Source organism: Cyanistes caeruleus, chromosome Z (genome assembly GCF_971803275.1).
Source record: "Cyanistes caeruleus chromosome Z, bCyaCae1.hap1.1, whole genome shotgun sequence".
In the NCBI taxonomy this organism is placed as follows: Eukaryota; Metazoa; Chordata; class Aves; order Passeriformes; family Paridae; genus Cyanistes; species Cyanistes caeruleus.
The window spans coordinates 71,211,060-71,282,815 of NC_141732.1; the positions used below are offsets into that span (position 1 = coordinate 71,211,060).

General features: G+C 39.6%; 2 protein-coding genes across 5 annotated transcripts in view; both read left to right on the forward strand.

The window, feature by feature from the left end:
* The first annotated feature begins 2,768 nt into the window (after nt 1-2,768).
* On the forward strand, nt 2,769-36,506 carry MTMR12 (myotubularin related protein 12). Of its 4 annotated transcripts, XM_086867715.1 has the most exons (17): nt 8,415-8,567; nt 8,921-9,058; nt 11,284-11,338; nt 12,518-12,657; nt 14,396-14,468; nt 15,647-15,777; nt 16,403-16,496; nt 18,928-19,051; nt 20,217-20,292; nt 23,180-23,286; nt 25,374-25,498; nt 28,058-28,136; nt 29,736-29,806; nt 30,796-30,968; nt 31,663-31,830; nt 32,628-32,789; nt 33,787-36,506. In XM_086867715.1, exons 2-17 carry the CDS (start codon nt 9,056-9,058, stop codon nt 34,360-34,362), a joined length of 2,157 nt encoding a protein of 718 aa, XP_086723841.1. In that variant the 5' UTR covers nt 8,415-8,567; nt 8,921-9,055; the 3' UTR covers nt 34,363-36,506. The 4 variants fall into 4 exon arrangements, with proteins under 4 accessions (XP_086723842.1, XP_086723840.1, XP_023799860.2 ...); XM_086867716.1 differs by lacking the exons at nt 8,415-8,567; nt 8,921-9,058 and adding an exon at nt 2,769-3,043; XM_086867714.1 differs by lacking the exons at nt 8,415-8,567; nt 8,921-9,058 and adding an exon at nt 3,191-3,464.
* A 15,497-nt stretch (nt 36,507-52,003) lies between these two features.
* GOLPH3 (golgi phosphoprotein 3) overlaps nt 52,004-71,756 on the forward strand; it is a 31,746-nt gene continuing 11,993 nt past the window's right edge. Inside the window, exon 1 of the mRNA XM_023943947.2 lies at nt 52,004-53,163. Within this exon, the coding sequence (XP_023799715.2) occupies nt 52,948-53,163 (216 nt within the window). The 5' untranslated portion in view covers nt 52,004-52,947. The remainder of the gene's footprint in view (nt 53,164-71,756) is intronic.

A 71,756-nucleotide genomic window follows, 5' to 3' on the forward strand; every position in this document is an offset into this window, starting at 1 on the left:
CTCTGAGTTACACACGAGCACCTGCAATACTCTGTGAAATGTCAGAGTAACTGAATGGATACAACAGAAATACCCAGGTTTGCACACCTAAGTGCAGTTCTGGTAAGGCCCAGACAATGTGAAAATAAGAAAAATCAAACTGTACACCCAGGTAGATTTTCTGAATAGAAAGATCATGGAACCTTGACAAATGGTAATTGTTTGAAATCCTCTTTTGAGCTGCTACTTCAAATTCTTTTCCTGTGTCACCACTGGAGTTGCATGTACTAAAAGTAGTGTCCAGACCTGGATCCAGCCATGATGAATGTTCAAAGGGGAGCACAGCTGCAGATTCCTGCCTCTGATTTACTACTCTGGGAGTCATGCACACCTGTGACTTTGCATACACACCTGTGACATGTCTGCAGCATGGCAAAGACACCCCTATTTTCTTCAGAAGGAGGAAATGGGAAGTAAAAAATAGATATAGTAATGTTAGTTAGTTTGCTCAACACTCATGGATGGCTTTAAGAACTCATTACATCTGTCCAACCCATACCAAAGCACCCACAACACAGTGGCCTGCACCCACTGAGTATCCAAGCACCCTTTGCACTCCCCAAGGCATTGAGATTTACAAAGGCCCAGGCTCGGAAAAGCTGAAATGTGATACAAAGAGCTGTGTTCACTGATCTTCACCAACTGTGCTCCAGATACTGCCTAGGATAATCCCTTATCCAGGATACTTTCTTCCCATAGCCAAGGAAATGCTGACAAGGAGGACTGCTACAAAGGAAAATATGAGATACAAGTTGCAGTTAAGAGGATCATTGAAAGAAAACTGATAGAGAAGCTGCAAACAGTCCCTTTGTGTCTCCCTTCCATCAGCTGTTGTGCCACCAAGCCTGGGCACAGCTGAGAATTCAGCCCAAAGAACTGTTCAAATTAATAGCATGTGAATTTTTAAACAAAGTAATCTTTGTTTCTAGGAAGAGCAGAACTGCTCTTTGAGTTTCCCTCCTGCAGACAGGAATCTACAGGGATGAGGTGGCAATGCTGAAGTTGACTTTTGCGAGTACTCCCCACAGAGAGCTCCAGATTTTAGAAGAGAAAGTGAGAATACATCGTTCTTCCTGGGGAAAGGGAAGAACATGGCACTTGGTAATCTGTTGGGCACAGAGTCAGGATTGCAGCTGGCCCTTTCAGATGGTAATATTCTTCTGTGGAGTAAGTTAACTTGCTTGTGATAGCATTATTTCTTCCATTCCAAAAAAGATGAACACACTGACTAAGGGGGAATACAAATCCAGCCCTCAAATTCTAGCAAAAAAGCTCCAAATCTCTTCTGCAATGGGTTCAGTTCCACACATTTTGCATCCTGGAGAGTGAACCCCAGGATGAAGTACTCCCTGTTCATCACCATGTGGGTATTTTGCTGATAGAGAATAGCAGTTGCATTCAGATTATTTTTATGTAGCGCTTTGTTGGATGACAAGATGAAAAATGAATTCCCATGTGCTGTGTGAGAATTAAGGCTGCTTTAGCACTTCCCATCAGAGTTAAGACTCTGGCCTGATGTCAAAACATCCCTTCCTCTTTGAAAAATGCTATGTCAGTAAGTAGCTGATTTTTTGCCTAATTGTGTGCTGTAAACCTCATGGCGTGCTGAGGTATTCACGTTACTCCCATTCTAAATCCAGGTACTTTGAAAGTTGTTTTTTTTTTAATATGTTGTTCTCTTTCTTAAAGTACTTTAATACTCTAGGGAGCACAGAGATGGTGTCCCACATTTCCCCTGACCCTGGATTTGCACCAGTTTAATCCCATGGGGTGTACTTTTGACCTATGCAGCTGAGGTCAGATGCGATGTAAGGAATGATGTGGAAGCAGCTGTGGAGTGAAACATGAGAGCTCTTCAGCTTGGGTTCCCACACCAGAATAGCCTTTGTTATGAAACTACTAAGGAAAGCTAATCTCTGAGTTGTTTTGGGTTTTTTTTCCCAGAGAGAAGGTGATTAAATCCAAAAGACTTCTGTTCTGGGGTGACTTCTCATTCCTTGACTCTGAAAACAGGGAAATTGCTTTATTTCTGAATTGAAGCAGTCACTCCATTTAACTGTTATAAATGCTGTCTTATAACTCCATGTAACCCTTTTTCTTCCTTCTGTAGTTTTCCTAGGTCTGGTTTTGGAACAAGGTAAATAAAGAGAAGTATTAAAATAATAACAGGGGGAAATTATATGAAAAGTGCATATCACTAATATTTGAATGAGCTGTTGATATTCATGTCCTATGGTCTACTGAAGTTTGTAAAGTATGTTTTATTTTTGTAAAAATATTTCCATAAAGTCTACTTTGTGCACAAATTGTCACCTGGGTTACCATTTGCCATTTGAATTGCTGGGTAGTCTTGCTGCGTTGCCACAGGCCGTTAACAATATTTGCATTGTTCTGTGTTCATATAAAAATGAGGCTTTTAAAAGTAACCTACATACCGGTTAAACCTGGTCTATATTTACAGCTGTGATTATACAGTGTCCAAAGATGACATTCCAGGGAGGCTGTGGCTGTAACACATTAAGCAGGCATTAGGCAGAGGACTTCTCAGGGTGTATCAGCAGTCACATTTTAGAGGGTTTAGAGGATTATTTAATGGAAAGCACATTTTATGTCATTTTTCTTGCACTAGATTTTCCTGAGTTGCCTTCTAAGTGTGCACAGATACACAGGGTTTGGCAGTCGAGTAAGAAACAATGCAATAGATGAGTTAAACGAAGTTTAGATGCGATATTAGGAAGAAAGTCTTTACTGTGAGGAGGTGAGGCAGTGGCACAGGCTGCCCGGAGCAGCTGTGGATGCCGCATCCCTGGCAGTGCACAAGGCCAGGCTGGGTGGGGTCTGAGCCACCTGGAAGGTGTCCGTGCCCACGGCAGGGGGTTGGCTCCGGACGAGCTTTAAGGTCCTTTACAGCCCAAACCACTCTGCGATTTTAAGACTCTGTGGAAGCGGCGGCTGGATCAAGGAACAGGCCAGGAGCGGGAGGTGCCTGCGGCCACACACAAAGGTACGCGGTCACCCCGAAATTACAGGAGCCGGCGGGAGATCGCTGTCGGTTCCAGCTGCAGGCCGAGGGCAGGGCGGGCACTCCCCGGGCACACACCGGGGAGCCGAGGCACCCCCCGCGCTGAGGGCCGCGGGCCGCGCCCCGTGAGGGCGGGCGCGGCGGGAGGCGGTGCCGCAGAAATGGCCGGCGCCGAGCGGGGCCGGGCTCGGGGCTGTGGCCGGGGGCGGGCATGGGCGGTGCCGGCTCCGTGATGCGGCTCGGCGTCGCCGCGCTGCCGCGGGATCGCTCCTTCCGCTGCCTCCCCGCTCGGGACGAGCGCTGGGAAGCGCCGCCGCCGCCGCCGCCGCCGCGGGCCGGGGCCATGTTGGGCGGCGGGGCCAGGGCGGCCAAGCCGTCCTTCGTGTCCTACATCAGCCCGGAGGTGCGGGGCCGGGCGGGCCGGGCGGGGCAGCCCCGGGCACCCTGGCCGGGGGCTCGGGGCGCGGGGAGCGCTGTGCGGGGCTGGGGGGAGTGGGGCCGGGACTAGGGCTGCCGCCGGGCACTGCGGGGCTCAGCCTGCCTGGGCTGCCCCGAGGGTGAGCGGCGTGGAAAAGAGCTGAAAAAACAGAGCTGTCTGGTCAGCAGAGTTACATTCTGTAAGCCGCGGCCAGATGTCGGGCTGCGGTTGCTCGGCCCATAAGGTGGGACTTTCCGAACCTGTTGTTCGTATTGTCCCCGAGCAGCATCACTTCACGTTGTGCTCGGTGAGCTCCTTGCTATCAGTTCCGCCGCTGGAAAGCCCTGAATATCCTTCCTTAACAGCTCGATGTTGAATTCTTGGCAGTGTGTCTATTTCTCTGTGTGTCTTTGGTATTGTTCTGCCTGTTTTCCTTTTTTATCGAAACTTATGTTGGCGGGTTGATCAAAGTGACCTTAGGCTCAGTTTACTGAGGTCATTTTGTTAACACACGGTATTAGGTCAGTATTGTTGTTCTGCATTTCATCATTTTTATTCCTGGTAAACAGCTGTTTTCTAGGGAAAAAAAATGATGAATATGGGCCGTAAGTGCTGGAGTTTTTCCCCCTCCTATTTCTTTGTAATCTGTGTCAAACTGATTCTTCTTAATCGTTAATTCTCTTGAGAGCTTCTTAAGGAAAAGATTTTTGTCAATCTTGTTAGTCAGTGCAGACTTTGTCACTGATAGGACCTTGGTGAATCTGCTGTTTTTGTCCTACACTAGATCTGAAAGAACAATCAGTTCTTATGGCCAAAATCAGCTGTGGTATTTAAAACTTATGTCCTTAGTTGGTGATAGCAAATCTGGTTTTATATGTTTTTCAGTCCTGGTTGGCTTGTGGTTTCATCAGTTTACTTTAAAAGTTTTATCTCTTTCTTGTATTTCCAAGTGAAATCAGATGTAAATGATAGGTACAAATACTTTTGAAGTCAGCAAATATACCCCTGTCTGAGGTCACTTTTTCTCCTTTGGAAAGTACCTTGTAAAAATATACAAGGAACTGGATTTTGTGGAAGAAACAACTTCACTTGTTGGACTTACTGGAAGACGTTTCACCGTTCAAATGAGTGTGGTGCATGACTAAAGCTTGCTAGAAAAAATAGCTAGTTGTAAAGAGCTCAAGTAAATATATACATATTGCAACAAGACACCAAATAATAAAGAGTACTTTAATTTGATATTAAGTGCAGTGATGTAATGCTTCAAATATGATCCTGATGGCTGCAGGAAGAATAACGTATTTAATACTGGAAGTTGAGGTTCTTTATGAAATATCCTGATTAAGTAGACAGTGCAGTCATTAACTCTTTACGTGCTCTTGCTGCTTTTAAGCCTTTCCATCTTTCACTTAAATTTAAGAATTTCATGCATTCTTGCAGAAGGAACTCGGTATTATAGATGTGACTTCTGCCACAGAGTGGCACCTTTCACACCTTCAAAGACTCAGTGAAACTGAGATCTGATGTGATTAGCAAGTGAAGCAAGCTTGACTGCTGTTGACAGCCTATGTCTGCCTTAATGGTTACACAGGAAATAGAACACTTTAGTGGCTTGTACGAGGATTAAAAACAAAATTTTAGATACCTGATGAAACCTCTGAGGCCATTTTGGTGTCTAGAACAAGCATGTTGTTTAAATATCCTAAAGTAAGCAGAAGTGAGCATCTCTCACAGAGCTGTGTGCACCCAAGAAAAACAACTTCCTGAACACAGGTTTCCTGTATAAGTTAACTTTCATCTAGTTGAGTTTTAAAAGGAATTAGACTGATAAAACAGTGGAAATTCTAATTCCTCTTATGTGAAGCAAAGTTTGGTCATCTGGGAGCTTACATCAGGCATTTTAACTTATAGGTGCTCGAGGAAGAAGTACTGGCAACAGGTGGGATGCTTCCTCAGGCAGGCCATGTCAGAAGGTGGGAAAGAGCAGTCCAGGGATTTCTCGAGCTTGAGATTTCAGCTGTGTAGGATTGGAGTTAATGGTGGACTTCTCCTTGAATTTGCAGAGCCTTGCCTTGAATGGCTTTATACTTGAGCCTGAGGCAAGATTTCCAATCATCCACTATGTCATACAGAGCAATAGAGTTCACTGTTGCCTTCCCTTGCTTGCAGCCTCCAGCTTCTGTGGTCTTGTCCTGGTTTGCTTGGGAAGCTCTTTTTAAAGCAGGAAACAGGCCTTAAACTGCTGCTTCCAGGTTAGGGGAGCCCTGCAGTAGGGAACTTAACAGGCAGAGCTGAGTTTTGATTTGGCCCCACCTTGTTTAGTCCGTCTAGAGATACCTGCGGGACACAGTAGGCAATATTCTGACAAATAAAATCAAGTCAGCTTTAAGTTGCTGTGTGTGCTAATTTGAACATGAAAAGAAACAGGAACCCTATTCCTGTTATTAAATGACCAGATGGAAGCAAGGAGTGAAAAGAAAATGCTGTTTATTAAAGGAACAGAACTAATTTCTGCTGTGAAACCCCAGAATGTCTGGAAAACCAGCGTTTTTAACATCTGACTAAATATAACCTAGTTAGGCTCTGCTGTATGGAACTGCAAATCAATCAGTGGTCTGTTGAGAGTGAGACCGTAGGATGTTGATGTTAATGACACACTTCCCCTCAGGACAGACTTGGCTACCCTGCAGGAAGTGGGGTGAATACTAGGGTATAAAGTCAATGTTTTGACATTTCAGATCACAGAATACGTGTCTGTGGAGACAGTGAAACAAGAACCAGAGAACTACTTCTTGATTTCTAACTATTTCAAACTTTGAAAACTGAAGTTATTTACAGGTCAAACAAGCTAGATCGTATTTTCCTAAAAATCTTAATTTGCACAAAAAATTAAATTGCAAATTCGATTTCAAGCTTGAAGTTGGTATTTTTCCATGCATTCTTTAAAGCTAAATCCTTCCAACATCCCTCATTATTAAGGGATGTTTTTTCCTGTGTTAACCTTTAAACTATGGAAGAGGTTGTTCTGCTTCATGCTGCTTGCCTCTGGAATCTGGGATACACCACAAACTGCTGAGGGTAACTTTCATACCTTGTGTGCTTTGTCTCTCAAATCCTGCTCTGTTGTTAGCTCATAACCACTGTGAATACTTCTTGCTTGTAAATCTTGGTACGATATTGTGTGTTCTGTGGCAATCAGTCTTTAAAAAGTATGTTCCTCCTTCAAAATTGGAGTGGTGGAGTTGAAGGGTGGAATAAGGAATAGGAGTTGGTGAAGTGGACAGCTGGGCTGACATGGACAAAACCAGACATTGATGTCAGAGGAGATGGACAGGACAATGTAAGGAAAGAGGAAGGGATAAGAGATGAAACGGATAGGGAAAGCACATGCTATGATCTAATAGACTCTTCTGGATAATGGAGCTGTGAAAGGAAGGAAAACAAACAGTAGGAGATTATTCTCAGCAATGTTATTAAAGCGTAGTAAGTATGTACTCTGGGTTGTATGGCATACAATGTGGGATTAGGCTTTTTGTTTGACCAGAAAGGAGTCCTTCAGAAAGTAGCAGGTATGTAGTGTGGTTTGTTTTCTGATGCAAAGTAGATACTCAGCATTTGTGCGGGTGTTTCCTCTTTAGCATGTAATTTCAGTGGAACTGTTCCACAAAAGTGTATTTTACTCAGGAGCACTCTATTAACTTGTTGGAGCACCACAACTAATTTGCAAGTATTTCAGTACACAGTTCGACTTTCACAGCTGGTAACTTTCTTAAGTATACACTTACCTTTATCTCACCCCTCTTTTAGTGAAGTAAATATGAAAAAAACAGATGCTCATAGCAAATTTCAGCAAGATGTTGAACTTCTCTGCACAGAATTTACTTGTGGAAAACTATATAAAAACATCAAGGTGTTCAGTGTTCTTGCAGCACTGTTTGCTCTCAGCTTTGAAAGCTGTCAGCTGTTTCAGCCAGTAGCCTTGATACCTTGGAAGTGATAACTTGTTCCTTCTTTATTTGAATCTTTCAAACGTTTTCTCAGCATGTTTAATAAAAGTCTTATTTTTCATTGTTGGAATTACATATTGCACAAATGTTCAGCTGTGGATCAGTGGAAGCATTACTGTGGGATAAGCTAGGTTTAGAGTTTACAGATTGCAGCAGCAGACTATGCATGGTGTCTCTGCTGGGGGAGATGAGCAGTATCAGCAGGCACATATATGTATCTGTATGTCAATTATGACAGATTCTCTATCAAGAGCTGCGTTCTGGCATGAAGGGAATGTTTTTCTCTTGTTACATGTTTCCAGTACAGTTGTTTACCCTCCTGTGGATTGAGAGGAATTGCTCTCAAGTTGTGGTGACGCTGCAGGACGAAAAGCAGAAGTCATTTGGAATTCCTTTCCTGCTCCAACCTTAAGACCTTGTTAATATAACATAGCTCCTACTTGACCTTGTTGCCCTAAACTTTGTTGTCTCACTCATGGCCTTCAGCGACTGGGGAAGACTTGTCTCCCTAGACAGACTTGACGAAAATATTTTAATCCCTTTAAATACATTTTTTTGGAGGAGAGCTGACTGTAGTCCCTGGATATTGCAAACTGTGCAGTTGTTCCTTGTATTTCGGTAAAAAACAGGAAGAGAACTTTCCTTAGGGAAGACAGTTTTTAGTTTTCTATTAGCAAGAAGGAGGATGTACTATGAATTAATTTGGTGTGACATGTTAGCTTGAAGTTTTGGCATAATTTGGTACTCTCTGTTAAAACTGATAATTAAAGACCGTTGCTTTATTTCTTACCACGGTTTGAGAACCTGGAAGAAGGAATGTAGCACAAGGTAATTGCACAGGTGAGAATCATCACTTAGAAAGAAGTTTCTAAAACCTTCAGCTGAGTTGAAATCCTTGCCTCAGAAATTACAGAAACAAAGTTAATTTTCCTCATTTGCGCGGTGTCCTATGGGTGACTGCTTTTAACACCTGGCTGGTAGTAGGGCTTCCCAAGTTTTATCTTAAATAAGAAGTGACAAAATGCTGCTTGGGGCATTCAGAAGAGGGGAGAGATACCGATGAAAAACTGTCTGTCTAGAGGTTTGCATAGCTTTCAATGGTCACAGGTGGAAAGTACTTGCATGCTTAGCTTCAAAATGGTCAGAGGGTGAAGATTTCTGAGGTCCAAATGTATTCAGTAGCTCGCAGAAGGGGGCAGACTTACTTCTTCCCTTTCTTTTGTTTCTGTGCTCATCTGACCTGTTGATGAGCCACTTCTGCTAACAATAGGCACTAACAATAAAACCAAATGTAGGACAAGTACATACTTCCTAGCTGATTTTACAAACCAAATTACCTCACCGTGTTGTCAGACAAACCCAGGGATAAAGTAGTGGGTGAGTGACTGTCAACTTGTGACTGATTAAAGGGGCATTGAGCAGTATGAATTGTAGTGTCAGCAGGCTCTTCAGTTCGTGGTAAGATCTGTGTTGTCCCAAAACTTATATTCATTATAAAAACGAAGTTGAAACAGAGTGGAGATGGCAGCTGAATTCACATGTGAGTTCCTACACAACTTGAACTAATTCATGGTGAGTTAATTTTTCTTTGCAGACCTTTACCTTCTCACTGAAAAGAGTACATACAAAATGTATGTAAAATCTAATGTTTTTTAATACCCACCCTAGGAAAATAAGTGCAGTCATGGATTCTTCAGCGGCACTCATGGCTTGAGGTCTAGCTATCTCTAGCAAATATGTATCAAAACCACCTTTAATATGTTTATTAATTTATTGTGGGAATGTAAATGTTGAATTTCACATAGAACTCTTCTGGAGGCTTAACTCTTGGGATCTGTTGAATGTTATAGGAATTCTACCTATCATAAGCTCTTACAGTGCCTACACTATACTACACTGCAGTGGCTGTAGGCTTTTTCCAACAAAGTGAAACTGGATTTTACAAGGTAATCTCGGTCTTTTTGGTCTCTAATTTGCTGTGATGCAATTTGATTAAACTTCTAACTCCATTCAGAAGATAACCAATTTTAACTTGTAACCAAAACCCTAACTACTTGTTCAAGATTATTTGCTGTCGAAACCCATTATAAAAGCTTCATTGCATTTTAACAGATGTGTGTGAGCTCAAAGAACTTCTTTGGGGTCGATTTTTTTTTTTCTTCAATTCAGTTCTGCCAACACCAGCATAAACTGGTACTCATGGCAGTAAGTACGAACAGTGTGTGTGCAGAGGCAGTATATTTTTTATGGCATCTCCCAAAGTCAGAGGTGCTGGGAAAGCACCTGGCTGGTATAACTGCTTTACTGTTCTGTGGAAATGATTGTTGGCATGTAGTTTTCTGAGAAGTATTGTATGTAGTTGTACACAAAGAGTGATTGTATAAGGCAGAGCTGTTAAAGACACTTGTAAACCCAAACATTAGTTTAAAGCTGCCACTGGTGAGGAGACAACACTGGGGGAAGAAAAGGTGTATATATATCTCCTCTGAATGCAGGAGTATTCAGCTTAAGTCATAGTAACATTTTAGCTAACTTTTTAGCTGACAAGCCTGAACTTTGATTAAGTATTACTTCTACAGCACCCACACATAGAAGACAAAGGCAGCAAACTGGGATTTGTTTTCTCTCTTAGTTGTCAGCTGTAGTTATGCATTTCTTTCTTCACACAGCTACCACTTTAATTTTATAACCTTTTTCTCTTTTTGTCCTATCTTGAACATCTCTGCTGTTCTCATGACATGGTTTCCTGCTGGTTTTAGCCTTGCTGTGCAACCTTCAAACTAAGTTCTAGGTCTTCCGGGTGTGGAGGGCAAGTGTTTATATGAATGGCAGAGGCTGTTTATTTTTGTATTCTCAGGGGCTTTTGTTTCTCTGTATTTAATCCTGCAAAATTATTATTGCTTGTATCTTCTTTTGATTGCTTGCCTTGAATTGCAGTAGCTGACTCTGGATGCTGGTGATGAACTAAAATTAGCTTGCTTACTGCTGTGCACTCGGGGGGGTTTCCAGTTATCTAATGGCTTTCCAGAAAGACTCCAATGCATGCAAAGTGATTTGGACTTGGAGGAGGAAGTTCTGAACAGGCTGAGCAGGAAGGGTGTAGCATCTCCTCTAGTTTAACAGTATTTTGGCTGGAGATTTTAGGCCAACTGTCAGTGGCTAAAGGCTAGAATAAGTGACACAGCATTTGATATGTTTGTTTTGTGCAATTTGGGTCAAAACTGTAGGATATCCTGTCACCAGGTTTTACCTCTTAGCTTCAAGGTCCTGAAATACATTTCCATATAGTCATGTTAGTGCTGTTTATGAAACTTTTCTACTTTGGTTGTAATAATACATGTAAAAAATCAGAAACAGTCATGGATGAAAGTTGAAAAACTGGAGGATACATTAGACATGTATCAAGTCATTCATGGAAAAGTTTATGAACAAGCTGGGAGATGGTGCTGTAGTACTAAGTTTATGCTTAAGTTTATCCATTTAAGTGTGCTGAGAGAACTTAGAAAATATTGGTAGTGTTTTATTTCTGTCACACAAATGTGTGACAGAAATTTTTTTTGTGTGTTCACAAATGCATGTAACTGACACTGGATGTCAAAACAATTACTTGGCAAATAGACTTCTGACATTAAGTCAAAAGATCAAATTGCAGATGTATACTCCTTTCATTTAGGAGGCTTTTCTCTTTAATTTTAACTTGCCAGAATGTGAGGAATTGGAGTTGGGAGGGTGTAGTTCTTTACAGCATGTGTTGAATTATTACTTTGCAAAGTAATAATTACACTTTCTCTCTTTAGGAAATACATATAAAGGAACCCATAGAAAAGGAAGTAAATCCTCGCTTATTACCAGGTAACTGTTGTATATTACTAGACTTAAGTAATAAAAATCAGTGATTAATGAACAATACTTAAATATTTCCATGTCTGCAGCAAACACTCATGTGACATCAGTGTGACAAGTAGTAAAATGCATGGTTTGGTTTAAAAACCCATGCAGGTTACAATGTTTTTAGAATCTCATCTGCATGGGATATTAAAAATTCTATAAAAACAAATTTTTTACAGAGTATAGTGTCCTCAGGTAAGCTGCATGTGGAGAACTGTCAATACTTGAGTTTGCCCTGTTTCTTAGAAGTTAAAGTTGGGTGGGTTTTGTTTGTTTGGAAGTGAGGATAAGAACTAGAAGACATTTACCTTCTGGTGTCTTTTGCTTCTGCTGTGAGTTACTTGGGCCTTCCAATGTTTCATTTACTGTTTAAGTTTTCTTTTGTAACATACAAAAAAAAATTAAAAAAACTTAAAAAAAAAATTTTTTTTTTTTTACAAGTATTTTCCAAGATAAGGCAAGACAAAATACATGTAAAAATTTACTATAAACTTGTATTCTTCTGCTTGGTTTGCTACACTTTTAGGAAGGACCAAGATGTCTGATCACATCTGTTAAAACTTTTCTTTCTTAAATTTGAAGTTCAGTTCCTGTGGGTTCTAACACAAGAACTTAATTGACTATTATTTATGCAAACTTGTGTTTGAGACTTCCAAAATAGCTTTGGGACCTGTAAAACAGCCAAAGCTATGAAAAAATAACTGTGTTGAACCTGAAATACCTAATTCAATGTTTCAGCATTCTTAAAGTTTAACAGTAAGGAAGGTTAGAATATTTTTCAACTTGTTTACTGACTACATAAATGGCTCTTGCTGGATTTTGTATTTTTTCCAAGTACATGCTCAAATGATTGCTCTTCTCCTGGCATTTGGAGTAGTCCATGCCACACGTACCTCTGGTTAACAGAACTCCCCAACATCTGCAGTTCAGGCCTTCTGGAATAATGTTAGTAACCTGGAAGGCTCTCAGTGTGCTGATTCCAGGAGCTTCCTTGTGGTGGCTTTGTGTAACTGTGATGAACTATCTTTAGGCATATGGTTCTGAGAAACTGTCAGGAAGTTATTGCTGTGTTTGAGATAACAATTGAAATTATTCAATTGTAAATGTCAGTTAATGTTGCAAGTCTGTGTTTCTTCTCTACAGGTGAACTTCTGCTTTGTGAAGCCAGCACAGTGTACAAGTACATGCAAGAAGATGGGTCGAATCGTGGCACTTACGGGAAACTCGTGTGCACAAACTTTAAGATTTCTTTCCTTGATGATGATTCTGCTTCAGATGATAATGTAAGAAAACAAGTCTTCTAATTATGATTAAACAGGCTCTGTATAAATAATCATGGCTTTCCCCTATGTAAAGATGCAGAATGAACATAAATGTATAAAATTTCTGAATGAGTGCAGAATAACTTGAATCAGTCTGCATCTGCTTGATCCTTCCTGAAGCTCTAATGACTATTTTAAGCAAAGGCAATGCAAGCATTTATGTGGACACTTAGATTAGACATAGTTTATAAATCTTTTTATATTTTGTAAGTTGGTGAAGCTTAAGTTAAAAGAACCCATTGTTTTGAAAACTAATCAACAGTTTGTTTAAAGCAGATTTCTGGCTCTTTGTCTTTGTAGCATTTGTGGAAGTGTGAATGTCTCTGATGATGGATAACATCTGCCTGATTTGACTTTGAGCTACATCTGCAGAATCATTTCAGGCTGTACAAGACTGAGTAAGCTAATACTCAGCGGAAATGCTCTGAAAAATTATGTGGCTCAGTAAAGCTGTGAATTATTTCATTCAAAGTCCAGTGTTTACTGAAAAGATTTTAAAACCTAGTGCTGTTGAGCTTGCAAACAATGAAAAAGCTAAAAACTCCCCAAATCTTAAAAATTATTTTAATCTTTTTCCTTTTGGTTTAGGTGCTCAAATTGAGCTGTCAGAGGAGAATGGTACTGCCACAGTGCTTTTGATAAGCATAAGTATTAAAATAGTTTATTTAGGTGTTAGAAGTGAAAAGAGAGTTTAATGCCTTCCAAGTTCAAGGTGATCTTGACAATGAGAATAATATCATTTGACAAATGTTGATTGTAGTCAGAAGTTTCTTGGGGTAAAATTTCACAAAGTTTAACATTAAACTAAGGCTTTTGTAGTCAAGTAAAGATTATTGGACCTTCTGGAACTGATGAAGACAAAACTGCAGAATCTCTTGATGTAAATCTCAGGTGATCTGTGGAAAGTTGGTAATGACCATGCTAATTTCTGTTCCCTGCTGGCTTTGTACCTTGGGTTTGTAACATGCCAAGTCAACTATACTTCTTTTAAAAAAAGTTCAGTATTAGCTACCTGCTTCAGAGTACTGCAGACCTGGAAGTAAGTTGAATAAGGCTAACTCTGTTCACAGTAGAATATAGTTTGCTAATGTAGTATACATCCACTGTTTGGTAATAGTATTGAAAATAAGTGTTTCATTGTGGTATCACTAAAATGCCATTTTTAACTGAACTCATGTAATGGTAGAAGTGAAGGGAACTCCAAATCACTTCAAGTTTATCTGCACAATAGATAAAGTAATTGGGTAATGTGTGTGTCTTCACTTTACCCGGTGATAAATCTGGCTTTAATGTTGGAATGGTCTTGAGATACTTGTTGGCTTTTTATTTCCTGCCAGGTTCCCATAGCAAGGAAACTTGTCATAAAAGGGCTTGGATTACATGAAGTTACTGTATTTCCTGTTTACTGCAGTGACTCTAGTTTGAAAAATGACTCTCAGTAGAAATGTATGCTTTGAAGGTATTTGAAAAGTAAAAACTGTATCTACATTTCAAGCATGGCTGAGATTTAAATAAAGCTGTACTCTGTGTGTAACTTCCATCTGTCTGTATTTTAATAACTGTTCTTCTGTGTCCTGCCTTACACAGTTTATAAGAATAAGAAGTAATGCTGATATGAAAAGAATGTATGGAAAGCCTTTACTTGGCAAAAGGTGGTACTGTAATGTGACATCTCTACAATTTTTTTTAATGTTCCTAGGAGCCACAATTTAAGAATAAGATTGTAGGAGAAAATGACATAACTCTGCAATGCGTAGATCAAATATATGGAGGTAAGTCAGCTTTCTACCCCTTGGGGTCTCAGAATGCTGGTGCTCCTTGTACATGTACATCTTTATTTCGAAAAACATTAGATTTTAAAAAAGCAGCTGCAGTTATATTTAATGATGAAATGACAGATAAGATATTTATCAGAACTCAGTCTTACCCCTCAAGCTTGTTAAATTAATTTATTTGATTAATTTAATTTGATTAATTGTCTGCTGGAACAGACAAAATGATTCTTCAGAATGCAGTGGTTCAAAGCAGAGAGCGTACTGTGAAAAGTCCCTAAATTAAAAAGACAAGGATCTTCCAGTGTATCAACTATTTCTATAAATATGGATGTATTCACTTCATTTGAGCAATAGCAGTATAGGTACTAAATTCTCAAACAATTCTTTTTGTTTGTCTAAGGGAACTTTGTTTTATGAGATTCATGATGTCTTCAGCTTATTAAAGGAGATAGAAAAGGAGGTTTTAATTGCCAACTAAATCTCAAGTGCTTTGCATCAGGGCTTAGAGATGTGCCAGTATTGCTAAAAAAGATAAATTAGAATGGGGCTGATGATTTTAAGTAGGGGAAGGCTTTATTGAGAATCCTGTTCTTGGACTAGTTATGGGTATTCAGAGTATTTATATGTGGTGATGTGGATTTGTGAAGTTGTAAACTGGGACAGACCAGTGCAGATGATTATGAGACACTTTAGTTTTATGTACAGTGGCCCAGCTGGCAGCACTTGAAATTGTGAAATGGTACATCCTCAAAGAGAAATGAGCAGAGGTTTGCCTTGGAGACTTCATGGTGATTAAAAAAAAATATTTTTAAGGAACTTAGAATGATCTCAGATGTTTGGGGACTTCCCTTTGGGTAAAACTACTAAATTGTTCTTTATGTATCTTGAAACTTTAAACTTAGTGTGCAGTCAGAATGTGAACAGATATAACCACTGAGCAGCTGGTTTGCTGCAAATTTGCCTTTTACCTTGTATGAAGTAATTTGATGGGTTTTAAATGAAAAGGTTGAGTATCAGCACAAGAGCTTGCTAGCCTGTGTTGTAGGATGCTTGTTTTGTCTTGAGAAAACTTGGGCTTGAATTAGTTTCTTGAGGATTCTGGAAAGTCAGCCAGGGACAACTTTATCAACATACAAGTACCTTTTTGATATTTACTTTGCTTTTTAATTTTGCAGTTTATGATGAGAAAAAGAAACTTCTAACAGGGCAGCTTAAAAAATATCCAGAGAAGTTAATTATCTACTGTAAAGACCTTAGAGTATTTAACTTCTGCCTGAGATACACAAAAGAAGAGGAAGTGAAAAGAGTATGTATAGTAACTTGATTTGCTTTTCTATTTTTAACCTATTTGGGTGTTGGGTGTTGTGAGGATGAGAGAAGGATGAAATTCACTCTGAGATATCCCTGAAACTTGGAAGTGTTTCCTGATCATTTCCAGCTAAGACACAAAGTAAAAGACTGTTTTCATTAAATATTTAATTCTGCATAGCAGTTAAAAGATAGTAGTGTCTTTTTAAAGAAAACTGGAATTTGTCGGTGTTATAGGAAATTAGCTCCAGCTCAGGCAAGCTGTAAAGCTGTCCTATTTGTGACATGTAATTCATTATATTTTAGACTTCAATATAGTGTTACTTTGGCAAGTTAGTCTGAACTCCAAACTAAGAGTCAACTAACTTTATTTAAATAAGAGTAATTCTGGAGGTTGAACATATACAATACTACTTGGTAGTATTATATATAATACTACTACAAAGTAGGTACAGTGTCTTGCAGACAATAGAGAAACCTTTCTAGAAGTCAGGTTTCAGCTGTTGGAGATAGAATTTATTAGTTTTGTTTAAAACCTGAATGGAGGGGTTGGTAAAAAAAAAAAAAGGCATTTTTTTCACTGTCATTCTTGTTGTATGTGTTAATTTTTGGTCCTTTTTTAGATCGTCAGTGGTATAGTTCATCATAGCCAGACTCCTAAGCTGCTTAAACGTTTGTTTCTGTTCTCTTATGCATCAGCTGCTCCAAACAACACAGGTAAATGTGGTTTTTTTTATCTGTTTGTCGCATAGTTAGTTCATTAAGCAGTCTGGGAGGTCCATAGTTGAGTTTGTGCTCAGCTTATGGCTCTGTCCTGCTGGCAGGTGGCCTCAAAGGAAAAATAATTCTTTTGTTGTAAATTGTTTGGCATGTTGCTAAAAACCTCTTAATTGTCTCCTGTTGGTTTTGGTGTCCTTCAGGAAGTTGCACAGAAATTTTCCAAGCAGGAGTAGCATCCCTGGATTGAAAATTTACTGTGACTAAAATGTGCAAATGCTTTTCATGTGGTTCATCTCAAAAATACTTTGCTTGTTTTAACAGTGTGGTTTTTCTGTATTACTGCTGTGAACCAGACTTCCTGCTCCTAATTCTGAAATTACTGCATTTGCAGTGGCATCCTATGAGAAAGTATTTCCCCTTTTGCTCTTATTTGCAAGCAATATGCTTCTTCCAGGCAATTGCAAAAAAAGCATAGGTTTGCAAGGCATATGACTTCCTCTTATATCTGACCTATTACATAATCTTGATCAAAATTGGCCAAATAACACATTAGGCTACAAAATTCAGGATAAAAAATCGTCAGTGCACTTTCTAGCATTCTATAATTCAGACCTTAGCTGAAATAATGGTGCTGTTTTGAATTAGGAACCTGATCCTTAGTGCACCAGAAACACCAATTCCTTTCACTGAGGGAGGTTTTGATGTGTGCAAGGTGTTAATCAAACACTTACCAAAATATGTCAAGGAATTTCAGGATTGCTGAGGTTAGAAGAGGCCTCTGGAAATCAGTCATGTTCTTGTCCATATGCCCCTCCCCAGGGTAGGGTTAACTGCATCAAGCTTAGTCATGTCCAGTTGGGTTTTGAATATCTTCAAGTATTGAGACTCCACAGCCTTTCTGGGCAGTCAGTTTCATTGTTTGACCTCCTCATAGTGAAAAATGTTACTGTTATGTAAAAGTGGGATTTGCTGTAGTTCAGCTTGTGCATAACTGCTTCTTCTCAAGTCACTGAGTCTGCATCCATCTTCTGTACTCCCCATCCCTGTTCCACCTCCAGTGTTTATCCACACAGGGAGATTGGCTCCTGCTGAGCCCTCTTTTCTGAATAATCCCAGCTCTGTCTCTCCTCATACCAGGTGCTTTGGGTCCTTTAATGGTCACAGAAGGCCTTCACTGGGCCAGGTCAGGAGCCTTCAGGGGGGAGCCGAGCACTGGGCACAGCCCTCCAGCTGAGAGCAGTGGTGGCTTCACTCAGCTGGTACACAGTGGCTTTGCTGAAGCAGCCCAGGAACACACTGTTTGCAAGGAAAGGCACGTTGCTGGCTCAGGTAGTTCCTGCAGGCCTCACCTGAAACTGGTGTTTTGTTTCAGCTCTAAACAATGGGAGGACTGCAAGCTTTTCCAGGCAGAGACTGAGCCTGAGAGAAGCTCACTCTTTAAAGCAGCGTTGTAATGCTGTCCCACAATTCCTTCCTGTTTTAATAGCTGTTTTCAGTATTAAGTGGCTAGATGTCTATTCTTCATAAAATTCTTAAAATTATTACAGGCTAAGCCATGTAGACTGTAGAAATTGTTTTTTAGGCCTCTCACAGTCTGATACCTCTAAAATCTTGTCTCCAAGAGCTCATCAATAATGTTCTGTTCCAAGCTGTAAATTTTTCATCTACCTTATCTTCTTACAGTGGAAAGTTTCAAATTGCCATTGTATCTTCCATGGAAATTATAGTGCTCTTAGCTAATTCAGTATTAGCAGAAGTTGTAGAATGTTGCTTAATTAGGATGTGTGCTTAAAACAATTGACATTACTCCATGAATTATATGGTTTTTATACAAGATTTGAGGCTAAATTAAGCTGCTGCCTTAACTGTTTCTGAGGTGGCTAAGTAGAATTACAGGGAAGACTCTCAGGTGAAAGTATTGAGACTGAATTGTTCTTACTGAGTGCCTGAAATGTTCTATTCAATGCAAAACTATTTAGGAGCTAAAAACAAACCTTAAATTAAATGCAATATCTGAAATTTTTGTAGAAGGGTTTTGGTATGATTGTTAATTCTGCATTTGAACTACAGGTTTGGATACCAGTCAGCTGCATTAGTATAAAACATTTGTTGCATAGTATCCTTCATTTTAGGCTGTATGTGAACACAGCCCCAACTGTATGGGAAGTCTATAACAACTAATTAGCTTCTGCAGGAGAAACTGTTCCTGGAGTTGTTAGTCACAGCAGTATTTGACAGAATATTGCCATTGTTAAAGATCAGACAGAAGCAGGTGGTGAACAAAGACATTTTGTCTTTGACTCAAGGCTTTCTCTACACAAGAGGTTCTGCTTGCTTGCCTTAATGGCAGCTAACAGGTTTACTTAGGATTTTTTTTGTGTTAGAGTCCCTGACAGTCTGGAAAGTTCATATTATTGATGTCTGACAGATGGGAGAAACCAAACTGTGATGTTTGAAACCCTCGAGGACTGGCGTGATGAGTTGGAGCGGACCAAAGGGAATGTGAAATACAAAGCAGTGACCACCAATGAAGGCTACAGAGTCTCTGAAAAGTAAGTTTGCCCTAGTTAATAATGAACTTTGGACTTGTGAAAATCGGTGTAACTTTGATGCTGGGAATGATATGGTTTTTTACAACATTTTTTAAGATTTGGTTTCCATTTTTATTTATGGAATAGTTTGATTTGTAATCTCAGGAGGTGATCCTGCACAGCCCCTAGTTCAAACAGGGTTAACTTCAACATTAGGTTCAAACTACTGAAGAGCTTGGTCTAATCAAGCTTCAAGTGTATCTAGGAGCAGAGAATAGAAAATATATATGGCTTCTATCATATTCATATTCTATCTATCATATTCATTAGGATGACACCTTCTCAGTCCTTTACTGTGGTAAAATTTCAAGTTATGTGCACTGGAAATTTTCCACTGTTTTAGTTGGGATGGGACTGGGTGGGGAAAAAGTAACCGGTGTAAAGTAATTTGAAAAATATTCTGGTGGAAGGTGTGTTGCCATTAGGGGAAGGTTCAGCTGAGCTTGGCCACCAGTTTAGCTGAGTAGCGTTTATTGGTGAGCCCTCAGGATGTATACAAGGCATTGTATACTTCTGCTGTTGTTTCATAGTCAAATCTTGAAAGATTTCACAGACCTTGGAAACTAGTATTTCAGTGTCTTAACTACTTATTCTAGAACTCTGTCTTGGGAGACCCAAACTGAGTTTAACTACTTAACTTCATTGCTTCTCTGGGTTTTAAACATAAATAGTATTGGTTGATGCTGGAAATCCTTGATATATTAAATGACATTCCTGAGTTTGGAGTGAACTGCTTAACAGGGATGGAAACAGAACTAGTCACTTAATACTTCAAGAGTATATTTTGAAACAAGAAAGCATGAGAGAACCAAGGTGGTCTTAGCCATCAGTCTTAGAGGTTACGCTTAACTGCACCTTTGCAAAGGCAGGGGAGTGTTGCAATGAAAATGTTTAAGACCTCAAGGTTGGGAGAAAAGCCTTATTCAGCTGAAAATAAAGGGACAGGTTTGAGGACAATGGAATTTTAGAATTATATAATTTAGAATAGAATTATCTAGTAGAGAAGATTATTGTAGCAAGGTGAATATATAATTAGAATTTGAGTTAGAAAACTCATCATCATTAAAAGGAGCTTGGAGATTGTTTTCAGTTTTTGAGACCAAGAAACTCTTCTTTGTTGTCTTAGGCTGCCTTTGTATTTTGTTGTTCCTATATGCATTTCTGAAGAGAGTATCTTGAAGTATGAAGGCCGAGGAATTCCTGTAAGTATGCATGGTTGAGAGTAAGACTCTTACTGAGGTGGCAGAATTTCAATTAACATTGCAAATGTTAGTGCATATTGTTCTCAAAACTTGTTCTTAACAGTTTACATGTATACCTGGTCACCTACAGAAGGGAAACAGATGTTGGAATGAGAAGTGCTTGAACAGTGTAACATGTAGCAAAACATATATATGACATATATACATAGCATAACAGCAAAATTTGTATTTACTCTTCACAGTTCCCATTTACTAATGTCTTACAGCCTACATATATTACTAGCCTGTGTGTCCATCAGCCTGTTTTTCATTAGAGTGTGCCTAGTGGCATCTGGCTGGGGCAAGATGTAGGCCTTGAAATGATATTATCCTCAATAATTCAAGGGTATTGAGGTGAGGATGGTGCATGTAAGGTGTAGCTGAACACCTCCTGTTACCTGGCTTGGGTTCTGGTAAGTGCTATGGCCGTGATAATGTAGCGTTTTTACAAAGTCAGGTAGCTCAACTGAAAAACTAGTTCTATCCAACCAACAGAAAATGAAGTTAAATATACTGGTTGCAGGCTATAGCAAGCTGGGTTTGGCTTCCTGCCTTGTAGTTCAAGAAACAGAGAAGATGGAAACAAAGGAGCAAGGTAATCCCACTTGTGAGGTCTTAACTTAGTTGCTGTGTGCCCGTTAAATTTGCCAAGGAAAACCATGTTCATTTTGTGCTCTTAAGTTATTAGTCCATGGAGGAGATTAGGCTGTACTGTCCTGCCTAAAGGTCAAAGCAGTTTGGCTCAGTTTTTCTCGAAGTCAGAGACCTATTATACTGGCTCTTACATAGAAACGGAAGCGTTTGGGATTTTTTATTCTGTGTTGTGTTTACAGAACTGTAGAATAGTTTCGGCGTTTAAACATCATCTGGTCTAATCTCTCTCTGGAACGAACCAAAGCATCTTCTCCTAGATCAGGTTGTGCAGAGCCCTGTCCAACCTGGCCTTGAATGTTTCTGGAGCATGTACCACCTTTGTGAGCATCCTGTTCCATCCAGGGTTCCATCACCCTTCTTGTAAAAACTTTTTTCCGTAGATGTTGTTCTCAATCTACCTTCTTTTAGTTTCAAACCACTGTCCCTTGTCCTATTAAAAAGTCTTTCCCCATTTTTCTTATAAGCCCCCTTTAAGTAATGAAATGGTACAGAAAGGTCTCCCCAAAGCTTTCTCCAGGCTGAGCAACCGCAACTCTTCAGTGTATCCTCACAGAAGAGGTGCTCCAGCTCTGTGGCCATCTTTGTATCCCTCCTCTGTGCTGGCTCCAGCAGGTCCCTGTCCCTCCTGTGCAGGGACCCCAGCTCTGGATGCTCCAGCTGGGTCTCAGCAGAGCAGAGCAGAGGGGCAGAATCCCCTCCCTCCCCTGCTGCCCACGGGGCTCTGGATGCAGCCCAGGACACGTTTGGCTCTCTGGGCTGTGAGTGCCATGGCCAGGGCATGTCCAGCCTCTCACCCACAGCACCCCCAGGTCCTTCTGGGCAGGGCTGCTCTGGGTCTGTTCATGCCCAGCCTGTGCTGGTACCGGGGGCTGCTCTCACCCAGGTGCAGCACCAGCACTTGGCCTTGTTCAACCTCATGATGTTCCCATGGGCTGCTCCTCAAGCTTAACCAGGTCCCTCTGGATGGTGTCCTGTCAAACCATCTCAGCTTGGTGTTGTCTTGAATTCTCTGAGGGTGCACTTGATCTCACTGACTGTGTCATTGTTGAAGGTATTTAATAGTCCTGGCCCTAGTGCAGACCCCTGAGGGACACCACTCATCACTAATCTCCATCTGGATGTTGGGACTTTCAGCACTACTCTCTGGATGTGACCATTCTACCAGTTCCTCATCCCTGAACAACATGCATCAAATCTATCTCCCCAGTTTTGAGGATGCTGTGGGTAACCATGTTAAAGGCCTTACAGATGTCCATATAGATGACAACATCTGTAGCTGTTCACTGTTCAGAGGCCTTGTAGAACTCTTGTAATTATTCACTGTCTGTGAAGTTAGTATCAAGATAGCTGGAACATATTAAATAGTTTTAAGAAGGCAATGGAAGAACAGTATAGTAATTTTTTCCACTCCTGATGATTGTGAGGTTTCTGTATTCTGAGGTGCACCTCTTGGTTATTGTAAATTGGTAGCAGAACTTCAGCTTCCTGATTTCATTTGTGTAATATGCCTGATGAATATGGTTCTTACTCCCTGTTTCAATGCAAGTTTACAGATCATCTTGAGAGCTTGAAGGAGTTTGAATGAGGAAATTATGTGTAAAGGGAAGTAAGAAGTTTTGAGGACTGATTTGCACAAGAAATACTGAGGTCATGCAATCTGATTCATCTGTGGAGTGTTTAATACTGTATTTCATATGCCTAGATTACTCTTTATGCATAGTTCAAATGGAAGAATATCAGTTCATGTGTTGTGAGTTATCTCAATGCTAAACTATTAGAAAAACCTACCATGGAGAAACTGATGGATTATATATATATAAATTACTTAAAAGTTCTATCTTTCTATGGCATATATTCCAACATAATTTGGCCACAGACTTTTTGATCAATGGGGTTTTTTTACCAGTGAGGGAAGCTGAGAAAGTAATGTTTTGGCATAATATGACATTTTATATTTCCCTGTGCCTGTATAAAGCCTAACTTAAAAACTTGGAAGTGATAGCGTACTCAGGCATGTAATTCTGATGCAGGTGTAGGAGTTTGCTTCTATTGATGGTGTAGTTAAGTACACTAAAAATTCAGTGAAGCAAAAGCACAGAGAAATTTTGAAATCACTCAATCACTTGAATATGTATTGTCACATCATATAGGGCAATTTTTTAATTTTTCTCACCTGGTAAATGTCTTTCTGCAGATTTGGTGTTGGTCTTGCCATAACGGTGCTGCTCTTCTCAAAATGTCTGCATTTCCCAAAGAACAGGATGACAGCACTTCACAAATGCAAAAAGCCTTCTTGGATGGGTCAGTAATAGCTATTCTGTCCACAACACTTTGCTTGGTATGGACCTTGCTTCTCTTTTTCCATATATGCCATATCTTTTAAGCTTTCACACATCAGGAAACAAGTTCTATATCTGAAAGTAGTTTGCTGTAGTGGAATGTGTTTGGGCCCTTGACCCAATGGCACTGGTCACTTGTGCAGGGTTGGAACTTCACTGAAGGCTTTTTCTGTGGAAATACATACAGATAGATTTCTGAGAAATCTGTACATACTGCAGTGTGTTATGTAGGTAAAGCAGCAGCAGAGCTTGTTGGGTTTAGTGGCTTAATTGTTTTGCAAATAAGAGAAATGAAAAAGAAACTCCATCTCTAAACTTGCATTCGCAACCTGAGTTTTTAAGACTCTGCTACCTTTTGAGAGCTAGGTTCATGTTCTTAAATAGCTTGAGATAAGGTGATCTAAAATGTCTGAGACAGCCTAGGCAATTCAGTACTGCAGCCTTCAGATGTGAAGGCAGACAGCACTTTTTCAGATGGGGTAGTGAGCTGAATTAGCTCAGCAGTTTGGAAAATAACAAGTTTAACTTAAGGGAAGGAGGACAGCTGTCTGACTGTTATGGCAATGACTTTTTGCCCTTCTGTTTTGGCTTTTTTTTTTTAACCTGTTGTTTGTCCTGGGCAGAACTTCTCTCTCAGAAGCCACGTGTTAGATCAGACTCATAAGTACAATCTGTACATAGAACATTGGCTCCTTGCTTCTCATAGATGGAGACCTGTTAATGACACAGAACTAACAGAAAACAACTTGATTTGGCTCTTAAAACTGCTTTTGTTTATAAAATTAATTATACTTGCCTAGGAGAGTTGTGGCCTTTCCTGCAGAGTCTTTAATATTTCTACCCTGAAATGGGAAAGATTGTATCACTTAGAACTGTCTTTAATGCTGTTTCATGATGTGAAAGTAAATAAAACTAGCAGTAAGCTGTAACAAGGTATTCTCTGGCCATTTGAACTTGGGGCAGTGCTGTGCAGTACTGGTGTTTAATCTCTGGAGTCTGAAGTATATCTACAAATTGGCCATCAGGGTGTGTTAAAGTGCCATTTTAGTAATAGTCTGAACTCAGGCACAGAGCAGATGTTTACAATTAGCAGCTTATCTTTTTAAAACATCTGTTCAAGCCTGATCTCCCAGTGTAACTTCTTTACTGCTTTGTGTGGAAGAAGTATTGTATTTGGCCAGCAATTGCTTTCCCTCACTGCTCTGATCTGATGCATCTTCCAGTAGGTCTGGTAACCCGTGTTTCTGATGTGGACTCCTGTAGTTCTCACCTAAAACAGGTTTCTGTGGTACAGCCTGCAGGAAGCAAAACACTCTATCCTGCCTGGAAAAGTTCCCACAAGGCCTCACTTCTGAAATATGAGCCAGAGCAACTTTTCCCAAGTCTTGATAATAAAGAGGCCTGTGTGACAGTGGACGTAGTTACTAAGCTGATGTTCATCTGAGCTCTGGAACCTGAATGAGAGGGAATGTTCTGGGTCCAAGCCAAAGCATCATCTGGCCTGGTATTTTTTCCTCTCCTTCAAGGGAAAAAACACAGTAGATACGTAGGGAAATGATACAAATGAAAAAGAAATTATACAAAGGCAAAAGATACATTGTCTTGTTTTAATCCAAATAGTTTACTTTAGTCGTGTGTTTCATTAGAAGACCTGGCAGCTAGGAGGTTTGGATGTTTCTATTCATCGTTTCTTTCAGGATACAGCTCTAGCAGCTTTCTAGTAAAGTGATTTTGGTGTTCCTAGTGAAAAAAATACTAAAGAAACAGTAGTAAAAATCGACTAGTGCTTGTAATATTCACAACTGCACAGATTGGCATGAGTATGAGTTTGTGTCATGTTAGAACCATCAAATCTTGTTATAAGCCCGAAGGCAAGCTTCCAGACAGTACCTAAAAATTTATGGAGGTCACTAGCTTTTGGGAGTCTGTCTTCTGGTATTACAACTCTTTGACAAATCATGCCTATTAACTTTGTCTTCAGTGTTAATAGTTGATGCATTATTTGACTTGTGAAGCAGAAGGCTTTAATTTCTTGATGGTTTGATTTAGAATCTATAAGACAATTAGCAAACCTCCCTATGAGCTCCTGAAGCTGGATGACTTGTCAAGCAGCCTTCCATCTCTGCAAGATATCCAGACAGCATACACGAGATTTAAACAGCTGTTTTTGATAGGTAAGTCAGACTTTAAAGTAAAGCATAACAATGATGTGCTGTGTCTCCTGAGTGCAGTAATTTTCTTGATTGGTGTCTTGATTTTGAGGGTGGTTAAAAACAGATTTAAAAATATATAACTGAAGACTGTGGTTATGTCTGGGATGTGAATGAAGGTTTGTAGTTCTTTGACTTAACTATCTCCTGCTAAGTTGTCACAGTACCTGAGAATTACTTTAGAAGGAGTGGAGTCTTGAGTGTTAGTTGGAATACACCAGCTGGAATGAAGTTTGTGGGGAAGATTTTTCAGTCTTCTGTGGCCAATCTTTTAGCCTTTGGGCTCTGTCAAGAGTAAAGACTAAATGCTAATTAATTTTTGCTCTAGGTTTTGTTACACACTAATCACATCTCAAAACACACAAAGCTGCTTAAATTCTCTCCTTTAGAAAGCAATAAAATAGGAGCCATGTGTAAATATGCTCCAGGCTTTCAGACTTCTTTCTCCTGAAACTTTCCAACTATTTTGCTGTCATGAAACACTTTGACCTCACCTCTTGAGATGAAAAGAGCTGCACTCCACTTTTGAGGTATTTGAGTTTCACACTGAGGATTTTGTCTAGAATACACTGTCAAATCCACAATGAATCTTAAGAGCTAAAAATTATTACCTTTTATGTGATTTCTGGTAACTCATGCTTTGTAGGAAAAAGGCCAAAGCTTGAATTTAAGTAATTTAATCTGTCTCAGGAAATACTGTATATTTTGATGATGTAATTGCATCGTCTTACATTCATGAAAAATGGAATGTGTTCAAACTGCAATCTTGTTTGTTCTTGCGGTTTTTTAAATAAGGTTTGTTACTAGACTGTACCTCACTGAGTATAGCACTATGCATTTTTCAGTCTGAGAAAAACATTCAGATAACCTTTTGCAGAAGTACTAACATCTTACACAAATTATTACCTTACCATAAACCTTTTTACCATCTTTTAAAATCTGAATGCATTAACCATTACTTCTGTCCCTTGTGTGTGTAGTTAATATGGTATCGACAACTTGTCCCGGCCATGGCACTCACAGCCCAGAGAGCCAAACGTGTCCTGGGCTGCATCCAGAGCCCTGTGGGCAGCAGGGGAGGGAGGGGATTCTGCCCCTCTGCTCTGCTCTGCTGAGACCCAGCTGGAGCATCCAGAGCTGGGGTCCCTGCACAGGAGGGACAGGGACCTGCTGGAGCCAGCACAGAGGAGGGACTGAAAATGATCAGAGGGATGGAGCAGCTCTCCTATGAAAGGAGAGAAAGAAAGGCTGAGAGAATTAGGATTGTTCAGCCTAGAGAAGAGAAGGTTCCAGGGAGACCTTATGGAACCCTTCAGTGCCTAAAGGGGCTACAAGAGAACTGGAGAGGAACTTTAGATGAAAGCATGAAATAATAGGACAAGGGAAAATGGGCATGTTTAGATCAGGTATTAGGAAAAAATTCTGTACAGTGAGGGTGGTGGGATTTGGTGAGAACTATGTGTAATGGAACAGAGCTTTTAAGATGTGTTCTAATACTTCTGTGGAGAGCTAGCTTCTGTGGCCAGGGTGAAAGATACTGGGAGAGAAGTTTAAATTGTATAATGAACAAGATGAGGTACAGAGGCAAGGAGGCAGCACAGCTACAGGAATAAAACATATATGCCTATGCATTTGGAGTGAAAGATGCAGCAGTCAGAAGTGTTTGTAAATGTGCTGGAATTGAACACTGGAAGTGTTTGGAGAGACTCTGGGAGGTGGATAATTACACAGAAACATGTGGAACTGAAGCTAATGTGGAAAGGGTAGGGGAGAGGAGGGAGTGTGTGTATCTGGTTTCTCACTAGTAGAACAATTATAGGTCTTGTGTTTCAAGGTTTCTCTCATGCAGGATATGTAATCTATTCTGGTCTTAATTGACTGTATCAGCTTGTGAAAGCTTTCCAATATTTGTTGGCTGGCTTTGATAGAAATAAAAGCAATGGGCACTTAGGTGGCATTTGAAAAACCTACAAAACTCCTAGTGAAATTCATAGGCATTTAATGACTTTGTGGTATTGAACTTTGCCTCGCTGTTTATGTATTCTAATGCCTTTTTTGAGTTGCATCAAAACTGTTCAAAATGTTTTACAGGTTGTCTTATACTCAATAATTTTTTATAATCTACCTCTAAAACCCATTGATGCTTCTGGCTCTGATGGTAATGATTTTCAAAATCCAGCCTCTTTAGGTTAAGCTTTATGTGGATCATCATCTGTGATTGAACTTTTTTATTCCTTTTCCATGTTGTCAACAGATTTATTTAACTGGTTTGATTGCCATGAACCTTCAATATACTTTTACTAAAGGGCTGTGGTGCCTATAAAACTCTGCTGGTATTTGTAGGACTACTTCACGTCCTTAGTTATAAGGTGTCAACTTTAATAGTGATTGAGATCTGCTGCCTCCTTAGTATTGGTTGTTTTGTGCCTGTTCATGACTGAAGGGTAATTCAATGGATGGCTGTTAATTACCTCTGTGCATGTGTGAGCAACCCAATTTTTTGTTTTCCTCTTCTTTTTGCAGATAACAGTACAGACTTCTGGGCAACTGATGTGAAATGGTTTTCATTACTGGAGAGCACAAACTGGCTAGAAATAATCAGGTTTGCTGTACCTTCAGCTTTCTATGTTTCAAATTGTTGGTAATGGCATTTGTAGTGTTTTTTCTAGCTGTTTTCTTGAAACTGAATTACGTTCTTTATTGCCAGTAGGGAAAAATACTAAGACAGGCTTATAGTCCCATTTATATATCTTATGTCTGCAAATTGAGACTGTTTTTAACAGTGCAGACTTGTATTAAGCCTTCCACTTTAAAGGATGTGAGAAGTAGCAGATCATTCCACTTACAACTCTTCCAGAGAGCCAGTTAAAAATACAGATCCAGTAATTTCCATCCTGTACTGCCACCTTCTTTCCAAACTCAAGAATCGTGTTTATTTCTTGTTTGAAGCTATTCTGTGTCTCTGACTGGCCTTGCCATTCTTCTCTGTACTCTACTTCTGTAATGTCCTTTGGGATGAGATAAAGTGCAGTGTTCAAGATGTTAGCCCACCAAAGACTTTATAAAAGGACTTTTCTTCTCAGTTTTGTCCCCTTGCTTTGCTAATTGTTCCTTAAGTTCTCTTTTCTTCTTTCAGCAGTCGACAGTGAGTAAGTGTTGGAATGGTGTTGGCTAACTTAAGGCTTGTTGTAGTGGAATGTTGAGGAGTTTTGTTTTCAGTGTTACTTTGTGCTAGCTCTTCTGTCTGTCAGTTTATTCTGTGACCAGCTAATTCACCATGGAGTGCCTCTGCAGTCTGCTCCAGTCCCTTCTGGTCTTAGTAACAATCAGTAGATACTGATAATTATTAACTCCTTTATCTAGAATTTCAATGTGTGTGTTTTTTGAAAGGTTCTAGTGAAGATGTTGAGAAATTCATTGACACAACCAAGATCATAAGTAGTTTAAAGTAAAAGCCAGGCCATGTTCCTATCCTTGGAGTGTCTTGAGACTGGTCATTTCCATACTTGGATCCAGCTGGTTCCTGGATCAGCCTGTTCTTGGCTCTTGCAATTAATACAAATGCCTTTTCACATGTTCTAGATGACAGAACAAAAAAGAAATCTGACAACACCACACTTAAGAAATAAACTGTCAGCTTCTATTAGTGACCTAAGATACTACAAGAATCCTAATTTGTGTGCAGGCTTTTGCTAGAAATAACTAACTTAGGAAGATTTAGATCTAGAAACCAACAGTGTTACATCTGTTTTTATGTGATGTGTAATTCCACTCAGTCTTCCTTGTGTAGTAATATTCTCTGTGTAACTTTTGTCTGATTGTTTACAAGACCTGATTGCTCACCCTTCCCTCTGCCTCTTAAAACCAAATTTTGGAAGAAATGTAGTATGTAGTGCATTAGAACATAAGTGTGATGATGTTGACACTCTCCAGGATAAAAATCTGGTTTTTAGCAATTGTAATCCTTCAGTGTGTGATGGCTGCTGTTGATCTAGAATAAAGTATTGTATCATACCAACTGCAAATGCATGGTTAATGGCCAAATAAAATGTTTTTGAAGCTAAGCAGTTCTTCATTTACACAAACTGAGCATGGGTTTTGTGTTTTAAAGAACTAGTCAAGTTTCAAGTATGGCATTCTAACCCTGTCTAGGGGAAACTAATATAAGAAACTTCACTCAACTTTTCCTGTACCAAAACAGGAAGGTCTTGAAGAAAGCAATAGAAGTTGCTGAGTGTCTGGAAATACAGCACACAAATGTTCTCCTCATAGGTAAGATTTTCATGAGATAGTCCTATTTTTTTATTTGTTTAAATGCATTTTGAAGTGGCTTAAGCTGTAAGTTTATAGTTATGGTAGAGAGTTGGTAAAATTCCTACAGCATTCAAATAAGACACCTAAATCTCTCACTGCCCTGGAAATGCTTCTTGTAGTTAAACAAAATATGGTAAGCACAGTTCCAGGATATGAATGAAAAAGCTGCTAATAAACTGGCAGGAGAATCTTGCATAAAGAAGAGGTAACATTCCTGCTTCCCAGTTTATTTTATTTGAAGTCTCCTAGACCCTTTGCTGTACTTTAAGGGGCAGGGGAACTATATCTACACAAAGGACCAGTAATATGAAAACTTTGCAAAATAACCTTTATATTTTCCAAATACATGCTGGGTATTCTGCAGGCTCTTTATTAAAAATACATGGAAGAATATGCTTACTGTAAACACGTTGAGCAGTTTATTTTCCTAGACTGAGTAACCACATAGAAAAACCTAAAGTTATCCATTGAAGGACTCCTGGATTGGTGATTTAGTTGGGTTTTTCCCACATATTGCCATTTGAGAAGCCTAGCACAGGAAAGAGGTATTTTCTCGAGTCACCTTTTGGGAAGGTGAAGAATGTATGTTGCATGAGGAGGCAGTTTCACACCTTGTGGAAAGAGGCATGGAAGATAGGAAGGGTAGGGACAAATAGCTGGGTTGAGGGGCAGTGTGTGCTTGTGGGAGACTGAAGGGCACAGGCAAGTTAGAATAGTGAGGGTTGGGGCTTACAGGTTTTATTGTCAAAGTGCTTCCCTAGGAGAAGTGTGTAAGTAAACCTTAAATTTGGAATCACGGATTAACTTCTCTCTGACTTGCAAAAATGTTTGTGCTGCTCTGATCCTGAAATATGATTTCATTTATGTGACCATGTCAGTGCTTTGCGTTCTTACACAAAGTTTGGAGAATGGCTCAGTAATGGAAGTGGTTTCTGTTTCCTTTGTAGAAGAGAGTGCTACTGATCTGTGCTGTGTAATCTCGAGTCTGGTTCAAGTAATGATGGATTCACACAGCAGAACAAAATCAGGGTTTCAGAGCCTTATTCAGAAGGAGTGGGTGATTGGAGGACATGGGTTTTTGGATCGCTGTAACCACTTACACAAAAGTGAGAAAGAGGAGGTAAGATTTAATTGCTTTCCTTGCTTACACGTTATAAGCTTACTCGGCATGAAGAGGGATTTATTTAGATGTTAGTCCAGAAGTTCCAGTTACTCTGAGGATCTTTTGCGTTTTGTTTTAGGGGTTGATGTTTGTACAGTGCCATTGTTTTTGCTGTTTAGGGCTCAGCAATGGCTTTATTATTAAGAGGAACAAATGTAAAATTTCCCAGTCTTGCAGTCTTTTGAAAGTCATGTATCTTGTGTCCTTGAAAACTGTGTTAAATGGTAGTAGCATCCATAGAAATAAGTTAATTTCTTATTCCCATCACATATGGAGATCAGCTTTATACTCTCTTGCTTTGGGACTAGATCAGATTGCTATTTGAATGGAAGTAATAGGTGTGAACTGACTCATTCTCATTAAGAATTGCAATGAACTAGTTTTGCTTTGCCACCTTTAAAAGGCTGCATAGTGGCAACTTCCAAATTCAGTGTAGAAAGTGCTCATCTCTTCTGTCAATACTTTACCAAGGGTAGCTCAGATAATACTACTTCAGATTTCAACCAAATATATGTGCAGCAGTTCTGTAGTTAATCAGGCTTCTTGCCTTAAGAATTATATTTGGAGACACTAAATACTGTAAAATAAATAGTTTGCATTGTGGAACAATTTTAACTTTCTTTGAAACTGATGAAATATTTTCTTTACTTAGGCTCCTGTTTTTCTGCTCCTGCTAAATTGTGTTTGGCAGCTCGTACAACAGTATCCTCCAGCATTTGAGTTCACAGAAACTTACTTAACTGTCTTGTCAGACAGCCTCTATGTGCCTATTTTTAGCACTTTCTTCTTCAACTCTCAACATCAAAGAGACACTAATAAGGTAAGGGTTTGGTATTTTGTGGATGCAGTGTATTGGAGAAACAAGGAACACTCAGAAAAAGCTAATTCCTGATGGCACCTTTTTTCTTACTTATTGAAATACCTTGAAGGGTGAATGCAATTTTGGCTGTAAGGAGTCAAGTTCAGGACTTAGGAGTTTATGATGACAGAAGGAGTATATTACCTACAATATGTAGCTGTAGTTTCATGTTTAATGCCCTTCAGTTAAACTGGAGCTCCTTAACCTACAAGGAATATCCAGCTGTCTGGCAGAATAAGTTATCTATGAGATTCCTGTATAGTATCTTCTGTTGTATTCCAAAATTAACATCTCCTGAATGTTGATTCATATGTGGTTCATGCTCTTCTCTAGCCTAAAAAGCTGGGAGTAATGGGAGTATCCTCTGCAAGGCTGCACAGAGACCAAAAGAAAAAGTGAAGATTACTATCTTTCATACAAATAAATTGTTGATCACAAAATCTAGACCAGTAGCACTGCATGACTGCAGTTACAACTTTTGGTGTTTGGAATTCTAATATGCCCTTTGTGTTTGAAGAATCCAAGTGTCTGTCTCTTTCCCAAGTCTCAAAAGTTTTGGGGTTTTTTTCTGAGAATATTTAATTTCATCTGTGAAAATGTAATTGCACTGGTTTTGTTCAGTTATTGAACACATGGAAAACACAAGTGTTGTTGCAACTCTGTGGCCTTTTTTCTGAAACGCCAGTTTCTTAACTTCACCTTGACTTGGTTAGAATTCCCTTCTAGCAGTATTAAATGTGACCTGTTTGTTTTGGCAGAGTGGGGAAAGCATCAAGACACAAAGTGGTCCTTTCAGATTCCTTACTGTGTGGGACTGGGCTGTGCAGTTTGACCCCAAGGCCCAGGCTTTTCTGAACAACCCTCTTTATGCAGAGAAACCAAAACCTGATAAAAGTCAACGGAAGACTGCACGGTTCAAAGTAAGATATGTGCTGCTAAATTTTTTTTTTAATTCTAGAAATATTTCGCACATCTCTTATTTCATATGTACTCACAGTGGAAGTATTGGTGCAGACTTTTTTTAATTGACAAAATACATGTATACCTCAAACCTGCCTGGATCTTAAGAACCCACTTTGCATCCACCTCAGTTGTAAATGACTCTTTTATAGTTCATAGCCATGAAGTTAGGGATTATTTTTCTTCATCCTTCTATGCAAGTCTGTTGATAAATCAATCATGAGATTCAATATTCAGGTCAGTTGCAATTACATGTTTGAAGGGAGTTCATTTAGTTGTTCCATGGAGTACCTGACTGAAACACATAGGTTTGTGATTGCCTCCCTAATTTTATCTGAGTGTATCTGGAGTGTGTGTGTTCACTTGGAGTGGGAGGGGGGCCAGCAAGAGCAAAAAAACTGTCTGGAGTATGGAGGATTATGGATGGACCATCTCATCACTGGCATGTAGCACAAACTCAGGGGAACATTTGTGGAGTAGCCTCTTTCAATTGCAATTAATTTTTTTAATTCTGTCCTGTATAAAGCGTTCTCATGTGAGACACTGCCAGTATGATCTACAGCATTTATCTGAGATGCAGTGAGGGACCACTGGATAAAAGCATAGAAATAAAGTGCTCTCTGATTTCTAACTCGCTTAAACTAAACATGGACATTTGCAATACTTGAATGTAAGCAAAGGGTTTGGCTTTTTCAAAGAAAATTGCTTTATTGGTGTTACTTTTGGTTAATGCAAGGAAGGAAGCTAGCAATATTCAGTATGCTCTGTGAAGTAGTTGATGTATTGAAAAATAATGATTTAACACAGATATACTGCCTTTTTATATAGTTCAAGTGACTATTGCTTGCATATAGGTTTCTGAATACAACTTCTTTTTCTTCCTCTTAAAGCTGCTTTCTGAAGTCTCATTCCATTAATATTCATCTGAGTATTTTCCTTTTTTTTTTAATCTTAAAGCATCAACGGCAACTTTCTTTGCCACTGACACCGGCAAAGCCTTCCACAAAGAGAGGATTTTTCAGGGAAGAAACAGATCATTTAATTAAAAACATTCTGGGTAAAAGAATTGGCAAGTTCATAAATTCTTCAGATGAGGCCCCTAACAGCTTAAGGGAGTTTTATGATAGCTGGCATAGCAAACCAGTCGACTACCACGGTCTTCTGTTGCCGCACATCGACGGTCCCGAGATCAAAGTCTGGGCACAGCGTTACCTACGATGGATTCCTGAGGCCCAGCTTCATGGTGGTGGAACAATAGCTACAGCTGCCAAGATTTTGGACTTGATGGAGGAAGTGCAAACCCTGCAGGTGAAAATGGATGAAGAACATAGTCAGGCTGTTTCTGGAGATGTACATTCTGTTCCCATGCTGAGAAATTCTGCCCGTTTGTCGTCCTTGTTTCCATTTGCTTTACTGCAGAGACAGTCTGTCAAACCAGCTTTACCCACCAGCACCTGGAAAGACTTGGAAGATGAAGATGACTTGGTCAAGAGGGATGATGAATTTGTTGATCTAAGTGAGGATATGTTATAACATGTATATAGATTACAGTATGGATTGTATGTGACTAAGCACTGAGTTTTAAATGTTGTGCTGTATCTTCATATAAGGAACTTGAGCATCTGCAACCTGTTTAATGGGTTTGTGGGGTTAAAAATCCTTGATTGGAAATAGCTACTTACTGTAATTAAATGAGCATGTTTTGAACTTCCGTTTCACTCTAACAATATTTATTGCAGAAATATATTTTTAGCATAGGTGTAATAAAAGTGGGAGTCTTGGCTGAAGTAACCATATGGCCATTGTTAAAAAAAAAAGAAAAACAGTGAAAGAATACTTTCTGCTGTAAAGGTGGAATGATAAATGCATATGGCAGCAATCATGTGATCTTAACATAACATCTTTCCCCTTATGCTAAGAGTACTGGGAGTAGAGTAATGTGATTTGCATTTTCCCCACACACATAAGCAGTGAAAGATGCAACTAACTGTGCACTCACAAATCAGCTTTTGACAGTTGGGGAATACACTCATGGTCACCAGGGGTTTTCCATCTGCTGTTGGATCAACAGAAGTCATGTGCTTGCCCCTTCCCCTTTGTCAGTGTTGGTCTGTGTGGTGTCAGTCACAGGTTGGCTGCTCTGAGCCTGTGCATACACGTAGCTCAAGGGTCAGCTGCAAGAGCTTAATAACACATTTCAAGTCTTAATATATGGCTGCTGTGCTATATGCCCTTGCTGCCTTGGAATATTAAGTTTGCTCTTAATTTTAAGGAATGAGATTTAAATTTGTCATGAGTATTTTTTCTCCTTTTAAGTAGAGTGAGACTCTCATTTTCCCCCATTGATGCCAGATGCCTTTAAGGCTTTCTGTAGCTTGCACTGAGACTCTCCACATAGCACAGAAGACTCTTTCCCTGTAGTCCTGCTGCAAAGCAGGATTTGCAGTCTGTTACCACTTGTCATGAGTTGGTGGTACAGTTTATGAATGTGGTGTTTATAGAACACTCGTGTTCTGTTGCTGGATGTTACAACAGTACCTCAGTGAAAAAAGCCATAAAGAAATGCCTGTTAACTTGGATCTACTGTGTGTATGTTTATACAAATTTTTACTGCAAATAATCATCCTTTGTAAAGCTGAATATTATTTGACTATCAGATCTGTTTTGAACCCTTAAAATCTGTAATACCCCCAGAACAGATTCAAGTCATAAAATCAGTTACACTGAGAGGTTATGCATTGAATATTTTATCTGTTCTCATAGCAATTTAGAAATCCATGCTGGAAAACTTAGCTGGTGGATAAACTGTTGCTTAAATTTGATCAGCTCGGTGAAACTGGGGATATTAAACTTTTGTTACTGACTTAATCACTTCATACTGAGTTGTATTAATGTATAGCAACAATTCATCAGCAGCCCTCTAAAAAGAAATTCTCATAACTGGGAAGGGGGAGAGCTTGATGCAGCTATGCCAAACTGAAGCTTCCCAGCTCTTTATTGCCTTAAAGTCTTAGTGCGAGGACAATACTTGAGTTTGTAGTGTTTTATTTAAAAATACACTAGTACTTATGCTTTCTTCTTTGATATGTATCTTTACAGCTAGCACTTGCTAGAATGGGCTGTACAGCACATTTTCTTCAGACTTAGTTGTAATTCATGTGACTCATGTATGCAATAATACTTTGCATGTTGAATGAGCAGTGAAGAAATACTTGTCACTCTAAGGTCATTTGGGTTCAAAGGTGGGTTTTTTTAAACACTGCCATTACAAAAAAGCTATTAAAATGATTTTTCTATACTTTTGATCAAACTGTTGTAATATTTCAGTCATGAAGATTACATATTTGTATTAAAGAACAGATGTTGGACATCTTATTTGTACATAAGTTATCAGAAATATATATAGAAGAGAGGCATATATCTGGAATTGAACATGGGAACACTTCTAATGTAGAGTAAATACCATTATTGCTGGTTTTCTGCACTGAAGGATTGGAAATAGACTTCATATTTTTACTCCAGGCTTCTGTTTATACCTCCAAGTTTTAACACTGAATGCAATCTAGCAGTTTTACAAGTTTTTATCTTTTTTTTTTTCCTTCTTTTTGTTAAATACTGTTACTTCTCTCTAATGGGCTGTTTGAAGAGTGTCAATAAAGTATACTTTGAACAATTCATCCTGAAATGAGAATGTATGTTTAAGGTCCACTTTGCAAGCAATGCACTAAATCACAGCAGATTTGACAATCTGTAGTGGCAAGGCTTTTCTGGTTATTTCCTGATTTTTACAGGATATGTTATGGGGAAGCTGTGCAGTTTTGATCTGGCTGTACTTCTGGAGAGATGCCACCAATGCAGGAGAGAGGACAGTTCAGTGCAGTGACGTAGGATGGCTGTGGGAAGTTGAAGGTGAGGTAGAAATTGTCTGCTGAGTGTCTGTATTGGGGAGGGGGTTATTAAACAGTGTTTGTTTCTGTTTTAGTAATATGCTTCCCCCATGTCCAGGGTGAAATTTGTTCTTGCATTGTTACACTAAGCAACTTCTTGAAATTGCCACAGGGGGGTGTTTCTCAAACCAGATGTGTGTTTGAGATGGACTAAGGTGGCCACAGTAAGCTGTGGAGTACAGATTTAAAAATTCACTTTTTTCAAGACACTACAAGTTGCTAGTCCCTGGTCAAAGACAGCACCAGTGCAAATCATGTTACAAGATTGTGCCACCTTTGTTCTTGAACCCCACACAGCAACACCTGTGGGTCATGTTGTACCATAAGGTGTGCCTCTGCCTCACCCACACCTGCTAAGGACCAGTGATTGTACTTTGACCGCTTGGCTTTGATTTAAGACTGCATTCACTATTGAAAAGGTTCAGCTATTGATGTGCAGCATAGTGGAATGCAAACATTTACTTGATTAAGGTGCTTACAGCCAGCTTGCCCTCCTGATCTTTTCCTCCAGCAAAAGCTTTTTCCATTTGTGCTTGAAGCACGGAAGCATAACTTCTTCCAGAGGCAGGTGAATACTTTCTGCTGATGATTTCTTACAATGGATTAATTTTGTCACAGCACAGGTCACCTTCATTCTAAACTACTCGGAGACCTCATGCAGTATTTACAGCTGAGTGCTCCTTCACAAAGAGCTAGGTTTTGCATAAAACTCTATTTAAAAATTGTGTGAAGGACTTCATTTTCTGGGATAGGAAGGAGATTTGAATAGTGAATTTAGCTGAGTCTGAAAAGAGCATTCTGTGTACAGAACAATACATGTACTCATGGAATACCAATTCCCATATTGAATTGGGGAGGTGTGGGGAATGGAAGGGGCAAAACCCTTCTTAGGGTCTTACATCCTTGTTTGTTTGTTTGTTTGTTTGTTTGTAATAAAGTCAACATGACAAATGCTTTCTGCTAGCATTTGCAGGATGGAAGAACTTGGTGGGAAAATAGAGTTAACTTGGAGAGGAGTGGACATAAAAGATAAGAGCTGATACTTGAGCTGGAGAGACAGTTCTGTGGGGAGGGCACCATCGTGTTGAGCGCAAAGACAGTAGCAATGGGGTTCTTCAGCCTGTGTTAGAAGGAAATGGGTAGGCTACCCATACAGTTCTGAGCCTTGGAGGGGTCCCTCTGCTTGGGAGGTAAGTTTGACTGGGCTCACAGCTTTAAATGTGCTGTGGAAGCTGAGAAGATAATAGATGTAATAGAGGACTGCTACTATCTTGGCAAGTGTGTGGATGGGCAGTGGATGCTCAGTGCTGCCATGGTTTGGCTGCTGTGGAGCCCTGTAGAACAGTAAATGCAGGTGCTCAATTGCAGCATGTTACTCTGCTTCCAGCAAGCATTTGGTTTCCCTGGTTTTCCTGCAGCAGCCCAGTAAAATGAAAAAGACACTTTACCTTAATGTTATCCTTTGATGCCTAAAGCAGGTGAATAAGACATGCCTAGGAAGTGCATTTGTTAATTTACTTTGTAAACAGCAGATCTAGGAAGACTGACTTCCTGTGGCTTTGGCTTGTCTGTCCACTCAATTTTGTCATTTCTTCTGGCATTTCCTGTCCTTGCTCCTGCCAGAAGATCTTCAGTCTCCCCCCTGTTCCTAAGTCATGTGCTGTTCCAGCAGTTCATAGGTTTGTCATTGCTGCTGCCTCCCTGGACAACTGAAACTCTGTGACTGGGTTCCTGGGAGACCAGGTGAATGCTCATGGCTTGGCGTGGCCTGGCCACGTAGCCTCCAGATTGCCTGTTGGAATCTAGCAGCTTCTGAAATAATTTTTTGTCAAATACCATTAAAATTATTTACTAATTTTCAAAGCAGGGTAGATGCAAAAATGATTAGATGCCCTGTGTCATTAGTAAGGAAATCGGGGTAGGAGACTGCAACAGAAGCCTGTGTACCTGCAGCTCAGGCATGATTCTAATCCGCAGTTCTCAGGCTAAAAGCAATGTTTCAAATAGGAAAATCTGCTAATTTACAGTCAAGTTAGGTATCCCAGTTTTCTCTTGCATTTTGTCTATTTCTGGGTCTTGAAATAAAATTTTCATTATACTGTAAGAGCCAAAATTCAGTCTATGGAACCACTGAATTTCTGAAAACCAGTTAATATTTCTGTGAGTTCTGAAACCTACAAATATTACTGCTAAATGAAGAAAATTTCCAATTAAGACCAGTTTACACTACTAGTACTAATGTATGGTTTTGCTAATAAGAGTCTAAACCTTCAAGTCTTCTTAAGACTTTTAAAAGTCAGAGCTCCATGGACTCACTTTGCAATCAGTGGGACTCCTTTTCTTTTAGAGAAGTTAATTGAAAGTATGTTTATGCATGAATGTGATGACAGAGATGCTAATTTTATGTAGAGGGTATATGTGCTCATTGCTTTATGTTTTGGTGATGCAAGAATATATTTCCACTCTCACTCTGACCCCAATTCACAAATCAAAACAGGATGTTCCTCACCACCCTCCTTTAGTTTACTATACAAATCAACCCAGTTTGTTTCCTACAAGCCACTTCCTGTATTTTCCAGTTTCCCATCCCAGACTTTCCACTGTGGATTTGCCATTAGAAAATATTTATTGCTTTTCTGATAGCGGTTCATTTAACTTTGGAAAAGGCTGGTTTTATACCTGCCAGCTATACTTAGCTTTTCCTGTTTCAGGAGGTGGTGGTGGGAATATTTGAAAGCCAGACAAGAAGTTCCACAGGTGACTTAAACAGTTCTCAAACTACAAGGTCTCTTACTTCCCTGCCAATACAGAGCATGGTTGTTCTGTAAGTTACCCTGTTGTGGTTGTTATTTGGAGTAAAATCCTCCTGCACAGCAATTTTTCACAAACAAAAACTGCACCAAAGAAAAAGCAGGGTGATAATCTCAAAACGTGTTTGCTAGTGCAGCATATCCTCTGTAGATTCAGCACTTCGTTGTGATGGTGTCAGCACAAGTGACAGCAGAACGATGGCCTGTTCTCCCAGCAGGTTTGGGATTGGGTTACACCCAGTGTGCAGCAGATGCAGGGAGCTGCCAGAGGGAGTCCTGCTGCCAATCACTGCCCAGCAGTGCCCTCACACCATTACTGCTTTCCAACTGATTTTATGGAAATTGGTATTTTGCTTTTGTGGATTACCTTTCTATCAGATCAGCCCATTGATCCAAATGACCCTGTGGGGATGCAGGGGGGAACAAGAGGAGCCCCTGTTTGAGGCTGCCCCTCTCATTTGGCAGTACCTAGTTGGAGCAGATGAGGTGAAAGGTGGAATTACAGTGCAGGTAAAGTCACTCTCCAGCTGCTCTGCTGCTGAAAAAGAGATAAATCCTGGGAACCACCTCTACCGTGCAGTGAGCTGAAATGCCGTAAAATAGCATGCATGGCCAACTCCCACCATTTAACACTTCTGAGGGAAAACAAAAAGACAGGGAAGAAAAAAATCACAATCCAAAACAGCTGTGTTTGGAGGTTGCTTGTAGAAGCCTTACAGGATGATTTAAAGTACAGTTTTATTGGATCCAACCTGTTTGCCACAGCAGGAAGGTAAGTAAGGTGAGCAAACCCTGTGAACTCAGTCTATGGTCATAAAATACCATATTCTGATGCTCTTCAGGCCTGTAGTTCCTTAGGCTGTACTTTGGTTGGGCTGGCAGATTCTTAAATACCATCATGCTGCCTGGGCTGTGAGTAATCAGTGATTGAGGGCAGCTGCTGAAAAGCAAATATCGTGTTCTGACTTGTAATCTAAAAACTGCCATTGCTCAGAAAGGGGTTTTGGATTCCTGGTGTGTTCCTGCTGTTCTCTTCAAAGCTTTAACCACACAAAGGTGAGCTGATTGGTTACTCCCCCCCACTCCTTTAGCATATTTTACTTACTTACTTCTCATTTGTATTTAGATTTAATGCAGGTGATCTGCTCTGTCTATAATCTGCTTATTATCTCTCTCAGGTGTAGAATCTAGTACTTTCTCTAATTTTCCATGAAAATTTATCTACCTAATGTTGTTCTGAGAGCAATGTTCCTTTTTATGTTTCGAATTGCAGCTGAATAGCTGGCTGGCAGAAATTATGACAAAAAGGGCAAGTTAGTGAAATGAAATACAGTGATAGTAAAACCATTACTCAATGGCATAGTATTAAGTAGAGGCTGCATGAATATGGCAAACCTCTGGAGTCCTGCAGGCAATAATGAATGCTAGGAACAGCTGAAATACAATTACCAGGGACCCAGAACAATTCAAGCAGCAGGAAATGACTGAACATAAACTTTTTTCTAATCTTTGGGTCTTATTAAAGTAGTAATAGCCCTCCTTGTGCTGGTTGTTGACATTGATATTCTGTCTAGGCTGATGGACATCCTTCTCCTTGAATGTTTTCCACCTCTGCCTTCCAGCTCCAGCCTCAGTCAGCTGTCTCCCCAGCTGCAACACACTGAGAGAAAAGTTGACTGACATCTTTTCATTTGTCAGAGAAGCATTGTAAATGGCTGCTCCCTGCCAAGAAATTTCTTTTGAAAAGTTACGTTTAGTCAGTAAAATAATACTTGAGTGTGACAAACTAAGTTGAAAAAAATTAAATTTAACCATAGGGCTGAAAAGAATTCTTTAAAACACTTGAACTGAAGAGAGGAAAAAAGAATTAACTCTTTCCATGGGCAGGTGGAGGAAAAAACACACTGGCTGGCTGTGTCCCTGCAGCCCCTGGAGTTCCACAAGGGAGCAGAGATCCACCTGCACCCCAGGGAAAATCCCACACTGGAGCAGGTGGATGTGCTTGAAGGAGGCTGTGATGCCGTGGGAAGCCCGTGCTGGAGCAGGCTCCTGGCAGGACCTGGAGCAGCCCGGCAACATATTTCATATGCCTCTGTCAGCCTCTGTCTGCTCAATTCGTTTAACAACTGGTCTGTCAGTAGGGGTCACCCAGGCAACCACACCTGCAGGGTGATCTTGTTCTCACTTGTTTAGTGAGAATCACCCACTGATTCGTATCTCCCAAGCCTCCTGAACGTCTCCCTGGGCCTGCTAGGAGAAGGTACATGTTGCATTAATAACCATCTGGCCACCACCAAATCCTCACTGCTGAGCTGTGGCAGTCTAAGCAGTCTGTCTCACATGGGGCAGCGAGTAGCTGTGCCTCCACTCACTGGCCACTTTGGTGGGCCAATTCCATCAGATTTTCGAGATGTATTTGATGGGGGTGAGGAGCATGAAGTGAAGAACTGCTCTGTGGAGAACTGGTAGAGGAGAAGCCTTGCAGAATGGTGCTTGGGTCAGGTGCTGGCTCAAAGAGCTGTGCTAAAGAAGCTGTCCCCAGCTGTTTGATTTATCCTGTGCTCAAAGCAGCAGGGCTTCTTACATTTTTGTAAATAAGCTAAACTGCATCAAAGATGCTTTATTCTTAAATGGAGTAACATTGGTCACTGAGCTGGCTAACTGCCCAGATCAAGAAAGATCTCTTCCTGTGGAGGAGAAACCAGCAGATGAAGCAGAATTAGGAACCTTGATATTTTTTATTTTTGTCAGCTGTGCTAAAGAGCCATAGTAAAAAGTTTGCTTTGAAATAGTTTTATCTGCCTATGTATTTTCAAATTTTAAAGTAATTTCTGTGTAACATCATCTTTCTAAACAAACATGCCAACAGAAAGCAGTAAAAATGTCATCTACTTCCCTAAACAGCCTTGGTCCTTCATATTCTGTGCTATATTTCCTGAAGTTAATGGCAAAATGAAGTCCCAGTTACTGTCTGCTTGAAGCACATCTTCATAAAAATCATTTACTGAAGTTTTACTTCCCATGCAGTAGTATAGCTAAGAGCAGCACGGCCTTGCAAAGCGTCAGAAGTAGCTCCTGTCATAAAACATGATGTCAGAAACACTCAGCCTTTCTATTAGCCTTGTGTTAATAATGATGAACAGAAACATATTCAAATGTGACACTCATATCTGAGGCCAGTTTATAACCTTGGGGTCATGCAGATGCAAGTAATGCTTTGGTTTTGGCTCCAGGAAGTTTATGACTGATGATGAAGGGCCAGGTTGGTTCTCCAGTTCCAGGCTGAGTTTGCAGTGAGGGAAACGGAATAGATTTGATTTAAAGAAGAGGGGAAGTCCTGATTTTGAATTTGGGATTGTTTGGTTTTGGGGTTTTTTTTGCAGAGCTGTGTTTCAGCGTGGGACCATGCTTCCAAGATAAGGAACACTTTCTTTGCTTTGGTGCAGTACCTGGTCCTGCTCTCCTGCTCTGAGCAGTGGCAGATCACCTTGCTGGGTTCCAACCACAGGTGTGTTTTGATCATTAAGGCCAGTAAAAGCTTGTGTCTTCTGCTCATGCATTTGTTCTGCTTCGGCATTTGTTGCTTGGATTGGGGCTTTTTAAAAATTTCTTTCTGAAGGGCTTAACTGTGTAGCAAATAGCTGTTAATTAAAACCACTGTTTTATCCTGTGGCAAAGAAAATTAAGCTGGTACCTAAGTAAATATTAGGGAAAACACTTAGTGAGAAAAGGCCATACATACCAAAGTAGGACACCTTGGTGCAGATGGCTGACTCATCAGTGTGACATATTCTGTGTTAAATATGGAAAGCTCAGATGTCATTTGTCATTTGCTCATCAAGAGCAGAGTGAGGGTTTTTTTTTTTTTAAATTTTTTTTTTTCCTTCCAAAGATGCCTTGTAAAGCAGGCAGAGGTCTTGATTTACTGCCTATGCAGGTGAAAACACTGATACCTGTGCAGCTCTTCTCATTCCTCTGCTGCAGCCAAGGTCCTCCCTCATTTATGCATCCTCCCTGCTGTTTGGAGGTTCCTGCATCAGGCCAGGGCCACCTTTTTAGGATGCTGGATATATTTTTATTACCCGTTATGAGCTGAGTTTCTCCACCAAGGTCTTGTTTCCAACTTCCATCTTAATTTGCAACCAGCAAAAATTTAGCTGCTAATCCTTTTCCATCTCTCCTCCCTGGGGAAGTAATTTGAGCCCTGAAGGTTTAATCCTGGCTTCACTGACGTAGCTTATTACTGTGAGCATCCCACTGCCCCCAGGAGCTGTGGGAGGCATATTTTTGGGAGGCTGTGTTGTGTAGCCAGTTCTGGAGCTGCACCGGAAAGTGATCTGAGATCTGAGGGTCACCTGCCACACGCTGCTGCTGCTCTAAGCCTGAGGCTCTGAGGCACACAGATACCATTGTTCTGGCTTGGAGTTTTAATGGAAGTGGATTCAAGATGAAAGAAAAGCTTCTTCTCTCCAGATCAAGGAAACATTTGCAGGAACTTAGTATCTTTAGGAAAAAATAAATACAATAATGCAGAAGTAAGTGGCTCTCAGCGAGACACCAAACTGAACAAGTGATGCAAGCGCTTTTTCACACTTTCCTTTTCCTCACAGATACAGAAAAGAGTTTTGGGGAACCATTCTCTTGCCAGGTTTTTCAGCAAAAAACCTGTTCTTGCCAGTCTCACTGCTGCTGCATGTCTGGGCATGCAGGGAAATGCACCAAGCTGCCAGTTCACTCGGCAGCCAGCGAGGTTTCTGGATAGGGAGTCATCCTTCCCCATGCCAGCATCCCTAGAAAAAGAATCCTGAAACCCTTCCAGCTCTGAAGTGTATTTCTGGTGTTGTTTTAGCTCTCTTTGCCTTCAGCAGTGAAGTTTCAAATCCCCCATCTTCTTCCTCAATCTAGCTTTCAGGGAGAGAAAAATATACACTTACAGGCAGAAACATCAGCATGCTATGGAGCTACAAGGCTGATGGTAAAATTATCCTTTTTCTGAGTTTTCTGACTGTCCCTGACTACTAGTCAGGTTTCTGCTCTGTTTGCATTCACTGTGATAGCTACAACTACTAATCTTAAAAAACAGATATTCTAGAATCACCTAGTCCTGTGTCTCGCAGTTAAATATTGTACTTCTCAAGCGTGAGATCAGCTCAGTTGGTTTGTGCATAATACCAAGGTTGTGGGTTTGACCTCCATATGGGGCATTCACTTGATGATCCTTGTGGGTCCCTTCCAACATGGAATATTCTGTGATTCTGTGATCTTTACTTAGTTCTGTACATGCAGCCTTATGTTTGGCACTATATTAGTACATAGGAGGAGTTCTTATACATTTGTAGCTTATTAATGAAATCCTAAATGCAATCTGGACTTACGAAAATGTACTTATTCAACTGGACAGCGACAATTTTTTAATAGCTGGCTAACCTTTGAAACAATACTAAAATGCCAATCAATCCCTATTATGTGGTTAAGGTCCTAAACAGCCTTTGTCCCAACCATTCAAATTATCATGCCAATTTTAATTAGGAATGTGGTCTACAGTGTAGATTCACTTAAAAAATTCTTTCCAGAACCCCTATGAAGAGATTTCTGTTTGAATAGCAGCTCTTTTGCAGCCGATTTATATACTTGCATAGATGGTAAAGTGCTTGCCAGTGAAATTGCTTTAAAAGCCATCTCATATAATGATATAGCAATAATACCATTTTACAATACAGAAGATAGATGGTTTTTCACAGATATGATCCACTGCAGAATTAACCCTCCAAAATATCAATCCAAGTTTGACTTGAGTTTAGTCCTTTGGGGACCAGTTCACAGGATAATACTCTGAAGCTCTCTGCCTTGCAGTCAAAAGAGGTACCTGAATTACAGGTCAGTGCAGAAAGATGGTTGTTGGGAAGGCAGAATTAGAAAGAAATTATAAATATGACTCTTTTGCCAGAAAGGCTAAGAAATACAAATGAAAGCATGGGCTGGTATGCCAGAACACATTCTTTCCCCCAGTAAAAGTAAGCTGAGACCCCTCTCCCCAGCCTTATAAGGAAAGGTCTAAAGGACCCTGAGATAACTAGAAATATGCAAAAGCAGCGATTTCTATAGGCTGCACACAAATGTTACTGTATTAGTATACTTATGGAGATTGCTTAGTAAAGGAATAGAATATTCAAATGTATAGGTTATATAAGTAATTGTAAAGGAGAGCTTGCTCTCTTGCTACACTCTCTTGGTCTCCCTTGTTTCTCTTGTTTTCTCTTGTCTCTCTTACTACGTTCTTTTGCTGCTCTTTTTCCTGCTCTTTCCTGCTCTTTATCCTTTTTCCCCGGCTCTCTCACTTCTGTTCTGTTAGTCTCTTTCTTAGCAATCTTAAGCCTTGAAATCATGTATTCATATTTTACTCCCTTTTGTATTGTTCCCTCTGAGCCTGCTTTGAGCTTCATCTGCTGGCTCCTAGCAGGGCTCTCTCTCCCACGACCTGAAACAAACTACTAATATCTAACTCGACTATAGAGGTCTCTGCCATGTCTCTGTCCAGCACCCCGAAAGCGTCTCTTACTGGTGGTAGCACTGTGGAGTGCTCTGATGCTGAGTCTCACTTCTGAACTACCCCAGCTAAGGGCAATTACATCCTCCCCAAAAAGTATCTGGAATTTTCTCCCATTTTCATAGTCAACAATGCAAGGCAGTTCATAGCAAGATGGTGAGACAGAGTGCTCCCTAGAACTTGACTTGGATTGCATTCATCCATGTTTTCAAGCTAACTTCAGCAAACTAATAATTAGACATGCTCCCAGAGATGCCAGTAGATTTAATCTACAAATGTTTATCAGTGTTTTTTGCTCCCTGGGTAGAAGGTACTATGGAAGGCATTGACATCCATGCCAGCCTTAAAAACCTTCTGGCATTCCCTGTGATCACTACCTCCTGTCTGCCATCAGGAGTACAAATCACCCTGCACAAGCAGGGTGTGCCACCTCTGCCAGGAGCAGCACAGGGAGTGCAACACACTTAGCTGATTTCTCAGGAGCAAGGTAACTTGTGAATGCTTTATTTCCCTTACAGAAATTTTTATAGAGGCTCAGCGATGGCTGCTACCAAATGCTTCTAGATTTTCCCTCTATTTCCCAGCTGCTCACACACCTTTTCCAAGTTCATGTGACTACTAGTTCCTGGAATCTGTACTTTTCTCCCTCAGTGACACCATGGCTCTGTTTGCCTCATATTTACAGTTCTAAAATTACCACTCATTATTTCATTCTCTCTGCATGGGTCTGTGGTCATAACAAGATGGTGTAAACTTACCAAGAGTATTTGACATTTATTCTACACACACTCCGAATGCACACAAGTGCTCTCTATTTAGACAACATGAATGCTGCTCTAATCACTATTTATCTTGTAAATTACAACCCTGTGGAAACATTTTCTTTGCGCCATCTGGCTTGATGTATTTTTTAATCAGTTGATGAGTATTTTTATACGTTACAAGGAACAGATAGTAAAGCATTTGTTACATTAGGACTTGAAGTAAAGACTTTTCAAAGCTGAACTTCTAAAAAATTCCCTGCATTAAACATCTTAAACTTTGCCGAAATACCAAAGACACTTTTGGTGAAGGCTTCATAGGACTCATTTTGTACAATAAACATCTGTCAAGAAAACTGCACATTTTTCCTAGGAATGCTGGTTGAACAGGACCCCTGTGTAGAAATGAAAAGACATCCCAATTACAAACAGCACTTTGATAATTTTGTCCTTATGATTTCAGTACTGTAATTGTAGTATTAAAATAACCAGTACAGATCATTGCTGCTGAAGAATTTCACTCAGATACAAGGAGAAAGATGCTATTACAATACAAAGATTTCAGGAAGTAGCAGTCATTTGAACTCTCCTGGAGACAAGAAAATAAGAGTATCTGGAAATAGTCAAGATAAAAAAATGCTTTTTAAATGAGCAAATGTGCACAGCACTTTCTCATGTCTGCATTTGGTCTTCCTAAAATGCCAGTCACTTTTTATCTAAAAATTCACAATTTATAGTATTTGTAGATACAAAACTTAAAAGTAGCGTGAGCTGGTTTTTAAGTCAAAAGACTTAGATGAAGTCTAAGAAGATAAATTGAAGATAAATTTTCTTACTAAGTGGCCGCATCTGATTTTATTTGAGCTTAGTTAAACACTTGAATTTGTGCTGCTGAAAGTAGTAATTAAATACACAAACTTTTGAGAAGCCTAGTACATTGTCCTTGAATCATCCTAGGGGAGAAGCTTAAAAAATGGCTATTAGAAAAGGTTCATTGGTAATTTTTGTCTTTATAAATTGACAATTTAAACAATGTCCAAACAGTTAGGCATTAAAAGCCAAATGAGAGTTTGTTGTACAGCTAGGAAGAGTCATCTGTAAGTGGTTTCTATCCTAGAATATTTTGAAGTTAGTGTTGGAAAATCCATTCCTAAAACCAAGAAGAAAAACCCAGCTGGTCTGCACTGGCTACCGAAGGATTTATTTAGTAACCAAAACAACAGCATGGTTAAAACAGGTGCAGCTGAAACTGAAAGAGACAGTATTACATGATCACTGTGTACCAGACACAACTTCTAAGGTCAGTTGATCATTGACTCTGGTTTCTTCCCACATACAGTATCACACACAAGCCCACTCACTTGTCTCTTATCTCTGATCTTCTCCTTCTTTCATCACTCTGTACCTCTTTCAGCATCTTGATTTTTCTGGGAAGTGAAAATCCTGCTCTTGGAGATCACACTGATAATATTGGATAGAACAAATCTCACAACAGTTTGTTTCCAGTTCTTTGCTGGCATTAGTGTCTAGTCTAGCACTCAAGCAGCATGTCTGTAATCAGCACAGCATTGAAGACTTTTTTGCCTTAAGGAATTCCTGTTGCTTTTTGGTCCTTGGGTTTCCATACTTTGTACTCCAGCACAGTGCTCCTTCCTGTGCAACAATCCTGCGCCTGTATGTGAGACTGCCCTGTCAATAGATCCCTGAAACCATACAGGGGAACATGGCCTTTTTCTCCACTTGTTTTTAAGTCAAATCCTCACAGCGATTCAGGCCACGGCTCCACCTGACACTTGTTTTTAGTCTCCTAATTGGGAGTGTCAAACTTTCACTGGGAGGGAATGGAAGACACAGTCAGGAGGAATGCAAACAAGCTTGACTGGTGAAACTGCTGGATAGTGGAGCCATAACAGAGCCAGCAGCCTTCTTCTGGAAAACAGCTCCTGTTTTCTTGCTGTCAGCTTCAAAACGTGCACGTCTTATAAATCTAACTTCTTCAGGAGAAAATTTGCCCACCTATATCTTGTGATGATGCTTTGACAGGAGCAGTAGGATTCATCCTTTTGTGTCTGAAGTTCCAGAGCCTGGCACATCTGTTTGGCTGAGGCATCTGCAATTTCTCACTTCAATCAGCTCCGTGTCATGCTCCTGATGTTCAAGTTGTGAAACACTTGTTTGTAGTTACAAGAATGTGAGCTCCTACAGCAGGTGTTAAATAAACTTATTCTTTTCCTGACCTGCTGTCCCAACACACACTTGCAATCAGTTGTGCAACTAGCACAACAGAAAGTAAGACTCAGATTCATACCTTTGCTCTATTCCTTTTTATTTCAACCTCCCAGCAGTAAATTAAAAATACCCTAGCTACTTCAGAAGACTGCTGCATTCTGCCAGAGAGGGGCGTAAGGATGAACTGTGATGCATTACAAGGTCAATTTACTGCAAGATGAATTATCTATAGACCACAGCCTATGCTTTTGTGTTATTACTTCTTAACAGAGCATTTTGAAGATTTTGGGCCTCGGCTTTCTGGATACCACTGGCATTGGGATGGGGGAGGGAGTCTGTACCCAACAAGATGCCCAGTGACAACCCAAACAACATAAACCACATATTGCAGTGTTGGGGGCTACAGCCTTCTGAACTCCTGATAAAGCCATGCAGGACTCAAAAATACTTTTCAAATACTGCTTGGCACTGCGAAAGAAATTGCAGTTATGAAGGTCATGACGAAGGTGAGTGTCCAGAGAGTGCTCCTCTCTGGCACACCAGCTCTCAGCTGTGTAGAAAGGATCAACAATAAAATCATGTGCTGAAACACATCTTGTTTGCCATCCTTTTCATTCAAATTTTGTTTTTGTGTCTCAGTGCTGCAATGCTATAAGAAAAAATACAATTTAATTGGCCCAAAATTCAATTTTTAAATTTGATTCACACTGAACTTCTTAGTTTACGTTCATCAGGTAAGGAGTCAGAACTGAAATTAATAATGAAGAAGTACATTTGTCTGAAATTACATCATTCAGTTTGTGCAAACACCTGAGTTTCTACGGCAAAAAAGTGACTGCTAAGTATAAGGACTCTTCATCATAATAAAAATGAAATTGATCAACAAAAAATGATAAATTATTAAAAAAATAATAAGTGATCCTAATTTGTTAACTTCTGTAACAAAATACAGCATAGAGGGCAAATCAATAATAGAATTAGAAACTATTTTTAAAGACTGATTTTTACAAAACTGAAAGTAATGATGAGTCCTTTGAGGCCTTCAGGAAAGGGTCAAAAAAAAAAAAAAGAAAAAATTATGAGCTGATAATGGACATTGCATTAATTAACCTTTAAAATGCAATCAGGACAAATGAAAATGTACTTATATGCCACAGTAATGTAGTGGGAAAGTGAAAATAATTGTAATAGCCCAAACAGTGCATTCTATTGATAAAAATGGAGATGATAAAATTACTTTAAGATAGGAATTAGAGAAAATGTAAGTCATGCTTGAATGTGAATTGAATGTAGGTAAAAAGCAAATTATACCAATGATATTACTAAAGTCAAATATAAGAATTGTTTAAAGTCCTGTCAGAAAATAGATTCAAAAAATAGCTTTGTATTCTGGGAAAAAAGGTAAATATTATCAGGCTTGACAAAGATAAAATTATTTCCAGTAACAGTATTTGAAAAAAATTTCAGCAGCAGCACTACAGCTAAGTAATTTTTACCAGTAAGCCAGGATAGCTTGCAGACAGGTTTTTGAAACAGATTTTTGGAACTTCTTTTTGATCTCTAAATATGACTCTCAATAAACCTTGAGAGCTCCAAAGAACAGGAAGAAAGCTAATACAGTAACTATGTTAAAAGAAGGGGAAGGGAATGACCCAGGTTAATTATATGACTGCCTGTCATCTGGACTGTAGTCCTCAGGAAAATATCCAAGTTTCTCAGATAGGACTAAATTAGAAAATGTTCGAGTTTAGTTACAACTCAGAAATTACATTTCCAGGAAACATATCTTATAGAGCTATGGTGGTATCTCTTTGAGCAAACGTTAATTTGATAAAAATAACAGTGACACTTCCTTCAGCTTTGGTTTGGCATTTGAACTGGTCCAGCAGGACATTTTAATTAACAAAAACCTGAGACAGATTAAAAAAAACAATCAGAACATTGCACAGTAAGTCAACTGTGAATAATCAGCGGGCCTCAAAAACCAGAAGAGGAACAATCAGTGAACACTTGTGTGAGTGATCCAGATCCTCTGGGGATCAGGACTGTCCATCTGCTACTCTTCCTTATGTTGCACCAAATTGTCACTGAATCACAATAGCAGGGGATGCAAGAACTGGGGGTGTGGAAAATAATGAAAGCTAGTCACTTCCAGACTGACTCAGAGCTCTTCGTAAACAGGGTCCAGTTTAAGAAAACCCCACAAACCCAGAAACAGATTAAAACACCAAACAAACAACTCACTAAAACAGCCCCCTATTTATTCACATATTTTATTTATATATTAAGTACATATTTTACATATATTTGTATTTATGTATCTCAATATGGTTAAATGCAGTATTCTTAATGTGAACTAAAAAGTGTGAGTCATCCTTGCCTAAACACCTTTAAACACCTTTATTCTGCAATAAATTACACTGCCTGAAAACTTACATGGGATTTAGCCTTGATAAGAGTTTTTTTTTAATTTTTGGTGTGCCACATACAAAAGGGCTCAAGGTTTGAAAAGATGCCCATCGAAGCAGAGCTGAGGGACTCCATCTCCGAAATCTGAAATGAAAACTGTTGAGAACTAACCTGACTTCACCTGACGGGTACATACATGTATTTATACATAGAATCATGGGATCACAGAATTTGGGTTGGAAGAGACCTTAAAGATCATCTAGTTAAAACCCTCTGCCATGGAAAGGGACATAGAATCCCAGAATCAACCAGGGTGGAAAAGATCTCTGAGACCTTTGAGTCCAACCTGTGGCAGAACACCATTGTGTCGACCAGACCACGGCACTGAGTGCCACATCCAGTTTTTCCTGGGATGGTGACTCCACCGTCTCCCTGGGCAGTCCAGTCCAATCAGCCTTTCTGTGAAGAAATGCTTCCTAATGTTCATCCTGAACCTTCTCTGGCACAGCTTGAGAAGCTCTAGTCCTGTCAAGACAAGATGAAGACCCCCAACTGGCTACACCCTCCTTTCAGGGAGTTGTGAAGAGTGATAAGGTTCTCCCTTGAGCCTCCTTTTCTCCAAACACCCCCAGCTCTCCCAGCTGCTCCTCATCACACTTGTGCTGCAGAGCCTTCCTCAGCTCCCTTGCAGTTGTCTGGACTCGCACCTCAGTGTCTCGTGAGGACACTCGAGGTGCGGCCTTCCCAGTGCCGAACGCAAGGGTATGGTCACTGCCCTGCTCCTGGGCCCACACACCTTCCACCAGCCCCGGCTGCTCATCCCCACATCCACCCGGCCTCGAACGCTTTCCGTGTGAGGGGAAAGGGGCTGGGGGGCTGCACCAGCAGACGGACACGGTTTTGTGGCCGAACTCGAATGGTCAGTCATTGCAACAGGCTGCCCAGGGACGTGCTGGAGTCACTATCCCTGGAGGTCCTGGATCCGGCGCTGGGTGATGTGGTTTAGGGGTTACAGGGGCAGTTCTGAGCGGACGGTTTGTACTGGATTGTGTCGAATGTCCCTTCCAACTTTAACGACTGTATGAAACCAATCGGACTTGCGGCTATGTTAACGAGGCACTTGTGGAAGCGCAACCCTACACCCCAAAACAGCGCAGCGCCCGCCTCGGGTCACGGCCGCGCTCCCTCAGCCGCGGGTCCCTTTCCGGCGCCGCCCCGCCCGGCGCTGCCACATCCTCCGCTGACATCAGCCCGCGCCGCCATATTGAGCCGCCGCCGCCGCCAGCGCGGCCGCCCGGGACCGGCCCGCTCCCCATGACTGCCCCCGGCCGGGGCGCGTAGGGCGGAGCGGCTCCAGCCCGGCCCGTCCCCTCCCCGAGCCGCCGCCGAGCCCCGCTCTCTCTCTCTCCGCCACCATGACTTCCCTGACCCAGCGCAGCTCCGGGCTGGTGCAGCGCCGGACCGAGGCCTCCCGCAGCGCCGCCGCCGCCGATAAGGAGCGGGGCGCCGGCGGCGGCCCCGAGGATGAAGGGCGCCGGGACGACTCCGGTGATGACGAGAAGGGCGATTCCAAGGAAACGCGGCTCACCCTTATGGAGGAGGTGCTGCTCCTGGGCCTCAAGGACCGTGAGGTGCGGCCGGGGGCGCTGGGCAGGGGTTGCCCGAGGGAACACCGCTTTGTGGGGGGTGCTGTGCGGAAGGGAAACCTGATGGGATGGGGTCAAGGGCGCTGCAGAATGAGTGTGGCTGTGGGTTTGGGGGCAGGGGAAATGGGGGACATGATGTGGCTGGAACAGGCTTGGTGTTTTGGAGGTGGTGGGGAAAAGGTGCACAGATTTTGGGGAGGGGGAACTCGGCAGAGTTTGTAGCACTGCCCTTTGGCTGCGGGGTTCACAGAGAGGCTGTCATGAATACATACGAGAGATAATATAGAGGGCCTGGGGCAAGATAGGGACCTGGATATGGGGGCCAGGGCCAGCGTTGGACTTGAAGGCCTGGGTGAACCTAGCACATTTATCCTCCTTTGGCTTGTCCATTGCTCTAATGTGGGAGACCCCTCTACTCGCGTTGGTTTTGTTTTGAGACAGAACTCTGGTGCTTACGAGGTCCTCAAGTGCTCTAGGATGCTGAGCAGCCCTTTTATACTAAGATTTTGCAGAGTAATTAATATGAAAAATATCTTAAAATTAAGGGGAGGGTTATGTGACAAAAATGGGCTGTGAGTAATGAGAAGAGGATCAAAATGAAGAAATGGTATTATTATGTAATTCCGTATTTTTACTGATTTCAGTGCTTAATAGTTTGCCATGATACTGTGAGCAAGTCATTGAGAGAGGTGTACTTCCACCAGTGTGTTGGATTTTTTTTTTTTCATTTGAAAAAGGGCAGTCAGTATAGAAAGCATACACACTGCAGAATGAGAGTTCTATCAGGGAAGCAGTTTAATTTGATACAGCATATGATTGAAGTGTAATGCATCCTTATTTTAGGTATGAAATATACTATGGATTTGATTAGGGAACCAGCCTTTCTTTTTTTGTCAAGTAAACTTGCTTTTGTTTTTTAATTTGTGTGACAAGTAAATAATTTAATCCAGTTCATTGATTTGAATGGAAGTCTCTTGAAACTATGCCTGTTCAGAGGGACAAGGTAATATGGGAAGGAAGCTGGTAAGTTATATGTTCTTTGACAGAGCATTACATCTAAAATAAATTTTCTGGTTGATAGTGAACAAAGAGTGATTTTCTTGGTGAACATTTGCTTTCTAACACTTGTCACAGCACCAAGCCTGACTGAGTTCAAGCAGTGTTTGGGCACTTAGTGTGACTCTTGGGGATGATGCTGTGCAAGGCCAGGAGTTGGACTCAATGATCCTTGTGGGTCCCTTCCAACCCAGCTTATTCTGTGACTCTCTGATCTGTGTATATACCTGCTACAATAGCATTTTGTTTCTGTCTCAGACTGTGTGTTTCAGAGCATATTCTTGTAGTGCCATTTTTTCAGGTAGGCCTTGCCATGGCATCCTGATAACCTCAGGAGATAGTGATCTCTGCTTCTACATGTGAAATTGAAGGCTTGTTGAATTGAATGCATATGAGCATTTCTCTTTCTGCACACCTGAATAGCTGGGGCAAAGTAAGGAGTGGCAAGAGAGATTGCTGACAGGATTGGCTAAGGATACCTTACCTTGAGGAAGGTGGTATAAACTGGGTGATCTTTCAGCCTGTTTTTTAACCAGGAGCGAGTTGAATAGGTTGGAATTACGCTGTAAAGATTTTAAGGTAGGGGGCATTGTGTCTGCCCAGGAGGAATATGTGGCACAGATCTTCATGGTGTATCAAGAGACAATAGCATTGTAATAACATTGGGTCTAAAAGTCTACCTTTTCAATGGTGTGCATCAAAGTTATAAATTATCTGATTTTGCTAAGCACAGCAGTGACATACATTGTAGATGATCTAATATTCCTTTGTATAGTAAAAGGAACTAAATGGTTATAGTGGCGTGGATATCCATAACTCCCTTGGGATTTTGCAGTGGAGACATCAGACAGAAATAATTTTCATCTCTAGGGCAGGGGGCTTAAATGCAGGAGCTGTAGCATACCCTCTTTGTGGGCTTTGTTAGACATGAAGCATTGGGATTTGGACTTTGGTTTTGGGCCTGCTTGTGCCCCTGTGTATAGGGCACATGATTTAAACCATTTGTCATGCATTTTCCTTCCAAATCTGGAAATAAAACTAGGCTTATTTTCCAGTATGAATATTTTTTGTTCTGTGTTGTTCTAACAATAAGTAAAACTTATTTTACACATCTTAAAATGTTTTTTTTTTCTAAGTCTTTACTTCCATAGAACTAATTTACTGTAGCATTTGAGTGAGACTTTCTCAAGAGAGCAAGCAAAGAAGAGCAATATAGGGTTTGTAAAGTGTAATTGTGAAACTCTGAAGTCTAAGGGACAGGCAAAGGCAAATTTATGAGACACAGTCTTGATTGAAAGCCTGTAAATTTAAAGCTGAGAATATCCTTCCTGTTTATTTCAACATGATAAAACAATTTGATGTTTACTTTAAAATAATAAAAAAAAAATACAAGAAATAGACTGGATTGGCCAAAGAACATAGAAATAAAAAATATAAAAACAAGGACTCTGTTTTGGCCAAAGCACATGTTTGCCTAAAAATAGCTGCTTTCTCAGAACACTCATTGATACATTAATTGATAACATAGCTATCAGATTTTTAGGTAATTTTAAACACTAGTGGATGTGGCTTAACTTAATGTAAATTGTATACAAAATACCTCACATGTATGGAGCTACCTTTATAATTTCTAAGTGTACATTGAAGAGTCTTGCAATTTGGACACATTTCTTCAGGAAGATCCATTTAGTGTGTTGATGAGTTCAGTGTTTCCAGGAGATTGTTAGATACTCGTGTGAATCCTGTTTTCAGGGTGGTGTAATGGTTGTAAACAACCAGAGCAAGACTTCAGAGTGGTTGTCTGGTTGCTGCTGCAGTATGGATTCGGTGACGGGAATTTCTGGCAGCTGTGAAACAAGCACACCACTTCTCAATTCTATTCCTGATGTCTGAGCACAATTAATTGCCTTTGTACATTGCTTCTTGTACATGGCCTCTTTGTTTGTTAATGCTGTGTCCTCCACCAGTTTGGCCTAATGAAGTTGTACCTAATGTATGTGTTCTGGTTGCTCTTTTCCACCAACAATTTTTCTTCAATCTGTATTTTCTGTGTACACATAACTATTTGTTTATTCCAAAGTCAAGACAGGTTATAATGGATATGTGCTGAAATATGTGCATGCTTGCATAACATGACAGATGTGGTGTCCTTGGAGGAGCAGGTAATAATAGACTGGAAGAAAATATATTGCTAAAATTTTTCAGGGAGTCATCACAATACCTGCATGTATTTGGAAATCCAGAAACATGTCTGGAAAAAAGAGTCAGGTTCACCCATTTAAGGCAGACCAATAGCCAGTTGCTATAGGAATGAAAAGCACACACTGAGGTAAACCAGTGCTGTATTAGGTAAAATACTGGTATTGTGATAGGATAGGTCAAAGCCACAGTAAAAGGGAGTTATAGTGTAGAACTACTGAAGCAAAAGAAGGGAGTGATAAGTATTGGAAGTTACATTCTATTCTACAACTTATTTTAAAATGATAGCTAAGAAATGAGTACAGGGTAGCTGTTTCATTACAGGTCCTCCTGACATCTTGTAATTCAGTCCCATAAAAATGGAGAGGTTTGTGAGGTGGTCCTGCTGTGTAACTTGCTCCACTGAATTTCATCCTTGTAGGGTTTCTTCTGGTTGTGGGTTTGGGTTTTGGTTTTTTTTTTCTCTCCTTTTTGAAATTTTCTTTTGGTATTTGTTGGGAATCTATTCAAATATAGCAGTGCACTCAGGTGCTTTTATCCTCTATACAATTGCCACAACTAAACAAATTGAAGCAGCTAGAGAGACCTGGCGCCCACCAAGATAAAATATGTATTTGATCTGTAACTTATTCCTCGCTTGCTGAAAGAATGTGCTCATGTAAAGTATGCTGAAAAATACCTGGCTACTGCAGTCTACTGCAACATTAACTATTTCTTAGATTTTTTTTACACTTTCTTAGCTGAAGACTAAAATGTCACTTGTGGGAGTAAAGTAATGTTAAATAACTTCATTAGGTACAGAAATTATCTTGGATCTTTGTTGCTTATGCTTGGCTTTCAAAAATTTCATTTATTGCTGAAAATATGGTTTTGCAGCATAGCCTTGTGTCCAGATAGGTCACATGAAGGTCTCCAGCTTGTATTTTTCATTGTATTAAAGTAAGCTATTAGAGAACTAGTGTGCCTGCTTCAGATGGGCTATTTTGTATTGATCAGATTAGTATTAAAATGTAATTTCTTTATTCTTAAAAACATTAGTGTCTCAGTTGATTTATGCATTTTTTACTTTAATCTTAAAGGTACTTGTGTGGAAGGTGACACAGGAATTTTGAAAACATTTAAAATGTGGGCAGTGTTTTTCCTGCTCTTAAGATTTGACTTAGTGAAACGGATACTATGATACATAATGGGATTTGTATTTGTAAGAAATTAACACATTTTGAAAAGTTGTCTTTGTATCCGTTTAGTCTTTTTTTTTTTTGCCTTATGAAAAGTTTCAGCAGGAGTCTGAATGTCAACTTGGGAGCGCCCAAGTTTTGCTGGAAAATTTCTGAGACAAACAAGTGTAACTTGAAGAGCCGTCTACTGGGAATTCATTCACATTGCAGTTGAAGAGTGATGTATGAATGTGTTGAAACCTGGACAAAGACATGCTTTTTCTCAAATGTTCAGGGCCTAATAACAACAAAGTGTGTAATGTCTGTGGTGAAAAATTATTTCTTTCATAATCGCCTACCTTTCTGGTCTTTTATATTTTTTTATTTCACGTCTATATTTAAACTACTAGATCCTAGACTAGGAGAAGATAGGAGGTGTGGGAGGAGGAGTACCCCAATTCTCTTTGCTACAAGATGAGTAAAGTGCCTCTTTACTGTGCTGCAGGGTAAATCCTGCTTTTTGCCTCTCTTGAGGATATGCTGATTTTGAATCATTTGCATGCATTTAGTGTGGTTATCCCTGCTTTCATAGAATGGTTAATCTGTAATCCATATTATTTTTCTGTGGATAACTTGGAGTGTGGCAAAATCCCTTTTTTATGGCAAGCTGTTTGGTGTAGGGCAAAGACAAAAACATTGACAGAGCCTTTTTAGTAGTGCTTTCCAGTTTTTTAAGTACTCTTAAACAAAGCTTTAACTTGAGTGCTCTTTAAAATGTGCTGTAACCCTTCTTCCTCTTCCTTTAGCAAGTTTCTTTTATTAAACATTTTGAATGAAGTATATATGTAAAAAAAATTTTGGTCTTTACTGCTAGAAGAAATAATCATGAAACTGAAAATAATGTTTTATATTATAATGTTAATATAATGTTTTTTCAGGTGTTCTTTAATCCTAATGTAGATAACATTTATTGCTATGTAGATAGCATTTATAATTAGTCAAGGTCCATGTAATGGACTTCTTTGCAAGGGTAAATTGACCAGACTAAATACTGCAGACAGTATATTTAAGATTGTTTTCTCACAGATCAAATAATTACTACAGCGCATACTCATCTCTCTTGCATTACTGGGAAGAGGGGAAGGTAGTTTGGAGTAAATGTGTTGCCTAGTTTTCTCTGCACAACATTCTCAGTAATTTTTTTCATAAGTTTTAGTAAAAGTAGAAAATAATTAGTTAACTAGCCATGTACCACTTTTAACTGGTTTGTTTTTGTTTTATTTCTGGCTTGCAAACAGATCTTAGATAAATTTCAGTAACTTGCTTTCTCTCAGAAACATTGATAAAATGTTACTGCAGAATGGTTTCACTTGCGCTTTTCAGACAAAAGAATTATGGGATTGCACATAAAATAGTTCTCAACTGCTCTCTTCCTCCAAGTATGTAAACCTGGATGAGTAGGAGCACAAATGCATAGCAGCACAAAATCACAGTGCTGTTGGTCCGAGTGTGAAACAGCATGGTACATGCCAAGTCTTTCCCACCTCCCTCAGTACAACCTATGCTAAACTGCTGCGTTTCATCCATTTTTTCTTCCCTTTTTCTTCCCATGTTTGTGATGGACCATCAAGATAATACATCCTATAAGCTAGATCTTTATAATGGGAGAGGTGTTATATTCAAAGATCTCTTTTTATTTGTGGATGTTACAGGATTTGTTCATCACACTGGGAAATTAATTGTCAGGCTTTTTGCATATCTTTCTGTTGCTGATACTCTTTTAAGCACTTGTAAGCTGCTTTTTGCTATATGCTTCCTAGTCATCTGCCTTTACCATCTTACTGGATAGCATCAGGTAATTGTGTTATTTAGAGTCCTTAAGTGACAGACTGTCTTCTGTACATGGTTTTTACAAGGTGGTTTGTATTGAGCTTGTCCATTCCTGCAGAGCACATTGCACTTCCATTTCTTTTGTTTCAGTAGACACCGGATTTTACTGTGTAACTTCCATACTGGGCAGTGTCTAACATGAGAGAAGCATTCTGTGTGTATTGTGTTGTAATTTCAGTATTCTGTCTCCTGCAGGGCACAGTGACCTGCAGTATAAGACACTCATTGCGCAGCTTTAGGTAAATGTCAGGTGGATGTTCTGTCTGTACTGATCACTCAGGAAGGGCTAACTGCAACTACATTGCCTGAGCTGGATATTTAAATGGAACTCCTGCTTTAGCAGCTTCTGCAAACTATGGCTGTGCCTTTCAGTTTACAGTTAGTATATGTTAAATACTGAATGGAGGAACTTGTTCCTTTCAATTAGAGAACAGTGCAGTGGGTAGACTTCTTATTTAACCTCATAACAAAGATGTTGACATGGCATTATTATGAGATACTGTCTTGAAAATTGTTTGCACCTGGACCTGATTTGTCTGTATTAGAAAGACATATTAGATTCAGGCTTTTCCTGTTGTTTTTAAGAAAAGTGTACTGGACCTGTCTGGGATAGAGTCCATTTTCGTCATAGCAGCTAGTATGGTGCCATGTTTTTTATTTTTGACCAAACAATGTTGATAACACAAAACAGAGGTGATAACACACACCCTGTGCTTTCTGTTGCTGAGCAGTGTTTGTACAGCATCAAGGCCACCTCTGTTTCTCACTCTGCCCACCCCTTCAGCTGGGGGAGGGGGACAGCAGACCCCAACTGGCCAGAGGGATACCCCGGGCTGTGCAGTGCCATGGTCAGCAATAAAAAGAGAGTGGAGAGAGTGGGATAGGCAGTCATAGCTAGGGGACCACCTGGGCATCAGTCTGCTTGTGGGAGGTGGTAAGCAAGTGTTTGGCATAACTTGTTTTTTCACTTAAGGTCTTCCTTTTCTCTCCCCCCATGCCAGAGTGACTGAGGGGACAGTTATGTGGGATTTAGCTGCCACCCAGGCTCAATCCAGCCCTAGGGGACACTAAATTCTAATTAAACATTTCTTTCATATAAATGTCAGATTTTACATTCAGTGACAATAGGAGGTAGAGTAGAAATCAATTTGTTGAAATCAAATATTATTGAACAAACTAATTGCATCTTAATTTTGCACCAATATGGAGAACAGAGATTGGACACTGATAGAAGGTGGCTTTGCAAGAGTCATGCAAATATTTGAAGTCATTGTCTGCTTGTGTATACAGTTAATCATGAAGAAAGTTAGGATTCTAAGTTGGACTTTTCATTTCTAAATGAGCAGTCAGACTCTTAAATGTTGATTATAATCAGAGGTCTCATAAGGTTTCAGTGGTGTGTGTGTGCTAGTCGCCTCCTGTCTAGAAAGTTTAGGGATTTTTATTATCTTCATTTTAATGAAAGATATTCCTGTGTAACCTGTGCATGTGTACATGGGCACACGGGCATTGAAAACATGGGCAGCAACATTTGGCTTTAGTGCTTTCAGTTTCTGACATCAGTTGCTGTGTGTTATTTATTCCTAAATGCAGTGGCAGGTTAATCAAATACCTGACAAGTTCCTTGTCAAGAGTTCTGTGCTTTGTAGAATATGTAATATGTACTTTCCTAAAGTATTCCTGTGTTTGACTGTCAGAACATTTCAGAGATTTCCCCCACTAACTTATCTTCTGTTTATAACTAGAGTACAATTTATGTTCCAGTAAAATGGCTAATGATTTCATTTGCATGGAAAGAGGAAATCAAGAGGGACTGGAGTCAAACATCAAAGTCCTTTCCTTGTAATATTCCAATAATAAAGACTCCTGCACTCTGGCTTTACTTTTTCTTCTCAATTTTCAAAAGTTTCATAGGTTAGGATGTATCATTAGATGTTTCTGCAGGGTTGAGAAGGTGATGGCTTACTTGAAAGGTGAGATTTGCAGGAGGGAGCTGTCTAGGTATAGGTTGAAAAAGACCTAATCTAATGTGAAGAGGAATCCAGTTTATTTAAACTGCATGTGTTTGAAGTTTGAATATTTTTCCTTTGACACATGAGGAAATCCAGAGTATTCCTGTAACAGTATTCTACTTTAATATTTTTTTAACATTTACTATTTTTGGGCATCTTGTTTTTATCTATTTAGTATTATTACTATGTTTCCTGATGGCATCAACTTGAGAGGGGCTGTTGTCTACTTGAAGTCACAGAAGCCCAGCAGAGAGACCTTGACAAATCGGAGGGCTGGACATCACCAACTGCATGAAGTTTAACAAGGGAAAGTTCCAGATTCTGCAGTTGGGATGGGGCATCCCATGGTTGTGGGGAGAGTGAGATTCTAAAGATGCCTCAGGCACATGGAGGGATTGTTTGGAATGTCCTGGACCAGGGCCAGGAGTTGGGCTTGGTTCCCTTCTACCGAAGTTTATGGTTACAGAATATGATAGGTTATGATTCTATGATTTCTGAGGGATGACTGGTAAGAGGGATGAATGTCTCCTAAAATTATTTTGTCTTCAGAATGTCTTCAAAATATTTTATCCATCTATTTCTTTTACTGCATCTGAAGTTCCTTTGTTACCGATTTTAGAGATATCTGAAAAATGAAACTCCCACTTTTGGTTATTAAATCTATTTGTTTGTCTATATGATACATAGAAAATAGCCTTCTCTGAATGCACTCTTGTCAAGTGGAGCTGGGTCATGTCTTTAACCAGAATTTTTAAAACAGGTTGGTCTATAGAAGCAGTAAAAATCAATATATGACAGTACGTGTGAAAACCATTTAGTAAGGAAAATTGAGGGTTTGTCTTTTAGTAATTTGCTAATAATTAAGAATTTTATTGAATCATGTTGTTGACTGAACCAAAATTCAGTTTTGTGTTTCAGGATTATTTGGTGTCTTGGAATCTGAACATGAGGAAAAAAATTGAATGTGTTCTCAGCTTAACCATCATTCTTGTATTCCAGAATTGTGGAGGTTTTTTGTCTCTCTTGTTTGATAAGTCCATTGACAGGGGAAAAGATTGAAACTATTACTGAAGAGTTATTCAAGCAGGACACCTTAACCCTGAACATTTTATTTTCAGTTTGGGCTAAGGCCACACATTTCCTTGCCAAAAGAAATTGATTTGGAACTTGCCAAAGAATGCTGCCAGAGAAGCTGGACTTGTTTTTTTGTTTAAGTCTGTCTGGCATTGTGCAGTACTGTAGTGTCATGGAGTATGAGATTTTCTTAGAGGTAATAAGCTGATAGCTATTAAGAGCTAATAAATGGAAATGTATATATTGAATGTATATTGGAAAGTAAAAATTGCTGGGTCATTTGAGCATATGCATAATTTGACTATGTCAGCTTGTCTTTTTTGAGACTTATTGCCTGCTGCAGCTTGTTCTGTGCTTACATTCAGGATGATATAAATTACAGTGACCTGCATTGGAAAGAAAAGAACTGATCTTTCTGGTTCCCTGAAGATGAAAATGGATCAGTACATATAAGATACCTCTGGTGAGAGCAGTCTACTTTTACCTTAAGAATTCAATATATTTTGGACATTCCAGCCCCTCTTCAATGAATGCTGCAATAGCTTTTCCTTTTTCTCGTTTTCTGTAATTGTCTTCTGTTTGCATTTTCCCCACATTCTTATAAGTATGTTTAGTTAGGCTGTCAGAAAGACTTTTAATTGGTTCTCCCTGGACTTCAAGGTGCTTTGTATGTTTAGTCTGTCTAAGGCTACTGAAGCTGAACCAGGGGTTCACAGAAGTCTGTATAATGACCTAGCTGAGGTGTTGCAAATGGTGGCTGGCCGCAGAAGAGGAGTTCTAGTATTGACCAGCATTTCTGTTTGTCATTGAAAACTTGGAAAGTTTATGGACTTTTTTGAATTTTGTGGTTTTGTGTTACAAGACCAGTTTGCCTGCTATTATGCTGTGAAGCTTCTTGTAAAGGTATGCTGGAAAGAAACACTTCCTTCTTTTTAGGGTTCCTTATTTCTAAGTGATAATCTAAAAATTATGTCATTGAAGTTTTTGACTGAAAAAGTCAGATGGCAGATTTGTTGAACAAATATGTTACAAAACACTCTCAGTATTAAATTAAGCATCTATAGCATCAGTCTTGCTGACTCAGACCCTGTTCAAGAGATGCAAAAGTGTATTAGTTGTTCCTTATAGAGCAATGATGTTCCTCAATAAATTAGTAACTTTTAACAGCTTTTCATATCTAAAGAATCCGTAAACTTATTGCTGTTTCATTGGCTAGTAACTCAGTTACTGACTTTGATTTGTCTGAGATATCTGCTTGTAGTTGTGTTATCACAAAGAAGAGGTTTACTTACTGCAGCTGTGTCAGAGCATTTATCTTTCTGCAATCAGCAATTCCAATCAGCAGTTTCACCTTCAGCTAGAAAGGATAGGAACAGAATTCATGTACAGGTGTTAGAAGACAATGCTCCATACTGTTCTTTGTCCTCTCCTAGTGCTGTCAGCTGGTACCTCCATTTAATCCAAGAGGATGTAGTGTTTTGGTGGTAGATGAATGCTGGTGACAGATGCATTTGGAATACTTAAAATTAGGCTTTTGGTTCAATGGAATGAATTTAAATTCTACATTAAAACACTGTTTATAGTAAACAAAGTACTTTTGTTATCCTTTCTCTATATATTCTTCTTCTATTCTGTACTTTGCCTATTTGGATTTGGGAGTAGCTTTAAGGAGATGTGTTGTAAAAATTCTTCAGGTGATGTAAGTGCTTTCAAAAATTCAAAGTAATGTTAGTAGTTGTAGAGAGACTGCGTAAGGGAAACAGTGTATTAAAGTTCTGTTTGTCTTTTTTGAAAATGTGATAGCCCAATGCCTTTCATTCCGTTTGTATTCTTCATTAAAATCAAAATACTTTTAGGCAGTGTTTGTTTCATGAGCAATCATAGCTGTGAAGCAGTTTAAAGTTGTAAAGTTGCATGTGACCAATTCCTACAGTGGAGATAGGATGCAGGGGGAAGGAAGCAGACGTCTTTGATATGAAAACTGTGGCAGACCAAAGTTCCGAATAACTCTTCACCTGCTGCAGAGCAGGTGCATGCTCTTAATCCTTTCCCTTCTGTTCTCCCCAGCTGTCTTTCTCTTCATCACAAAACTGCTTCTTCAGGGAGGAGCTCACTGACTAAAAAAGTGACAATTTTGTCACAATTGTGATTAAGTCCATTATGAAGTACAACTTGCCACAGCCTCTATTTCAGGATAAGTTCTCTCTGCTTGTCTTTTGCAGTAGGTTTCAAATGGGTGACAGATGATGATTTTATATTATTATGTTCTTTCTGTGCTTTGTGTAGGCTAATAATAGGCTAGTAAGAAAGCTGGAAAAACTTGCTGTTGCTTCAGAGAATAGAAAGGGATGCTATTGCTTCCTTGTCAGATTTAAATAGTATAACTTCTAATTTGTGATCATCAGCGTAGTCATTGCTGAAGTCCGAAATGGGGAGCTGAAGGTAATGATGAATAGTGCATGATACCTTAAGCTTTATGCATTTTGTCTTTTCTGAGTATATTTTGGTCATGAATGACTTCAGGACAGGTATCCCAATAATGTACAATTTTTCCCCCCAGTTCTTTGTCCCAGAGACTAAGTTGTAGGTGAAACTATTCAGGTCATAAAAACTATTCAGGGTTTGAATGCAGTTTATCTGTTGAGGTATGGATTGTCAAGGAATGGGATGCTGCTACATTTTGCTATCTGTCCCAACCACATTCCTTCCCTTTTCCACACTGTCTCTGAAATTTGTGCACCTGCATTCACATGAATCAGGTGAGGAAAGTGGTCATTAGCTCTCAGGAAGACCACTTTCTCATCTGGCTGACTACAGAAATGCTGCTGTGGGCTCAGGAGAGAGAACAGCAATGTGCTTCCATTGACTAAAGTAATACTTTGTCTTCAGCTTTGTGTTCAGGCTTTAGACTGCTTCCTTGGGTTTAGTCCTCAAATGGCTAGAAATGAAGATATGGTGAAGGATGTACTTTCTCCAGTTACATGCAAGGTTTTGTGCAAGGCTAAAATGAGATGTGGTGACACTGATTTGAAAGGTCACTTAAACTGAAATGAATATCTCCAAGGTAAAAAGTGGTGATTCACAAGGGCTGCTTGTGCTGGGAAAGTAATTGAGCACAGGGTTGTCATTTTGTCCTGTTTCTTTTCCTGCTGTTTTCCCCCTGGTGTTTGTCTTTGCCACTCTTAGTACATTTACCTAAGAAAAGAAAAAGAAAAGAAATCTGAATTTCTGTATGTAGAGAACCTGAGTCTTTCTCAGAATTAGCTACACACAGTGAGCATGCAGGTACAGTTTTCCTCTGACACTGCTGTGTAAGTGCTAGATGTAAGTAGACTCTTTGCTAATTATGTGATCCAAAATGAAAAGCAGCTCATACAGAATTTATACCAGCAAATGACTCAATGTACCATGTCCAGTCCTACAGGTGATCTGAACTGACTTTGAAAAGTTTTTTTTCCAAGTTTCACATTCACTTTAGTCAGTCCATCTCAGACTTATATCTCTTGACAGCTGTTTCCTCTTATGCTCATTTTACAGTAGAAATGGATGTTGTGTGTTTTATGTGTCTCCAAACTGTGTATTTATTATTCTGGCACATGTATTTGGCAAGGGCCCCTAATTGGACCTGCAGATAATTGTCACCAGTAACTTCCCTGATGCTAGCAAGCATGAAGTATTGTCCACTGTGTTTGTCAGCTGTGATTTGTGAGAACATATACATAGTCTGCCACACACTGGAAAGAATAGACAGGAAAAAGGAGAAAAAACACCTGTTTGGGAAAGCTCTTGTTTGTATATAAACAAACCAATAGTTTTGTGTCTCAGAGCTTTTATGTTGCTACCCTCAACAGTGTTCGAGTGCCATCTATGCAGAAGTAATGAAAGTAGCAGCAAACTCCAGTAAGTTTGGGAAGTCTAATTTTTCTTATTTTTCATTGTCTAGGTAGAGTTTGTTGCAATTTTTTTTTCTCTTAAATACTATTCTGATAGAGATCAGAGTATCAGGAAATCCAGAATTTACTGTTCACCATTGTGAAAGCTTTCTTTAACCTGGATTGTGCCTCCTAGCTGAGAAACCCAGAAGCTAAGGATCTGATGTCTTCTGTCAAGACTCTAAGGTGTATTACCTCAGAGCTGGTATTTCCAAATTCTGCAGGAGTTGCAATTGTTCACTTCTGCTTTCTGTTAGTTGGCCAGCTTCCTTCTGATTGAGCTGCCATGTCTGGAAAGAGTTTAACCAACATTTTGTTTTGTCTGTACATGAAATTTCAGAAATTGAGTTATTTACCAAGTTTCAAAGTCCTTTTGTTTGTGTCTTTCATGAAAGAAAAATTTGGAATTTCCTGAGAACAGAAATTCAAGAGTTTGGGTAGCTGTAGTGATGTTTCTCCTTTAGAAGGTTCCCTTCAATTGTTTGGTTTATTTCATTTGTTTACTATAGATGTTTTTGTTTTGTGTTTTGGTTGAGTTGTGCTTTTGTGCTAGATATGGGTCTAAGGAGTACTATTAAGTTTGAATGTAAAACAAAAAGGCTTTTAATAACAGAAGCATAGACTGAGCAATGTTATGTGCATTATCCCAGAGAAACTTCTGTTGTGCTTCCTCATAAATATAAATTGAGTCTGAGTCAGGGCCAAAACTTTGACCTAACACTGACCTGTGATACTAAATATGAGGCTGTGTGGGTCTGAAGATGGGCCTGAGGGGCCTGTCATGCTAAAATAAAGAAACACTTAATTTTTTTGGCAAGTAGGCATCAGGAACCCACAAGTTCACTTCACATACCATTACATGACTTTATGATGCTTATTTGAAATAAGCTGATTTCCAATGGCAATGGCTCTGTGATCTGCAAAGTAATCTGCAATAGCTTGAGACTCTTTGGATTAGAATGCGTTGGCAGCTACAGTCTGTGTTCTGTAAACAGCTGCCCTTAACTACATGAGTTAAACACATAATATTTATTTATATTACCATATGTGTATTTTGAAGCCTCAGAGTTATAACTCTGCAAGCATTTTTCTCTTCTTTTTCTTCAATCTGCAGTATTTTCATGACTCTGCCCTTCTCCTTTCTTGGCTGTGCCAGGTATAGTAGAACTGCTGTTCACCTATTCTGAGTTAACTGAAGAAGTGGAGAGAGAATGTATATTTCTGTAGTGGGAAGATATTTTTAGCAACTCTGACTTGTATAACAAAGTATTATTGAGTAAAAGATTACCCAGTCTTTTCTGAGTCTTTTGTTCTGTATTTTATTGAGAAAGTTTTTTTTTTTCTTTTTAAAAATTTTGTAATCCATTAGGAATTACTTCTCTGTCTACATAAATTTAAGATGACATCTACAACTTAATTGCATTTTTGCAGTGTTACTGCTGGGTAACTTTAAATTGCACTTGGGGAACAGAAAATAGTCATGTTCTTTCAGTGGGGTCTTTCTGGTTTCTTTTAGTTATTTTTTGTTCATTTGTTTCAAATAGTTAGTGTGACTGTAGCCTGGAGAGTCATTGATCTGTGAAGGTTTGCCCTGTGTGTTTAGGTGAAATGATTCTGAAGTTTTTTGCAAGTCTTAAACCACTCTTAATTGTGTAGAAATGATTAACATACTTGGCACCAAGTATCTTCAGGCACATCTGATCATGTCTGTCTTCTTGCTCTGATTTTTTTATACATACTTATGAAATTATAGTCGTGGCTGCAGTGCCATGTTGGATCAGAGATAGTGTATTAACAGTCTTTATTAAAAAAAAAACAAACTACAAACAATCCTTAGAATTTTAAAGTCTCTCAACTAAATGGCTCTAAAGGGAATAAGTAGTAGCAGGAAGTGGAAGGTAAGGTAGTTTTGGTAATTGGCCTTTGTTATACGATAGACTATTTAACAGGTGGGAGTTTCAAGTGATTAATGAATAACTGAACAGGAATACCTGTGTGAGCTGGAAGTGGGTAAAAGGCAAGGGAATAGGAGAAAGAGAATGAATGCCAGGAGCTGATGGGAAAGAAATGGCCTAATGAGCATGGATTTTAAATAACTTACTCTTTAAGTGGAAAGAGGATCATAGTCTCAGCTCTGTGCTTTGCCATACCTGGGTGGAAAGTCTGAGCTTTTAAAGTTAATATGGTAACCAGTATTTGGTGTAAACTTTATTCTTATTTCCTTTTATGCTTGTCTAGCAAAACTAGTTTTTAGCTGAAAGTTTCTAGGTCAGGTCTGACGAAAAATGCTTATGTGCTGTGTTTGTGTAAATAAACATGACAGTTGTAAACAGTCTTTTGATCTTTGAGTCATTGTAGATTTAAAATTTTGTCTTGCAAGCTATTCATACCTTGAAGTGTGATTGCTGTCAGATAAAAATAATCTCCTGCTTTGTAAGTCTTACCCCCTTCTGCTTAACAATTTCAATGGAATAAGTATTTCTTTGAGTTAGAAAGTTTGCAAAGCTGTAAGACTTGCAGGAAGATGAATAAAGTAAAGATACTTGGTATTGTGTTTGTAAGAAAACTGGTGCTCTTATTAAATACAGAATGAGTTGCATTTCTGAATAGTGGTGTTTGATCTTCAGTCAAGTGTTTCGAGACTGCTAGGAATTTGGAATAAACAAAGTTTTAAAAGCCATATCCCTGTTTTGTTCCATGTGCTGTAGTGAGCAGTGGCCGAGTCACATTCAGGGAGACGGTGGGATCAGGATGACAATTCCCCCAGTGAACATTGACTTCATCCTAGTCCATGTGTAGTTTACAGATCAGTTGCTGTCTGTCAAACTCCATTACTGATCTTGTTCTTTTAAAAGATTTTTTAAAAACTTCTGCCTTCCTGTTAAAACAATTGCATGCAAAAACAGAAAAGAAATTGACTACTGACTCCTAACCTGTGAGCTAGCTAACCTGTGAGCTGTCTTTTAGCTCATTTCCTTTACAAACAGTGCATTATTCTATATTGCCATTCCACCTCTTCATAAATTACGACTCTCCACCCCTTTGTTTCTTTTTTTGTGCACCTTTTCTAGTTATGCTGTATACCATTTAAGGTATAAAATGTTTGGAATGCCAAAAATAAGCATCTCCCATTCAGTTCTAGTTACTCCAGGAAGATGGAGTTTATTTAAGGGATGATTTAGTTAGACTGTTGTGTGCTAAACTGATATTCTGTGAAGGTTCCTTCAGTTGTCTGATATCTTTGCAGTAGGTGTCAAAACTGACCAATTCATCTACAAGAACAATCTGGAAAGATCAGCTTAGTGGATTGAAAAGAATTTCTTTCCTAACTCTCTTAATAGCTGTGCAATTTCTGTGTGTGGAAATATAATGTTCCTTCTCTAGAGGATCACCTGTGAACTTTGAACCTGGGGGGCAGAAGGAAAATAAGATGGTGGTGGCAACAGGATACATTCTCATGACTTAACTGTAATTTAACCCACCAAAACAAGCAGCTCCATTTATGAAGGATGTAATCTTTTCTAGCTGTCTTTCAGGATTAGTTGGTTAAAAACTGTTGGGTGGTTGTGCAGTCTCCATCCTTGGAAGAGCGATACATGCTTGAATAGAGCCCTGAGCAACTTGACCTAACTTCATAACTGAATGTGCTTGCAGCAGGAGGTTGGACTAGAGATTCATGTGGTCACTTTCAACCTAAACTATTTTACAAGCCTGTATTTCTCTGCAACCCTTAGCCTATGGCCATCCATGTTAACTACTGGAACAGAGCAGTTTGCATCTGCTAATTGGTGCTGGGAGTGGTGTAGTTAATGTCACTTCATTGAAAAATAGTAATTTAAAAATAAATTCAGCTTTCATTGCTAAAAAACGGGAAAAAGCTCAGCACTTTAATTGTTGACATAATAATATGAAATTTTCTATGAATATAAAGAAGTGTAAATTAATTGTGCAGTAGATGTTTAGTTTGTGTATGTATTGTCTGACTTTAGAAATCATTATGTAAAGAGACTGATTGGAAATAGAATATGGGAATCATATCTCTTCACACTCAAGCAAATACTGCACATTATTATGTGTGTTATCTGTCAAAAAATGTCTGGTGCCAACCAAAATCTTAATTACGGAATGGCATTATAGGAGTAGCTGATACTTGCGAAGTATCAGCTCTAGAGTAGAAGGCTGATTAGATAACTTCTCAAATGCCTTTCCAAACTTATATTTATAATGTTTTAAATAAGCATATGGGATCTATTTCAATAATTACCTTAGAGATTCAGGGCTTTTGTAGACTTTTCATAAGTATTGGTCACCTAAATAATACAGCTCTTGAAAATAGCTAAGTGCAAAATTGAAGCAAGTATTCTCACATTCCTGGGAATCTGTAATTGATGGCATTAGTTAGAGACTGGTTTGTAAATTTGGTGGACTTAGAGTATGTGCATCTTATGTCTTTGTACATTGGCAGCTTTCATCTGCAAAAGCAATAAAATGGACTTGTTCTTGATTTAAGCTAGTCTTGGTTATTGGTTAAGACAAATTTATGAAAAGTGGAACTCTCTTCTGCTCTTTCCCTGCCTTGTCTTTTGTACAACACCTTTCTCTGAAGTTGGTGTTTTCAGAAGCACTTCACTAGAGGACTTTGGAAAGATCTTTATGAATCATATCAAACATTTCTCACAACATTTCTCAATGATTATGCTTTGTCTTGGATACTCAAACTTTAAAAAAATATGCAAGAACATTGTTGGCTACTCCATAAAAAAGATAATTCTTTTTCTAAGATATTTTTTTTGGTGATAACTGTTGTACAATGGAGCACAAAAATTAATAGTTGTGTTTCTAGCTACTGATGAGGAAATGTATTGTGTTAAGTGGTCTGTTCTGCCATTTAAGCAGATAGTTGTCAATGCAGAAATAGAGATAAATCACGGTAGGTGTGGTGTGCTTTGTAGAATAAATGTGGCTTGCAGTTTTGCAGTTTGTATGAGAACTATGCTTCAAGCTGTAAAAGCACATATTTTCAAAGGATTTAAATGAGGAAATAGTAGCTGTTATAAATATTTCTTTGAAAACTTTTGTCTTTTAGTTAACTATGTTCAAGCCAAAAAAAATCTGTTTTGTGATTTGTGCTGATTGCCACATTTGTGTTTTCCAGTATACTCCATAGTTGACTTAATATCCATTTTTAGTTTATTATTGCTTTCTCAGTGCCATGTTGTTTATGCATGTAAAAAAATTGTGTTAATGTTTCTCGGTCA

Bases quoted from the DNA above. Each gene is read 5' to 3' on its own strand.
- MTMR12 (XM_086867714.1), top strand. From the start codon at position 3,273: ATGGGCGGTGCCGGCTCCGTGATGCGGCTCGGCGTCGCCGCGCTGCCG. The intron at 16,497-18,927 runs GTAAATGTGGTT...GATGTCTGACAG, and splicing joins AGCTGCTCCAAACAACACAG to ATGGGAGAAACCAAACTGTG. The intron at 20,293-23,179 runs GTAAGTATGCAT...GTCTTTCTGCAG, and splicing joins ATGAAGGCCGAGGAATTCCT to ATTTGGTGTTGGTCTTGCCA.